The sequence below is a fragment of the Callorhinus ursinus genome, unplaced genomic scaffold (genome assembly GCF_003265705.2).
Source record: "Callorhinus ursinus isolate GAN/ISIS: 27379988/994484 unplaced genomic scaffold, GSC_fseal_2.0 scaffold29, whole genome shotgun sequence".
NCBI lineage: Eukaryota > Metazoa > Chordata > Mammalia > Carnivora > Otariidae > Callorhinus > Callorhinus ursinus.
The window spans coordinates 15,832,288-15,904,376 of record NW_027397091.1 but is presented as its reverse complement, the minus strand read 5'-3'; the positions used below and the strand labels follow the sequence as shown (position 1 = coordinate 15,904,376).

At 41.4% G+C, this 72,089-nt stretch overlaps 1 long non-coding RNA gene across 2 annotated transcripts; it reads left to right on the top strand.

The window, feature by feature from the left end:
* The first annotated feature begins 28,979 nt into the window (after positions 1-28,979).
* LOC112828094 (uncharacterized) lies at positions 28,980-61,490 on the top strand. Of its 2 annotated transcripts, none has more exons than XR_012374122.1 (3): positions 28,980-29,306; positions 29,502-29,772; positions 60,993-61,490. It is a non-coding gene; the product is annotated as an uncharacterized lncRNA (long non-coding RNA). The 2 variants fall into 2 exon arrangements; XR_003209401.2 differs by lacking the exon at positions 60,993-61,490 and adding an exon at positions 37,277-37,689.
* The last annotated feature ends 10,599 nt before the right edge of the window (positions 61,491-72,089 follow it).

Here is a 72,089-nt window from a genome sequence, read left to right as displayed (position 1 = left end):
AAGGGTCTATCCAACAAGAAGATCTAACAATTGTAAATATCTATGCCCCTAACATGGGAGCAGCCAATTAGATAAGGCAATCAATATCAAAAGCAAAGAAACACATTGACAATAATACAATAATAGTGGGGGATGTTAACACCCCCTCATTGAAATGGACAGATCATCTAAGCAAAAGATCAACAAGGAAATAAAAACTTGAAATGACACACTGGACCAAATGGACTTCACAGATATATTCAGAACATTCCATCCCAAAGCAACAGAATACACATTCTTCTCGGGTGCCCATGAAACATTCTCAAGAATAGATCACATCCTAGGTCACAAATCAGGTCTCAACCGGTACCAAAAGATTGGGATCATTCCCTTCATTTTTTCAGACCACAGTGCTTTGAAACTAGAACTCAATCACAAGAGGAAAGTCAGAAAGAACTCAAATACATGGAGGCTAAAGAGCATCCTACTAAAGAATGACTGGGTCAACCAGGAAATTAAAGAAGATTTAAAAAAATTCATGGAAACCAGTGAAAATGAAAACACAACTGTTCAAAATCTTTGGGATACAGCAAAGGCAGTCCTAAGAGGAAAGTATATAGTAGTACAAGCCTTTCTCAAGAAACAAGAAAGGTCTCAAATACACAATCCAAACCTACACCTAAAGGAGCTGGAGAAAGAACAGCAAATAAAGCCTAAACCCAGCAGGAGAAGAGAAATAATAATCAGAGCAGAAGTCAATGAAATAGAAACCAAAAGAACAGTAGAACAGATCAACGAAACTAGGAGCTGGCTCTTTGAAAGAATTAACAAGATTGATAAACCCCTGGCCAGACTTATCAAAAACAAAAGGGAAATGACCTAAATCAACAAAATCATGAATGAAAGAGGAGAGATCACAACCAACACCAAAGAAATGCATCAATTATAAGAACATATTATGAGTAACTCTATGCCAGCAAATTAGATAATCTGGAAAAATGGATGCATTCCTAGAGATGTATCAACTACCAAAACTGAACCAGGAAGAAATAGAAAACCTGAACAGACCTATAACCACAAAGGAAATTGAAGCAGTCATCAAAAATCTCCCAACAAACAAAAGCCCAGGGCCAGATGGCTTCCCAAGGGAATTCTACCAAACATTTAAAGAAGAATTAATACCCATTCTTCTGAAACTGTTCCAAAAAATAGAAATGGAAGGAAAACTTCCAAACTCGTTTCATGAGTCCACCATTACCTTGATCCCCAAACCAGACAAAGACCCCATCAAAAAGGAAAATTACAGACCAATATCCTTGATGAACATGGATGCAAAAATTCTCACCAAAATACTAGCCAATAGGATCCAACAGTACATTAAAAGGATTATTCACCATGACCAAGTGGGATGTATCCCTGGGCTGCAATTTGGTTCAACATCCACAAATCAATCAATGTGATATAATACATTAATAAAAGAAAGAACAAGAATCGTATGATCCTCTCAATAGATGCAGAAAAAGCATTTGACAAAGTACAGCATCCTTTCTTGATCAAAACTCTTCAGAGTATAGTGATAGAAGGTACATACCTCAATACTATAAAAGCCATCTATGAAAAACCTACAGCGAATATCATTCTCAATGGGGAAAAACAGAGCTTTCCCCCTAAGATCAGGTACACGGCAGGGATGTCCACTATCACCACTGCTATTCAACATAGTATTAGAAATCCTAGCCACTGCAATCAGACAACAAAAGGAAATAAAAGGCATTCAAATCAGCAAAGAAGTCAAACTCTCACTTTTTGCAGATGATATGATACTTTGTGTGGAAAACCGAAAAGACTCCACCCCAAAACCGCTAGAACTCATACAGGAATTCAGTAAAGTGGCAGAATAGAAAATCAATGCACAGAAATCAGTGGCATTCCTATACACCAACAGCAAGACAGAAGAAAGAGAAATTAAGGAGTCGATCCCATTTACAATTGCACTGAAAACCATAAGATACCTAGGAATCAATCTAACCAAAGAGGCAAAGGATCTGTACTCAGAAAACTATAAAATTCTCATGAAAGAAATTGAGGAAGACACAAAAAAATGGAAAAATGTTCTGTGCTCATGGATTGGAAGAACAAATATTGTTAAGATGTCAGTGCTACCTAGAGCAACCTACACATTTAATGCAATCCCTATCAAAATACCATCCACTTTTTTCAAAGAAATGGAACAAAGAATCCTAAAATTTGTATGGAACCAGAAAAGACCCCAAATAGCCAGAGGAATGTTGAAAAAGAAAAACAGAGCTGGCAGCATCACAATTCTGGACTTCCAGCTCTATTACAAAGCTGTCATCATCAAGACACTATGGTACTGGCACAAAAACAGACACATAGATCAATGGAACAGAATCGAGAGCCCAGAAATGGACCTTCTGCTCTATGGTCAACTCATCTTCGACAAAGCAGGAAAGAATGTCCAGTGGAAAAAAGACAGTCTCTTCAACAAATGGTGTTGGGAAAATTGGACAGCCACATGCAGAAGAATGAAACTGGACCATTTCCTTACACCACACATAAAAATAGACTCCAAATGGTTGAAAGACCTAAATGTGAGACAGGAGTCCATCCAAATCCTACAGGGAAACACAGGCAGCAGCCCCTTGGGCCTCAGCTGCAGCAACTTCTCCTAGAAACATCGCCAAAGGCAAGGGAAGCAAGGGCAAAAATGAACTATTGGGATTGCATCAAGATAAAAAACTTTTGCACAGCAAAAGAAACAGTCCACAAAACCAAAAGACTACTGACAGAATGGGAGAAAATATTTGCAAAGGACATATCAGATAAAGGGCTAGTATCCAAACTCTATAAAGAACTTATCAAACTCAACACCCAACGAACAAATAATCCAATCAAGAAATGGGCAGAAGACATGAACAGACATTTTTCCAAAGAAGACATCCAAATGGCCAACAGACACATGAAAAAGTGCTCAACATCGCTCGGCATCAGGGAAATCCAAATCAAAACCTCAATGAGATACCCCCTCACACCAGTCAGAATGGCTAAAATTAACAAGTCAGGAAATGACAGATGTTGGCGGGGATGCGGAGAAAGGGGAACCCTCCTACACTGTTGGTGGGAATGCAAGCTGGTGCAACCCCTCTGGAAAAGAGTATGGAGGTTCCTCAAAAAGTTGAAAATAGAGCTAGCATATGATCCAGCCATTACACTACTGGGTATTTACCACAAAGATACAAATGTAGGGATCTGAAGGGGTACATGCACCCCCATGTTTAGAGCAGCAATGTCCACAATAGCCAAACTTTGGAAAGAGCCAAGATGTCCATCGACAGATGAATGGATAACGAAGATGTGGTATAGATACACAATGGAATATTATGCAGCCATCAAAAGGAATGAGATCTTGCCATTTGCAATGACGTGGATGGAACTGGAGGGTGTTATGCTGAGCGAAATAAGTCAATCAGAGAAAGACATGTATCATATGATCTCACTGATATGAGGAATATTATGGTGAATATTTGGTGAAAGCATGTGAGAGCAGAGAAAGACATGTATCATATGATTTCACTGATATGAGGAATATTATGGTGAATATTCAGTGAAAGCATGTGGGCATATACTGAATGGAGCACTGGGTGTTATGCACAAACAATGAATCATGGAACACTACATCAAAAACTAATGATGTAATGTATGGTGATTAACATAACATAATAAAAAACTTAAAAATAAAAATACCTCCAAACACATAATGGAGTAGATACTTAAATGGGATAGAAGAGGGAGGAGGAAAAATGATCTGGAAGAAATTAATTGGCCTATAGAATAACTAGTACATGAAATGTTCACAATAGCCTTATTCATGATGGCCCAAATTCTAAACAACCCAAAGTCCATTAACAGAAGAATGGGTAAACCAACTGTAGGTTCATACAATGGAACGCTATGCAGCCATGATAATGATAGGATTATTGCTTCACACAATGAGATGGATGAATCTTACAAACATAATGTTGAAAGAAAACAGACACAAGGGAGAATATTATGGTGAATAGAACAGGCTTAATTAAATGATATTAATACAAATCACAAAGTGATTGTCCGTGGTCTTAGAGAGGTAAAAATTGATTGGGAAGTATGCAAAAAAGGTTTATGTTGAGAAACATGTTCATTATCTTGATGGGGGTGTGAGTTTTGCAGGTTTCTTTATTTGTCAAAAACCGAAGATCTGCTGGTTGTGGTGAATATAGATTATGTTGCATTGTCTTAAAAGGCAAAGGGAAAAGTGGCAGAGACCTGATCTGAATTTGGCATCTCACTGCATTGGCTTCTTGTCAGATATGCCCACTTATTGTCAGATTACAAAATAAAATACACTTCCCAAGAACTTCGAAGTCTCCAGGTGCAGGCAGAGTGTGTCCCAGCAGCCAGAAGGAAGTCCTCCCACAGAGACCCAGGGACTGGCTGCTGGAGGTGAATGTACACTGGGTATGCATGACAATGGCTGACAAGGTGAACAAACCCTCCGGGTGGTGGATAAAGCACCAATAGCAACATCTGCTCTGGTCAATCCCTCAAATATCACCTGCCACCAATGCTCACTCAGAAGGCTTGTGAGGATGCCAACCACTGATTAAGTCTCTGGCAGGTGGCAGATACTCTTTAAGTGATGATCACAAGCTCTATGAGCATAGTTGTTTTCAAGAGTCTTGTTGCCTCTTCACATGCTTTCACCAAAACATGCCATTTGGAGACAAGTGCCATTTGCATATACACATGCATGCACATACATGCACACGTGCACACACACACTTTTATTTATCTGGAAGCCTGGTTTAAAACTATCTCAGCCTAGGATGTGGAGAAAGGAGAACCCTCTTACACTGTTGGTGGGAATGCAAACTGGTGCAGCCACTCTGGAAAACAGTATGGAGGTTCCTCAAAAGGTTAAAAATAGAACTACCCTACGACCCAGCAATTGCACGACTGGGTATCTACCCAAAGATATAAAAATACTGATTCAAAGGGGCACATGCACCCTGATGTTTATAGCAACATTATCAACAATAACCAAGTTATGGAAAGAGCCCAAATGTCCATTGACTGATGAAGGACAAAGAAGATGTGGTGTGTGTATATATATATATAATATATATATGTACATATATATACATATATATGTATATATATAATATATATATATAATGTAATATCACTCAGCCATTAAAAAGAATGAAATCTTGCCATTTGCAATGACATGGATGGAGCTACATTGTATTATGCTAAGTGAAGTAAGTCAGTCAGAGACAGACAAATACCATGTGATTTCACTCATATGTGGAACTTAAGAAACAAAACAGATGAAAATAGGGGAAGGGGAAAAAAAGAAAGAGAGAAAGGGAAGCAAACCAAAGAGACTGTTAACTATGGAGAACAAACTGAGGGTTGATGGAGGGAATTGGGTGGGGGATGGGCTAACTGGGTGATGGGTATTTTTTTTAATTTTTTTATTTTTTATTGTTATGTTAATCAACATACATTACATCATTAGTTTTTTTTGAAGTGCAATTTTATTTATTTTTCACTGATGCATTTTATGTTTTCTTTTTTCGTTTTTCTTTAGTTCAATTAGCCACCATATAGTACATTACTAGTTTTTTTTATTATGTTAATCACCATACATTACATCATTAGTTTTTGATGTAGTGTTCCATGATTCATTGTTTGTGCATAACACCCAGTGCTCCACGGGATGGGTATTTTTTTTTAAAGTTTAGTTTAAATTTTATTTTTTTAAATTTTTTTATTATTATGTTAATCACCATACATTACATCATTAGTTTTTGATGTAGTGTTCCATGATTCATTGTTTGCGTATAACACCCAGTGCTCCATGCAGAACGTGCCCTCTTTAATACCCATCACCAGGCTAACACATCTTCTCACCCCCCTCCCCTCTAGAATCTTCAGTTTGTTTTTCAGAGTCCATCGTCTCTCATGGTTCATCTCCCCCTCTGATTTCCCCCCCCTTCATTCTTCCCCTCCTGCTATCTTCTTCTTTTTTTTTGTTAACATATAATGTATTATTTGTTTCAGAGGTAGATCTATGATTCAACAGTCTTGCACAATTCACAGCACTCTCCATAGCACATACCCTCCCCAATGTCTATCACTCAGCCACCCCATCTCTCCCACCCCCCACCACTCCAGCAACCCTCAGTTTGTTTCCTGAGATTAAGAATTCCTCATATCAGTGAGGTCATATGATACATGTCTTTCTCTGATTGACTTATTTCACTCAGCATAACACCCTCCAGTTCCATCCACGTCATTGCAAATGGCAAGATTTCATTCCTTTTGATGGCTGCATAATATTCCATTGTGTGTGTGTGTGTGTGTGTGTGTGTGTGTGTGTGTGTATATATATATATATGGTATTAAGGAGGGCACTTGTTATGATGAGACAGGGTGCTGTATGTAAGTGATGAATCACTAAATTTTATACCTGAAACTAATTTTAACATATACATTAACTAGAATTTAAATAAAAACTTGGAAAAGAAAAAAAAATAAAGTTCAACTTTCTCTCAGTTAATAAATAAATAAATTAATTAAATAAATAAAACTAGCTCAGCTTCGCTAAGCTTTCCCTAGTGACTTTCTTGCAAGCTCCAGGTTAGATCTTGCTGGGGCTTCCACGCACATGCAACACTGTGGGAATCCAAGTGGGAGGACTCTCTGGGGTTATTTATTGTGAAAATGAGTAAGAGGAAACTACACTAAAGTGGACCTGGGATGCTAAAGGGGGAGCTTGGTAGGGGGAGCCTATTACTCTGTGTCAATTATAGGAAGAATCATCAATGACAGACCCAAATATAACTTGGCCAATGAGAAATCATCATCACCCTGAACTCCTGCTTCTTTCCAGTGGACTTTTGCTCAAAACAAACCTTCCCAATTTCTTCCTTCTTCTCCATAAAATAATGTTCCTCCCTTGTGTTCGTCAGACTTGCCTGTGGTTTCACTGTAGGTTGCTTGTCCTGGATTGAAATTCTTTGCTATTCCCAAATAAACTCATCTGCTGGTAAAATACCTGGAAGTTTCATTTTTAAGGTTAACGTTACCATTACTATTTAAGTGGGCAAGCTCTATTTTCAGAAGGAAGTGGAAAGAGCTGGTGGAAGTCTGTAATATATTTCAAATCATTAAGGTTTCCCTGTGCACCCTATGAGGGTGAGTTCTGGTGTTTGCCCAATGAAAACTTTTAGCCATTCTTGATTTGGCCAACTGTTAGTGATCTATTAGTACCACAAAATGGGATCAGGAGAGAGCATGGAATCCTCTTGTTGATAGAACTGTTAAGAAAATAGGACTTTTTGTGGCACATGGATGACTCAGTCAGTTAGGCGTCTGACTCTTGACTTCAGCTCAAGTCATGATCTCAGGGTTGTAAGACTGAGCCCCGCATTGGGCTGCACATTGGGCTTGGAGCCTGCTTAAGATTCTCTCCCTCTCCCTCTGCTCCTCCCCTACACCCTCTTGCGTTCTCTCTCTCTCTAAATATATATGTTTAGAGAATATATAAAGAGTTTATAAATACATATATAAATATATACATATATATGTATATATAGAGAGAGAGAAAGAGAGTCTCAGTGTGATTAGGAAGGGGAAAATACATTGGATAATCTCCCAACTTTTCTTACTCTTTTTAAGTGAATGCCTATGAAGGTACAATCCACAAAGTCCTACAGAGAAGCCTAAGGTTTGCTTTTTTTCTGAAGGTGTTTTTGTGCCTCAAAGCACCCACATTTGTAAGAATCTCATACTTTTGCATGCCCTTCCACAACCCCTTCTGTGGGGATCCCTGCTCCCAGGTTCTGGTGTGAAGGCAGTAGACCCTACCTCCTTACCCCAAGTGAGTCAGTATATACACACAAGGGTGTGGGACACAACCCAGAGAATGGGAAAAAGCCTGAATGCCAGGCTAAGGCATGAGGATATGGATGGCATTTCTGGCTAAAGGTTGGATTTGATTGGTCCCCAAACCAGACCCACTGCCTCTGTTAGGATCCCAAGTGTGATTGTGTGAAATTGCAACCTGACAAAAAAAAAAAAAAAAAAGTAGTGCTGTCCTTGGGGAGGTAGCTGATACACAGAAAGGAGTTGGGCTGGGAGAAAATGGCACCATGTAATAATATGCTGGCCTCTCCCCACTGGAGCTATAGGAGTTGTACCAGCCACCGGGATGAAGTAGCAGGTCTAGTTTTCTACCGTCTTCCAGAGTCTGTTAAACAAGGGGCAGAGCAGGCTCCACAGGGTTATTGGTATACTTACATTATCAGGAGATCCAAGGTCCCTATGCCTTTAGAGAGCTTTGCCATCTTAAATAAACCGTGCAAGAACAAAGTGGTGTTACTTTAGCATTCATGAACATGCTTTTGTCTTCGGCTGAAAAGCTGGTACAAACAGTCTAAAGCAAACAGAATTGTTCCAGAAAAGCAGCTTCTGTTGGCATTCTCACTGGAAAACTCTGCTCAGGTCCTCCTAATGGTGGATACTTCTGCCCACGCTTCAGGTGCCGGTAGAGCCACAGGAGGTGAGCATCTGGCTGGCTCGGGCACCTCATTGCCCTTCTCCGTCCCCAGGCCAGGCCGAATACACCTCTTTAAAGGTAAAATTTCCATGTTTCAATTTCTGTCTCTCCTTTAAAAGAAGGGACAGGGCAGGCTATAGTGAGAGAAAAAAACAGAAGCTGGGAAAGGGAGAATTTATTTTTTTCATAGTCCAAAAGTTGAAATCTAGAATTCAAAGAGGGGAAAGAAATGATAAAAAAGAAATGGCAATGTGAGATGTTAACAATGAGAGGGAGGCCGGATAGTGAGAAGCCTAGCTTAGCTCTGATAGCTTTTCTGCACACTTAAAAGTATTCCAACATAAAAATGTTGTCAAAAAATAAAACTAAAAGACAAACAGTTCATCCCACCACGGCGATTAAAAGTCTTTGGGAGTCTGGCATGTCTGGATTTGAGCCCCTCTACCAATGACCTGGACAAGTCAACTTGCCCCAAGAGAAGCAGATATATCATCTACAATGAATTTGGTAACCTGCAAATCTTTGTTTTAAAAGAATTCTGTATACTGATAACTGTAATTCCTAATTATATGCACAATGAAGCTACATACAGCAATGTCTAAAGTACTATAGATCCCTGAATATATGTCTCTGTTTTCAAACACAGCTATTATCAGGCTTTGCATAAGGATATAGAGGCTTTCTTTTTCCTTGTAAAAAAACCTTTTCGATTTTCACATTTTCTTGGTTGTTTATGAGAGCCAAGAATTAATATCCTTCCTTAGTCCTTTTCTTTGAATGTGAATCCTCTCTGTCCCTATACACACTAACTGTCCCATCAGGGAGCAAGTTCACTTAAAAATTAAAAATATGAGCGTAATAAATTATCTTACTAGTTTATCTAAAATATATAATATAGAATAATACTGGCTTCAATTTACTCTCTCTTCCAAAGTAAGGGTCCTAATGCATGTCAGTATGACCCTTTTTCCTTGAAAGTCTTCTAGAATTTCTTTGCTTAAGGAAGCAAAGGAACTGGGAAATAAGGTGTAAAAAGTGTTGAATCTCTCTGGATAACAAAGCATGAGGAAATTTTGGAGTCGCTAGCCAGAGTGGAGCTGGGAATAGAGGATAAAGAAAGTATCTGGAAACTGGACCCCACACTGAGAGAAACAACCAGAGACCACTGTAACAAAAGAGAAAAATTTAGCCTTTGATTTAGGAGGGCATTTATCTTTATGTTAGGATAGCCTTTGACTCAGGCTTAAACAGATAGAAATATTTTTTTTCTCTCCCTCTCTCTCATGACAGTAAGTGCAAAGTTGACCATTCGGGGATGGTCTGGCTGCTCTGTAGTGTCGTCAAAAACAAATAGTCTCTCTGTCTTCCTTAGGATGTGCTCTTTTTTTTCAATGGTCACAAAGTGGCTGCTGTACCTCCAGGCATTACATTCACCTTCCAGGCAGGAAGAAGATGGAAGAGCAAAGGAGGAAGTCTATATTATGAAAGCCAAAACTTGCCCTGCTAGACAGAACTGTGTCACACTCCTAGCTACAAGGGAGTCTGAGTAAGTGACTACTTTTAATTGAGCATGTGAGCACCACAAATAAAATTGGGGTTCTGTAATTAATAAAAAAGAGGTGTGGCTACTAAGAACTAAGCAGGTCTGCTACCATGTTGCCACTGCATGGGTGCCCTAAGCTCCCCTGAACATTCAGTAAAGTCTGCATCAAAAGACCTTGCATGAGTGGTTGGGTGGCAGCAAGCAGATGGAGGGATTGAGCCCCATGATTATATGAGCGCAGAGCAAATGAAGGAGCAGCCATGCAGATGAGCTAAAACTCAGCTCAAAATTCTCTGGGAAGCAAGAGCACAGAGCAGGATGTGAAGAGGAAAATTTAGAGCCTCAGGGAGGAAATGAAACAGGAAGTTTTGTCTGTTGGTCATTACTTTGTCATTTTCATTGATGGTGATGAATGACAATAGATTATATAGAGAGATGATAGATGATAGACAGATGGATAGATAATAAATACAGATAGAGAGATTACATCTGTTGAACACATACTACAATCTTGATACTGTTCTATGTGCTTTTTCTATTTTGTCCTAATTCATCCATCCAGAAATAAAAGGCAAGGCAAATTATTTCAATTTCACCAATGAATGCGTCGAGGCTGAGAAAGTTTATTTTCTTGGTTAATAACCTACAAGTTCTAAGCCCCATTTGCACATGCACTGCCAAAGCACAGGCTCTAGAATATCCACCCATCTTGTCCTTATCTGGTGTTAGGCCCCTGCCTCCCTCCCCCAGCTGGCAGATTAGCCCTGACACATTGTACCTAGACTTCTAACATTCTGCTTGAATCCTCAAAGAGACCAACTCCCTTTTCTTTCTTTGAACATTTCATCTCTGATTAATTCAACCTCACTGTAGTGTGGTTTCCTCACACACATTATTCAATTTATCCTCAAAAGTGCCCCCACTGGGATGGAAAGAAGCCTGGGCCCGAACATAAGTGTGCAGGCTTCCAGCCATCTCTTTTCTCTCTCCCTCTCTGTCCCCCACACTCCAAAATATTATATAAGGAACCCAGAACAACTTGTTCTGGCTGATTGGCAATATTCTCTTTTTTTAAGATTTATTTATTTATTTATTTGAGAGAGAGAGTGTGTGAGTAGGGGAAGGGGCAGAGGGAGTGGGAGAGAAACAGACTCCCCACTGAGCATGGAGCCCAATGTGGGGGCTCAATCTCAAGACCATGAGACCATGACCTGAACCAAAATCAAGAGTTGGACACTTAACCAACTGAGTCAACTGGCACCCCCTGATTGGCAATATTCTTAAAAAATTGGTCAGTTTTCTCTGAAGGAGACAAAGAAGAGAACCTGAAAAAGTAACACACCCAGGAAAGCCACCAAGGGTGACATCACTGCCAAAGCACCCAGTGGCCAGGGAGAGGGAGACTCCATCAGAGTCCACCCCTGGGGTCTTATGGGAAAATTAACATGAGCCACGGAAAGATACAATCAGTATCAAGTATCAGCCAACCAGTATGTGCCACCTGCCACCCCTCATGCCCAGGCTACATCACAGGAGGAGGTGGTAGTTTCACTCCAGATCCACCTTGCACTAGCTGGGTGCTCTTGAGCCTCAGTTTCCCCAACCATAAAATGAAAAGTTTATGTTCTAGTTCTAAGAGTCTATGTTCTTCCTAGAGCTTCTGATGTCCAGAACTCTATTGCTACCTCCTTGGCCCCAATAAATAATCATTTATTTGTCCTGGTATATACTGATGTTGCTAGCAAACAGTGGTCACATGTCTCCAAGAAGTTAGCAACTCTATTTTTAGGAGAACGATCCCCAGCTGAGGTGTCAAAAAGAAAGGACAAATCATCAACAAATAATTCAGTCTGTGCTATTCCAAACACATCATAAAATGAATTGTGAAGGATTTTATAGACTGGGGCTGATGGACTCTGTCTTATACACAGAAGAGTTCAAACACATCATAAAAAGTAAGAAAGCCTTGCCCAACTCATAAGTAAACATAACTAAGTTCTGATACCATGTTTTCATGGTGCATTCTTCAACTTCACTTGCCATAGTGGCTTCATGTTGAAATCCGGATTTCACAATGTTTGTTTTGAATATTCCCAGCACCATCAGAGGGGTCAGCTTTCTAGTGAACACTTAAGCAGGTGGTGGGTGATAGGGTAGCAACAAGCACAGTCATGGGATCTCCCTTGCAAACTTGATACATTGCAACCATTTGTTTTCCCTTCCTGTTGTAATCTCAGGCGGACCAGGAGAGAAATGCAAGTAAGACCCGGTAGGGTGGCATCAACATGGATGGAACTGGAAGAGATTATGCTAAGTGAAATAGGTCAAGCAGAGAAAGTCAATTATCACATGGTTTCACTCATCTGTGGAACATAAGGAATAGCATGGAGGACATTAGGGGAAGGAAGGGAAAAATGAAGGGAGGGGAATTAGAGGGGGAGACAAACCATGAAAGACCATGGACCCTGAGAAACAAACTGAGGATTTTAGAGGGGAGGGGGGTGGGGGGATGGGTGAGGCCAGTGATGGGTATTAAGGAGGGCACGTGTTGCATGGAGCACTGGGTGTTATACGCAAACAGTGAATCATGGAACACTACATCAAAAACTAATGATGTACTGTATGGTGACTAACATAACATAATAATTTAAAAAAAAGAAAAGAAAAGAAACCTACCTGAAAGAGCTCTGGACTATACCACAGGGACTAGAGTTCAGCTTCAGTATTGTGACATGGAAATGATATTAACTTATTCACAAGAAAGGTCAATGCATGAATAAAACAGATGGATCCTTTAAAATTCCTGGAAGTAGCTTGCCTGTCAGTCTATTGCCTATTTGTTTTCATTATGTCCAAATATAATTCCATATGAATAATTATATATCTCATTCTCTTTGGTTTCTACTAAAACCTATTGGCTCTTTCTAAAAAAAAAAAAAGACCTAGTGCGGTGGTGCTTATCGAGAAAGGCAGAATGCCTTTGCAGTGGATGCTGCTGGCTCCCACCCTACATGCCCTTGACCCCACTCTTGTGCACATCCACCCAGTGCTTTCCAACTGCAGGCACTTGTGTGTCTGCCACACCAAAGGGTTTCCTGGTCCTGGAGCCTGCTCTGCTTGGGCATGTGGAGACTGGAGGTGTCAGAAGGCGCACTCTCTGGGAGGGGCTTTAAACCAATTGCACATGGGAGTGGTGGGCAAATGCATGAGCTTGCTCACTACTCAGGAAGGGCAACTTCCGAGGCACATCTGTCCCTCTCTCAGAGGTCCTCTGGGAGATGGGAAGCCAGTGTTCCCTGAATACAAATCCTGCTTGCTCTCTTCCATTCTCTGCTTTCCTCCTCTCCCAGTGCTTCCTGGGGTCGCCTCTCAAATAAATGACTACCTTCCAGGGAGCTCAGCCTAAGAAAGCCATTCAATGTAATGTGACAGGTAATCACATTTTTACATGCACACACATTCGAGTGTAGATGTGTATATATTTATATACAACCTTTCCACATAGGGTTTAAAGGGACCCAAAATTAATACCCACCATTCACATCGACATGGATGGAACTGGAGGGGGTTATGCTTACGTGAAATAAGTCAAGCAGAGAAAGACAATTATCATATGGTTTCACTCACATGTGGAATATAAGGAATAGTGTAGAGGACCATGGGGGAAGGGAGAGAAAAGTGAAGGGGGGAAATCAGAGAGGGAGACAAACCATGAGAGACTATGGACTCCAGGAAAGAAACTGAGGGTTACAGAAGGGAAGAGGGTGGGGAGATGGGGTAGCTGGGTGATGGGTATTAAGGACAGGTGTTGTGATGAGCACTTGGTGTTATATGCAACTATTGAATCATTGAACTCTACATCAAAAACTAATGATGTACTATATGGTGGCTAACTGAACATAATAAAAAAATTACTTATTGCAACAGGATCTAAAAAGTCAGTTTATCCTTAAGGAAACAACAGCTTTGCATTATATTTTAGCTTCCCTTTAGTAACTATTATTTCTTTCTCTTATTGCAAAAGTGATAAATGCTTATTGCAGAAAATTTAGAAATATAACTCAGCAAATAAGATAAAAATTACACCATCAATAATCTTACCGCCCAGGTTATACTGTTGATATTTTGGTGAGCCTCTTTCTAATTATGAGGATGAATGTGTGTGTGTGTGTGTGTGTGTGTGTGTGTGTGTGTGTGTGTGTATGCTCACAAATAGAATCATGAGTGTATACTTCTGGAATTCATTTTTTCCATTTAACAATGTCTTAAACACCTTGCCACATAAATATTCTGATACTACTACATTTAAATGGTGGAAGAGCTTTCCATTGTACAGTACTGATGTAATTTATTTAATCAGTTGCTCTTCACTGGACACTCAGGCTGATATTTTCTATTTAAAACAGACACCAGTTGTGGCTGGTCCTCCTAACAATACTGTGAAGAATGTGGGTCAAATAGGGACTGTTTGATAGATGGGCCAACTGGAACCCATCTCATAAAGGAGATAAGATTAAGACATATGAAGCATTACAAGGACCATTAAGTATTATAGTCTGTGAAACAGAACATAAGTTGTATTAAAGATGCCAATTTATCCCCCACTCTGCAGACACTTCTTTAATGAAGCCTCCTTCCACTCACCCAGATCAATGGACATCACACCATGCACCCTAATTTTGGGGGTCACAATTGACTGAGCCAGGGTAGACACCTGACCCAAGGGGAGTGAGCCATTGGCTGTCCAGACTCATGGTCTGTGGGCCCTGGTTCAAAAGGATGATCTGGGTCAACAAAAGTCTTCTTGTCCCAAAAATTAGAATAAGAGATTGAAAGGTAGATTCTTGGTCAGTTATAGGTGCCAATGGACAGAGAGAGTTGAGGACAAGGGAGCCATCTGGGGCCATTTGCACACCAAAGATATGAGAAAGTAGAGTTCAGAAGAAGAATATTGGCAAGGAAGGACTGGATAAAGATAACAGAGGGAAATAGAGAAGGAGGGGGTTAAGGAAGGAGAAAGAGTTGGAGAGGCAGTAGAGGCCCGCCCCAATCTCAGGACTGACCAGTTCACACCCATCCTGAAATCTACTTATTCAGCCATTTCTATTCTTTTCTGTATTCTTATATAAATTTCCCATGTTCCACCTGTATTTTGTTTATCTTGAACTCATCTGAATGTCAGTCTGTTCTTTATAAATAAAAAATTCCTAACTTGAACATAAAGGCTACAGAAATGCATAGATGGGGAGTCAGTATGTGCTGGAATAGTTGGGGGAATTTTCACGGAAAAAGCAAGAAATATTCAGGCCTTAAACGATGTATGGAATTTGGATGATGGATGAGCAGGAAGACAAGCAGTCATGATGGAATAAACTTGGCAGATTGGAGCTAAGATCCTTGTGAGTTCCCCCGCTAGGTCCCTTTCTGAAGAAGGAGGGGTATTGACAGTTAAGAAGGGAGAGCCTCAGTGAAGACCAAGAGAGACTTCTGTTTCATCATGGAATCCCTGAACAGTAGCCATAGAATGTAAAGAAACTAAATGCCCAAGGAAGAGCTCACCAGCACCTTTATTGCTTTGACTGAGAGTTAACCCCTGGAGGATGCTGGTCCCTCTTAATCTGGGTAAGGAGTAGCTTAGGAAGTGAGGTGGTGGGAGAAAGGAATAGAGGTAATGCATTGTTTCCCCGTCTCCCATTGCCTCAACTTCCCTGCCTATAGTAAAAAGCTACTCTTATTTCTCTTCAACCATTTGCCTCCCAACTGGAGTCCCTCCACCAATTACATATCAACCCTGTTAAAACTTCATGCTGGTGGTGAGAAAAAAAAAACTTCTCAGGATTGCTATGGACTGTCAGTCAAAGGGAGATCAAAGAGAGAGCACCACTTTGTCCTCCAGACCACTAGAAAGTCAAGGACTCAAATCTTTCTGAGTGGAAATAAGGCCAAAATGGAAAATTTCCAGTATGCAGTGAAAGAAATTTGTAATTCTTATGAACAAGATATTGGTAGCAAGAAACACGATTTCTTTAAATCCCTTCAATGTGGGTATTATTAATTATTTAGGGTTTTTTTAAGATTTTTTATTTATTCATTTGTAAGAGAGAGAGAGAGCGCATGACCGGGGGGTGGGGCAGGCAGAGGGAGAAGTTGAGTCCTCCCTGAGCAGGGAGCCCCATGCAGGGCTCCATCCCAGGACTTGGGGATCATGACCTGAGCCGAAGGCAGACCCTCAACTGACTGAGCCACCCTTATTAAATATTTAGTAATGTAAGGCATTGCTCCCCCCCTTTCCCGCCCCAGGAAATTGAAAATATATGCCTTCAGCCAAACTGCCAATCAATCAATTAAAAATTAGACTTGGTTTCCAGTTCCAGCTTTGCCACCCTGAACATGGGTAAACCATTCCCCTCTCAAAGTGGAGGTGGGATCGGGTAATGGTGAAGATGCCATCCACGACAACTGCCACGTTTCTCCTAGTCAGTCGCTGAGCACGGGGCTAGGCCCTGGTATAACGTGGAAGAAGAGAATTGAATTTGGAGGAAACCAACCCACTTCCCATCCTGGCGCTTCCCTAAGAGGATTTGCACTCGCCCGCCCACAGGGGGCAGCATTGGCGAGAACACAGCTGGCCCCGTCTCTCCTTCCCCTCTGTTGCTCCTCTCCAATGCAGCTCAACTCTTCTGGGGCTGATGGTGTATGTAATCCCTCCATCCCAACTCCTTCCTATGCACTATAAGGCCACAGATGATCTCGCCCTCACGGCTGTCTCACCCTTATTTCTTTTGTTCCCCCTCTGCCGTGTCCATGTGGTCGCCCTGGTTCCTTAGATGCATGAAGCTCCTTTCTGCCTCTGGGACATTTGATGCCCCAGAGTCTTCACAGGATCTCATATAGTCCTTCTTGTACAGTCGACTCTGCTACAAGACCTGTGTGTTCCTATAATCCCCGTGTGTGCAAAATTATGTGTCAGAACCACCGGAATTTATGGGGCACGTGGGGGTAGGGACACAGTGTTCAAAAATGTCAGTGACACATTCAAAAACATTGGAACTGAATAAAATTTTAAGAGATTGGAACCTAATAAAAATATTTTTTGCACATATAAATGGTTAAGAAATACATAAATATGGCAATAAATGTGTCACTTACCCTTGAAAAGGGCCTGAAGTTTGCTAGGGGAAATGGACAGCAGGAGGGCTACAACTTATGGATTATGGCGAATGGGATGAAGGAGGTTATCTGAAATCAGACAGAAGTTGTCCGGCTAGACATGGACCGCATGGCTCACAGCACATGTGTTGAATTGAGGAAGCTGGTGGATGTTTGGGGGCCCCGTGGTTGCATTTTGTGATTCCTACACAGCCCAGTTCAGCTGGGTGCAAATCTGAAGGTAGAAAAAACTGCTGTCTGTATGCACCTAGTATTTTTACAGATGAAATCCCATGAGCAAATTCAAAACTTGTTTCCTGATATAGCAATCTCATGGGGACAAATTCACATTTTCAAAACAAGGATGAGAGCAGAAGTGACTGTCATTCAGAATTCAGCTGCTACCCCTTCAGACAGACCTTCCTTCACGGCCCAACCAGAGGTGGTCTCCCCTCCACCGCCTTGGGGCTCACCTAACCCTGTAGGAGTTATCATTACCTGAAAGTCCCATTTGCCCTGTAAGAGTTGTCATTATCTAAAACTATCTTGAATGCATAAATTTTGGATTTTCACTGTCAGTTTCTCCTCATTAACCTTCAAGCCCAGGGAGGGGAGTGATGTTGTCCCCCGCTGTCCAAGACCCATGTTTCCAGCACCTCGCCTCATGTCCAGCACAGGGTAACTATAAATAACAAATGTTTTTAAAATGAGTTTAGCTCCTTGAATTTGTCACCACATATTAGAACTCCCGAGGAAGGGGTTCTGGTCAGCAGTGCCCCTCACCCCACCCAGCCCTTCAGTAAAGGTCAGTGAGAATTTTTTAATGTTTTTTCTACCTTCAGATTTGCCCTAGTTACTATTCCTGTGTAACAGATTACTCCCAATGTAGAAAGTAAGACCATGATTTTATTATGTTCTCCATTTTATGGGTCAGGAGTTTGAATAAAGTGCAGAGGTGGTATCTTGTTTTGGCTCCTCTATGTCTGGAACCTCAACCAGGGGGAACTTGAAGATTGGGAGAGACTCAACAGCTGGGAGCTAGAGTCACCTAAGGCCAGTTTCCTCCCCGGTCTGGGGCCTGGCCTGGGTTGCCACAGAATTTAAGACTGCCATCCAAAGTGCCTACCTGGGCTTCCTCACAACATGGTGGCCCCAGGTTAGTTGGCTTCTTACGTGATGCTGCAGAGCTTCAAGCAATAGTATTCCAGTGCACAAGAAGGAAGGCTGAGCCATCTCTCCTGACTTAGGCTTAGATGCCATACAGAGCATTTCTGACCTACTCTATCAGTCGAATTGTCACAAGCTGTGGTACAACTTCTGAAATGACACCCCAAAGATGTTCTGCCCTAATCCATGGAAACTGTGAGAACGATGAGGTATCACTCCCGTGATTGTGCCATGTTTTATGGCACAGCTGACCTTAAGATAGGGAGATTATCCGGGTATTTGATCCAATCACATGGCCCCTTTAAAAGCAGAAAGACTTCTCTGGTTGATGGAAAAAGAGGAAGTCACAGAGAACAAGTGTGGAATACAGAACTTCCAAATCAACTGAAGGAGTTTAAAAAAAAAAAAAAGGAGTGGGGGTAGGGGTTCAAGGAAGGAAAACAATCCAGGAAAAAAAAATGCAAGAGTAGACAAAAAAAAGAAAAGTGGACAAATAAAAACGTTAAAATTAGATGGTAAATGGACAACTACAGAGTAATGCAAATGAGTGACCTACAGCAACTCAAAACAAAATGGGAAAATCTCAAAAACAAAGTTGAGGGGCAAAGCAAGTCCCAGTAGAATACATACAGTATGAATCGAATCATAAAGTAAAAAACATGCAGAATGAAACATATTGCACAGGGATTCTTACATATGTAATAAAACTATAAATAAAAGCCAAGTAGCCATAAAAAGAAAATTCAAGATAGTGATTACCTCTGGGTAGGGGGTTGAAGACGGATAAGATAAGGGAGGGTCCACAGGAGCTTCAAAGAAATTGTTAAGATTTCAATTCTTAAGCTGTGTAGTGAATATAAGATCTCATGTATTTGTCATTCCTTTTATTACAAAAAATATTTTGCATTTAGTTAATTTTTTAAAAGTTAAGAGAGATTGAAAAAAAGATTCTCCCAAATCCCTCCTCCTAACTAGGTTCAGGGGTCTAAACTATTTTTCCCAAAGGCACTAGAGAGTGAATCATTGCCACAACCAAAACTCGGGTACCCAGACTCCCAGAATATTATGTAATGATGCCATGTTCTAAATGTCTATGATATGGGCATGCCTGGGTGGCTCAGTTGGTTAAGCATCTGCCTTTGGCTCAGATCATGATCCTAGGATCCTGGGATCAAGTTCAGCATCTGGCTCCTTGATCAGCAGGGAGCCTCCTTCTCCCTCTGCCTGCTCTGCCTGCCATTCCCCCTGCTTGTGCTCTCTCTCTCTCTGACAAATAAGTAAATAAATCTTTAAAAAAATAAATAAAAAATAAATGTCTGTGATGTGTTTGTGTAGGAGCGTGAAGCCAATTAAAATGGAAATGTTTAAACTATAGAGTATTTTTAATACCTAAAGCTTTATTACTTTTGAGTTAAAATAATTGGGATTCCCTTTGCAAGTCTTCCAACACCTCCGAGTTGTAATATTCTTCAAACAAATTTCAGCTGAATAATTTCTCTCCTTAAAATAACAAAGGACTGCATGTGATGTTGAGAAAGCAGAGGGTAGAATGGAAACCTAGATATTTAATGGGGTGGGGAATGTTCGCTGAGTTATACTCACTGAGAAAGAGGAGAGTTCTAAGCACAGCCCACTGTCACTGAGGTGGAGTCATGGTGTCACACAGTCAGCCCTCCAGGAGGATGGAGAGGACACGTTGGCACTAGTACCCCATGTGCCAGTGCCTCCACACTGATGTGTGCCAGCTTTGTAGGGCATCTCACCTTATCCCAGGATACAGACCTCTGAGAACAGGCCCCCATCATCCATTACCTGATGGGATTGCAGCCAGATACTGCCAACTGCCGGCATCCCTTCCATGTCCCCTCAGCACTCACCATTCCCACGGACGCCATGTACAAGATAGCAGGTGACTGCTCTCTCTGGCCCCCAGAGTCTGCTCAGCCCAAACACGCTTTGGAAACAACTCTCCCAAGAACAGTGACCACAGTAGATGATTGATCTCACGGATCATCTGTTTCAACCTCCAACAACCCTGTGAGGCATGGTTTTCCCCAAATGGCATTTGGAAAAACTTAGGCTCAGAGAGGTTAAGTACGTTGCTTCCAGATACCCAGCCCAGAAGGGGCAATGCTAGAATTGTAACCCAGATCATCTGAATCTGGAGGCCCAGCTCTCTTAAGCAGGAGGCCAAAGAAAATATTCCAGATCTGAGTAGGTAGTCCTTGTGTTTCCTTCTTTTTTTCTTTAAGATTTTATTTACTTAGAGAGAGAGAGAGAGAAAGGAAGAGAGAGAGAGCAAGAGCACAAGAGCAGGGAGCCTGACGCAGGGCTTGATCCCAGGACACCGGGATCATGCCCTGAGCCGAAGACAGATGCTTAACCAACTGAGCCACCCAGGCGCCCCTCCTTCTTTTTTTTTCTTTACTTTTTTCTCCCTATTTTGGCATTGCTCTAAGTGGTCAAGTGGTTTTGTTTGTTTGTTCATTTAAAAAAATTTATTGTGTTAAGAACACCTAACATAAGATCTATCCTTTTAAATTTTAAGCATGCAATACAATACTGTTGACTACAGGTACAATGTTGTTAGCAGATCTCTAGAGTGTGCTTATGTTACATAACTGAAACTTTATGCCTATCAATTAGCAACTTCCGATCTCCCTCTCCCCCCAGGTCCCAGTAACCACTATTCCAGTCTTTGATCTTGCGAATTTGACCATTTTAGATAACTCCTGTAAATGGAATTATGCAGTATTTGTGTTTCTGTGGCTGGCTTATTTCACTTAGCAAAATGTCCTTAGGGTCCATCTATGTTGTTGCAAATGGTAGATTTTCTTCCTTTTTAAGGCTGAAAGGTGTCCCATTGTGTGTCCACACCATCTTTTCTTGATTTGCATATCTGTCTATGGATATTAATGTTTCTTTCCTTTTCCCAGCTACTGTGAATGGTGCTTCAGTGAACATGGGGGTGCTGATAACTGATTCAAGATCCTGAGTTCAATTCTTTTGGATAAATACTCAGAAGTGAGATGGCCAAATCATATGGTAGCACCATTTTTAAGCTTTTCAGGAGCCTCCATACTGTTTTCCATACTTGATGCATCATTTTGCATTTCCACCAATGGTATGCAAGGGTTCCAGTTTCCCACATCTTTGCCAACATTTGTCGTCTTTTTTTTTTTTTAATAATAGCCATCATTACAGGTGGGAGATGGTATCTCATTGTGGTTTCGATTGGCATTTCCCTGATGATGAGTGATGTTGAGCATCTTTTCATATACCTGGCCATTTGTCAGGGGGAGCATTGGCGGTTCTGTGGTAGAATTCTCACCTGCCATATCTGTGGCCATTTGTCTTCTTTGAAGAAATGTCTATTCAAGTTCTTTGCTCATATTTTAATAAGGTTGTAAGTTTTTTGTTGTTTGAGTTCTTTATGTATTTTGGATATTAACTCCTTATCAGATGGATGGTTTGCAAATATTATTTCCCATTCCATAGCTTCCCTTTCCACTCCTGATTACTTTCTTTGCTGTGCAAAAGCTTTTCAGTCTGACATTTATTTCTGTTTTTGTTGCCTGTTTCTTTAGTATCATATCCATGAAGTCATTGTCAAGACTAGTGTCATGAAGAGTTTTATTTATTTATTTATACTTACATTTAAGTATTTAATCCATTTTGAGTTGATTTTTGTATATGGTGTAAAATAAGGGTCTTTTCCAAGTGGCTCACTGAAGTGACAACAGCACTGTAGACATCACAGAGTCTGAACTACCTCTCCCTTTTCTCCAACTACTGCTGAGAACAATTATTCTGTATACTAATATTCTTCTGAATGATCCATACCAAACTCAGTCCAGTCTTTTATATAAGAACACTCTCTCTTCCTTGCAGTAATATTGGATTCCAGCTCTGCCACATCCCACGCAACTCCAAATGGACAAGACACACAACCTGCCTAAAGCTCAGTTTCCTCACCTACGCAATGGGGTGAAAGGTACCTACGCAACAGGATGGTTTTGAGTGTGGGAATGATTGTCAGATGATGTAAATGGTTAATAGTAAAGCACTATGCAAATAATAATGGTTTATAGTATTGTTCCTTAAGAACCATTAGGTAATGTGAAAGTTAAAAATGCAAGCTTTAGAGCAGACGTCACTGGGAGATTGTGGGAGATCTTGTGAAATAACCTTCCCTCTGAGCCTACATTTAGCTTAAGTAACCTTTCACCCCTATTGAGATGATGTATGGAAAAGCATGTGGCACAGTTGACAAATAGCCTGGGGGGGAAAAAGGTAGTTTTAGTAGCAGTAAGATTTACAGTCTCTGTGTGACTCTGTGACTTTATACACAAATTTGATGACTAGAATTTAGAGGCATTATATAAACATAATTTCTAGCAGCCAAGAACTAAGAATGACACTCCAGCGAAATGACAAAAGCCAACTTACTCCCTCCCATGCTCAGAGACTGCAGTACTGGGACTCGGTGCTCCCAACCTCAGTGGCCATGTCTACCCCTGTGCATTCCGCCCTGCCGTTCAGCCTGATGGTCAGCACACTAACATCATCATCACAAGTCTCAGTAAATGCTTTTAACTAAGTGCCATGGAGAAATAAGAATTCTGTCCAACTTGTCCATGACTCTGAATCCAGAGGCACAGCAACCCCATGTCCAGCTACAGGACCCAGGCTGACCCCCACATGTGTATGTATATAGACACCTGCATCTTGCATATATATGTTTCCATTAGCTGTTGATACATTGCAAAGTACTGCCTGTCATTCAACCTCTCTCCTTTAATGATGCTGCATCTCAGATGTGTTGTGAATAAATCTGGCTTTTTCATGGTCCAGGTGAATTACTTTAAAGGGTGTCTACTGATACATAAACCTAACCTACCATATTTTATCATGTGCTAGGAGACATCCAATCTCAAACTACTCATATGTAAATTTTAGTCCATCATACTGAGGTAGAGAGAGTCTGTAGCACTTATTTATGGATAACCCTGCAGGCTTTAACCCGAGTCAAGTAAAGACCAGGTAGTGCACAGCTATCATGCTGATCAGCAGGCAGCTGAATACTGGAAGGACACTCTCTGAAGATGTCCACAGACTATCTGCTGAGTAGCTCTCTCTTCCCTGGTACTCTGAGAGGACCACCACCTTGGCCTTTCCAGACTTCCACCTCAATCTCCTCAACTCAGAGAGCCCACCAGGTTCTGTCCCCAACCCCACCAACAGGCCCCCTCCTCTGTTTCACTGCCTTGAAATCTCTTCAGACAGCAAGCTGGGTAATCATATGTTTCCTCTCTCTTTCTCACTATCCTTTCTGATATACAATGAACCATTTTTCACATATTCTACCCATTTTTGGTTGTTGTTTTAGGTGGGAGGGTGAATACGGTCCCTGTTTCCCCATCTTGGCTGAAAATGAAAGCTGCTTTCATTGATTTTTGTCTAACTCTTGTACCTGTGGTTACAATTGACATATGAGTGCAGTTCTATCATGAATGCTGGTTGATATTTTTGTTCACACTAATGAGTAAGACAGAAGTGGTACAAAGCTGTATGTTGGAATGCCATGTTGTTCATCAATGATATGAGCAACTTCCTTCCTGAAATGAATAATAGGTTTCAAATGTTGCGAAAAAATGTCTTTAAGCTTTGTGCTATTTCACAATGTAGCAATTACAGATGTGACACACTTTTAAGTTTAATCTGTCTGATAAATATTTTCTCCATTACTTTTTAAAGCCTAGCCAATCAACAAAACAGCAAACCAAACCCTGTTTTGCAGCATTTGTTCATTTCCATTGTATAAATATTCCCACCGTAAAAGATTTCAATATACCAATGTGATGTCACTCAACATGGAGTCAGGAAGAGAGGCACAGTAGTCACCATGAGATGGACTTTTCTACTATGTGGAGAGTAGAGACATAAGTAACCCTAAGAGCACAGGTTATAGTAAAACAATTAGCAAATGATGAGAGACCAGTATTTGTTCCCTTTATTTTTAACATAGTACATTTCATTGTAAGTTTATATAATTTGAGTTTTAATAATGGTCTGCGGAATGCCTGATAATTTACCAAATGGCTCTTGTGAGCTAGCTAATGTAAGGCCGGTTTGCACATCACTGGATGCAGCCTGGTATTGGGCTTCAAGTATGAGTCATAGAACAGGCAGGCAGACACACAGTTTTGCAGGGGAAGTATTCATTTGCTAAATGGAGAAAAAGGACAAGGGCACCTGGATGAAGGGAGCAGTCCATGTGAAGGTAAGCAGGAGCTCACAGTCCCATCCTGAAGCTCCCTGGGTCCCGAGAGAGTGTCAGGAGAGATTCAGGACCAAACAAGGACTCTGGGTTCAAATCTGTTTCTACTTAATTAGTGTGGCCTGGGGCATGCCACTGAACTATCTGTGCTTCAGATTCTCCACAGAGTTGTGGTGTAATCACGCTGATTGAGAAAAGTGCTAGGTGTGTAGGCACCAGGAAAAAAATGTAGCCAGTGTTACTATTACTTTCTATAGCCCCATTCCAGCAAAGCCCTTTTGTCAGCACTCTGGATTCATCCTGATCGATTTAGTGCTGACTTTAACTTCTACAAAAGTTAGACACACAGGACACAAATCCCACGTCCTCTCCCTCAAGGAACACCTGGGAAATGAACCCATTTTTACATCTCCACAGCACAGCCATGCAGGTATTGGGGTAGCAGAGCAGACCCATTCAGGCGCATCTCTTCTCAAGGCTGTATCCAGGGACATCACCGTGCTGGCAGCTTGAAAGCAGCTTGAAAGCAGCTTGAAAGCAGCCATCGGGGGAGTGTTTATGCCACAGAAATTGACAAATACTACAAATCAGGGCTTTTTCATCCAGAAAGCTGGTTTATCAGCACACCACTGCTCCTTCTTATAGCCTTTCTGACCTAAGCAGTTTAATTTGCTTAATAGAAAGGATGCCTTGTACTTCACTTCAAGAAAATCAATCTCTCTCTAGCAAGACATTAAAGGCAATAATGTAGCCTGTCTAATCCTATTACCAGATGACAGTCCTACCAAAGAAATGAGCAAAACTAGCCTGATGCAGTTTTTCAGGGTGGTTTTGGAAAGAAGTCCACAAATTCAAGATAACTTCATACGTAATGCATTGCCATTAATATTGGCTTCTCTGGAACTTAGCCATTTATGGAATGCGGCTTGGAGTGATGCAGAGCCCCACCTCCAGGGAGCTCATGATAACAGTACATTATGAAGGCACTAGTGACATCTTTCTGGGCCCTTTCAAAGACAGATGGCTCCTGCCATGCTCCCCGTTCTAGGACAGTGAGGCCCAGAAAGGAGAGAGCCCTAGCAAGATCTCTAAGCTCATCTGAGGAGCAACCCCATAGCAGACCAGGAAGCCACTTTAAGTGAGCAATTCTCCCTTTTGTTAAACTCAAGTGGATTTCTAGGAGGCAGATCTAAGATCAATAAATGAGTATAGTAGAACCGGGTATTTACCCCAAAGATACAAATGCAGGGATCCGAAGGGGTACATGCACCCCGATGTTTATAGCAGCAATGTCCACGATAGCCAAACTGTGGAAAGAGCCAAGATGTCCATCGACAGATGAATGGATAAAGAAGATGTGGTATATACAATGGAATATTATGCAGCCATCAAAAGGAATGAGATCTTGCCATTTGCAACAACGTGGATGGAACTGGAGGGTGTTATGATGAGTGAAATAAGTCAATCAGAGAAAGACATGTATCATATGACCTTACTGATATGAGGAATTCTTAATCTCAGGAAACAAACAGGGTTGCTGGAGTGGGGGTGGGGTGGGAAGGATGGGGTGGCTGGGGGATAGACATTGGGGAGGGTATGTGCTACGGTGAGTGCTGTGAATTGTGCAAGACTGATGAATCACAGATCTGTACCTCTGAAACAAATAATGCAATATATGTTAAGAAAAAAAAAAAGAAGAAAATAGAAGAAAAGGAAGGATGAAGGGGGGTAAATCAGAGGGGGAGACGAACCATGACAGACGATGGACTCTGAAAAACAAACTGAGGATTCTAGAGGGGAGAGGGGTGGGGGGATGGATTAGCCTGGTGATGGGTATTAAAGAGGGCACATACTGCGTGGAGCACTGGGTGTTATGCACAAACAATGAATCATGGAACACTACATCAAAAACTAATGATGTAATGTATGGTGATTAACGTAACAATAAAAAAATGAGTATAGTAGATGGCATTATTGGCTCCAATTCTTCACCCCTCTATATCCATGTCCTTTGTTATAGATCTTTTCAATCTCTCCCACTGAAAGAGCAGATTATTTCCCTGCCCCCCCTTGACTTTAGGCTTGTCCATGTGACTTGCTTCAGCCAACAGAACAAGGTGAAAGTGAGTCTATGACTTAGAAGGCCTCAGCTATCACCATGAGAAGAACATGCCTGGCTAGACCACTGGTCGAAGGAGCATGAGAAATGGGTGGAATATTTCCCACATACTCCCGGCCCCAGCCCTTGTAGCTTGATGCTGAAACATCCCAGTCTACCTTCAGGAAATAGAGCTTCCCAGTGACACCCAGTCTAGATCAGTCAAACCCCAGTCAACCTCAGACCTAAGAGTGAGCCCAGCTGGGGTTCTCCAAGCCACCCCAGCTCATGCGCTGGTTGCTACTCTATGTCAAGACTCTATGGTTGTTTTTTCTATGTGGCACTATTATAGCAATAGCTAAGTGAAATAAGCAATAAGAATAAAATTATCTTTCCCTCATTAATTAAAAGAAAAAATTTTAGGTGTTTAAGAGTTTAAACCACGAAGTTTTTGAAGGTTTAGGCTTTTTGTATTCATTTTGTAATCTCCAAAGCATACTCCAGTGCCTTGTACACAGTTGGAGCACAATAAATGTTTCTGTATGCCTGTGTGTCAGGGAGGTTGACTGCATAAGGGCTATTTATAAAATGCTTCATTAGGTAGAGAGCTTTCTATCATTGGCAATAAAGCAACATCGGTTGTATCTCATTTCTAGAATATAATAAAAAGGCATTTTTTTATTAAGTGGGTAAATTAATCAGGACTCTTTCACATGGAAATGACAAAAAAGGTGACTCATACTGACTTATTTGCTGGCTTACGAAGTTAAAATGTCAAGGGGTAGATCAGGTTTGGACCACATTGTTAGAACTCAGACTATCTGCCTCTGACTCTGGATTGTCTGTGTTGTGACTGAAGGTTGGCAAGCATCTAACTCTGTATTTCCTCCAAGAGCAATGGTTTAGTAGTGGCCAATTCAGTGCTCATGGCGACTTTATAGAACATAACCAACACCACAAATAACAAGAATTGACTGTGTGTGTGTGTGTGTGTGTGCGTGCGCGTGTGTCTGTGCGCACGCACACATACCTAATTTGGTTTTTGATTTCTTACCTTTGGCAGTTTTGAAGCCACAAATTAGAAGGTATCAACAAGAACAAAAAGTAACCAAAAAAACTTACAGCAACACAATGAGGGAAGCCACAAAAAGCTCTATACACTTACAGCATCAGAGGGAACACACATTGTTGACCTCTTACTGTAGGCAAGATGCTCAGCTTGACTACCTAAGTGATATGGAGGAGTGTATAGAAAACATCTGCCCTTGAGGAGCTTATTGCCTGACAGGAAAGGTAAGGGGCGTGCACAGATACTTAGAATGTTGGGAAGAGAGAGATCAGCACCACGAGAATCGTATCAACTTTAAACTAAGTACTTCCAAGGGACAGCGAGAGGGAGAAGGAAACAACTTTGCTATTTCATCGTGTGAACTTACACAAGTCACTTTTTATCTCTGGACTTCATTCATTCACTCAGTGATTCAGCAAGTATTCTTTGAGTACCTGCTGTGTGTCACCCCAACCATGTGCTTGGCACTGTGACTTAAAAATCTGGATGAATGATTAAAATTTGAATTAGAATTACATGGCAATATCTCCAAGGCTCAGGTTTAGGGACCAAGTTTGCAGGTGGTGACCTGAGGTTTGAGCTCTTCAGGACTCAAGATGGCTCGCTGGAGCTGTCCAATGGAGTGGTCTCAACCAGATGCCCACTCAAGGTCAACAGTGACCTCTCTGACAGGAAGCACCACACTCAATGGGATTCTTACTCTGAGAAGTTTGAAATATAACCAGGTCTGGTCTCTGGCTCTATTGAAGAGACTGGACGTACACAGAAGGTTTAAGTGACTCTTATTGGGAATGGATAGAGATAGTGGGCAGTGGTGATAAAATTATAAATTATTTTTGTGCTCCTGAAAAAGAGTTTTGCACTCCCACTGAAGAACTCATCTCCCGTGTACCCTGTGGGATAATTCAGAAATCACAGTTTTGCCTCAACCGCCATTAATAAAGAGGTCATTGGATTCCACCACGGCAACTTCCCTTGGATACTGTTTTTTCAGAAGCTTTGTGAGCTCATAGGGTAGTCTGGTGGAAGGCCCCTGGTATTTCTGTGCTCTTGGGTATGTCAAGTCTCAGAAACTTCGGCCTTCACACATAAGACATCAGGGAGCCAGTGGGTTAGGTTTGGGGAGGACATGGTACTGCAAAAGAAGCACTGGATTTCAGAGCCAAAGGAGGTTCTTCCCTTGACTTTTGGGTGAGGTCACTCTTGCTTTCTGCTTAAAACTCACTCCTACTACCAGTTTCTGGCTGAAATGTGTGTGTAAGAGAATTTGCTGGAAAAACATTAGTCCAGTGAACAGGAAGAAAGACAAAAGGAGAATGATAAGAATATCACCTGTAGGGAGCGCGGCCTTCTCCTGACACCTCTAATAACCCCACTCAATCCTGTGAGGTTGCTGTGGTAAGTCACCTCCAAAGAGGGCTCCCCAGTGAACACCATTTCATGGTATTCATAAACTCATGTAGTTCCCACCCCTTAAATCTGGGCTGGCCCTGTGACTCACATTTTGACCAATAGACTGTGGTGGAAGTGACACTCTGCAGATTCTAAGCCTAGGTTACAAAAAGTCTCACATCTTCCACTTGGGTTTCTTAGGACACACGTTGTGGAGGAAGCCAGCCAAGATGGTAAAATTCTGACTACCCTGAGAACATGGTGCTGTGTGGAAGCCCAGCCTAGCTGCATGGAGAGAGAAAGACATCCAGTCAGTCACCAGCTCCTCCAGGCATCCACATGCAGCACCAGGCATGAGGGTGAAGAAGCAGATCTGATTGTGGGCTGTGAAGGCATGTCTCCAGAATTGCCTCAGCATTAGAGCTGGCTGCAAGTTTTAAAGCCATGGGAAAGTTCGGGACCTAGAGAGAGGGTAAGTGGGATATCCAGCCCATAGGAAGTCATTCCCTTTCCTTATGGGAAGCTGTGGGGACTGAGTATCGACAAAGGGGACCACAGCCGGTGCAAGAGGCAAGCCTTACAATGACCTACAACAACCTACTGCTGGCTCCTCTAGGGTCTTTGGAAGGCAAGATCAACTTCCACGGAGCTGCCATTGGCTCTTCAGCAGGATAAGCAGGGAGGTGGGGAGAATGGGTGGACAGCACTCAGGTGGGTGGGGGGAGGGTACCATGTAGAGCAGGAAGTCAGTGTCTGGGTGTTCCCTGGCATTTGGCACCATCAAGCGAGCCATCAGTCTTGGCCGAGAAGTCTGAGTATAAAACAAAGGAAATGTTCCCAACTTCGGTGACTCTCCTTCCTTACTCACAACAGGCCTCCTTTACTATTTATTTATGTTTTTTATTTAAATTCAATTAGCCAACTTATAGTACATTAGTTTCAGATGTAGTGTTCAATAATTTATCAGTTGCATATCACATCAGTGCTCATCACATCACATGCCTTCCTTAATGCCCATCACCCTATTACCCCACCCCCCACCCACCACCCTCCAGCAACCCAAAGTTTGTTTCCTATAGTTAAGAGTCTCTTATGGTTTTTCTCCCTCTCTGATGACTTCCCATTCAGCTTTCTCTCCCTTCCCCAATGGTCCTCTGCACTGTTTCTTATATTCCACATATGAGTGAAAACATATGATTGTCTTTCTCTGATTGACTTATTTTGCTCAGCATAATACCCTCCAGTTCCATCCAAGTCAATGTAAATTGTAAGTATTCAACCTCTCTGATGGCTGAGTAATATTCCATTGTATATATGTACACTACATCTTCTTTATCCATTCATCTGTCAATGGACATCTCAGCTCTTTCTACAGTTTGGCCATTGTGGACATGGCTTCTATGAACATTGGGGTGCTGGTGCCCCTTTAGGTCACTACATTTGTATCTTTGGGGTAACTACCCGGTAGTGCAATTGCTGGGTTGAAGGGTAGCTCTATTTTTAACTTCTTGAGGAATCTCCATATCATTTTCCAGAGTGGTTGTACCATCCTGCATTCCCACAGTGTAAGAGGGTTCCCCTTTCTCCATATCCTTGCCAACATTTGTTGTTTCCTGTCTTGCTAATTTTAGCCATTCTGACTGGTGTGAGGGGGTATCTCACTGTGGTTTTGATTTGTATTTCCCTGATGCCAAGTGATATGGAGTATTTTTTCATGTGTCTGTTGGCCATTTGTGTGTCTTCTTTGAAGAAATGTCTGTTCATGTTTTCTACCCATTTCTTGACTGGATTCTCTGATTTTGGGTGTTGAGTTTGTTAAGTTCTTTATAGATCTTGGATACCAGCCCTTTATCTGATATGTCATTTCCAAATACCTTCTCCCATTCCCTAGGTTGTCTTTTAGTTTTGTTGACTGTTTCCTTTGCTGTGCAGAAGCTTTTTATCATGAGGTTCCAACTGTTCATTTTTGCTTTTGTTTCCCTTGCCTTTGGAGACGTGTCTAGCAAAAAGTTGTGGCTGAGGTTGAAGAGGTTGCTGCCTGTGTTCTCCTCTAGGATTTTGATGGATTCCTATCTCACATTGAGGTCTTTCATCCATTTTGAGTTTATCTTTGTGTATGGTGTAAAAAAAGGTCTAGTTTCATTCTTCTGCATGTGGCTATCCAATTTTCCCAGCACCATTTTTGAAGACACTTTCCTTTTTTCCATTGGATATTCTTTCCTACTTTGTGGAAGATTAGTTGACCATAGAGTTGAGGGTCTAGTTCTGGGTTCTCTATTCTGTTCCATTGATCTATGGGTCTGTTTTTGTGCCAGTATCATACTATCTTGATGATTAGGGCTTTGTAATAAAGCTTGAAGTCCGGGATTGTGTTGCCACCAGCTTTGGTTTTCTTTTTCAACATTCCTCTGGCTATTTGGGGAGAGATCACAACCAACATCAAGGATATACAAACAATTTTAGGAACATATTATGAGCAAGTATATGCCAACAAATTAGGTAATCTGGAAGAAATGGACGCATTCCTGGAAATTTACAAATTACCAAAACTGAAACAGGAAGAAATAGAAAACCTGAACAGACCCATAACCAAAAAGGAAATTGAGGCAGTAATCAAAAATCTCCCAGCAAATAAGAGTCCAGGGCCAGATGGCTTCCCAGAGGAATTCTACAAAACATTTAAAGAAGAATTAATACCTATTCTTCTGAAACTATTCCAAAAAAGTAGAAATGGAAGGAAAATTTCCAAACTCATTTATGAGGCCAGCATTATCTTGATCCCAAAACCAAAGAACCCATCAAAAAGGAGATTTACAGACCAATATCCAATATCCCTGATGAACATGGATGCCAAAATCCTCACCAAGATTCTAGCCAATAGGCTCTAACAGTACATTAAAAGGATTATTCACCACGACCAAGTGAGATTTATTCCTGGGCTGCAAGGGCGGTTCAACATTTGCAAATCAATCAATGTGATACATCACATTAATAAAAGAAAGGACAAGAACCAAATGATCCTCTCAATTGATGCAGAAAAAGCATTTGACAAAATACATTCTTTCTTGATAAAAACTCTCCACAGTGTAGGGATAGTGGGAACATACCTCAATATCATAAAAGCCATATACAAAAAGCCTACAGTGAATATCATTGTCAATGGGGAAGAACTGAGAGCTTTCCCCTAAGGTCAAGAAGACGATAGGGATGCCCACTGTCACCACTGTTGTTCTACTATTTAAAACCTCTCCTCTCCTAAAGCTAAAAGCAGCCCTCAAAACAATGTAGCACAGTGAGTCCCACTTCTTAGCATTACCTGAGAATCTCCTTAAAAATCTTAAAATTTCTAGCCTTGATCACCCCCCAGAATACTCAAATCATGAACTATGAGGGTGGGGTCCAGCTTCTGCACTTTCTGAAGGCCTCCAGGGGACCCCAATTTGCAGCCTGTTGTGGGAATCATGGACTAGGCCATATGAAGGCTTATAAAAATTCATAATTACTGAGCCTGTAAGTCTGTCACTCAGAGATGAGCATTAAGGTTCATGTGTAAGTATGACATCACAGCAATATTTATACTAGTAAATATCAGGAAGCAACATAAGTGTCCAAAAGAAGATTGGTTTAGTAAGTTATGATTTATCCTGCTTTGCAATATTATGTAATATGGCAGACATGTACTTAAAGAATATTTCAGGGCATCAGAAAATTCTCTGGAATATAATAACCCTAATTTTGTAAGATATATACACATAATTATAAAAGTTTAAAATATATACACATAATTATAAAAAGTTTAAAATGTACTATTTCTATGTCCTAGAATTGTGGGGATTTTCTTTCATATCCTTGTTTGTACTTAACTAAGCTTTTTCAGGAACATGGTCATGTTGGTCGGGGGGGGTAGGGTAGGAGATGAAAGGGTATGAAAAAATGTACAAGCAAGTAAAGAAGACAGAAAATAGTTTCAATCTCCCCATAGCTGGGCCTCAGAAGACTAGAAGGACATGCAGGATTGAGGCCATTCAGGGTAAAACAAGTTCAAACAATATAATGCTGTCCCATGACTCCTTGGGTCACTAATCTAACGCTTCACCATTTTGGTGAGACAACTCCTTGCCATTGCTTCTTGGGCTTTTCCTAGAGTTACCAACTAATTGTACATCTCCCATTTGAATTGAATAAGCATGGATATGATTGGGGTAACCATTTGACATGAAGGACTAGTACCATTAGGCAGACCTCTTCACTCATTCTATGGACTGGCTGCTTTGGATCAGACTCTCTTCCTTGCTCCAACCATATATGGCCCAAACAGTTGAGTCTCATGTTCTTGCACATGGGAATGCTTCTCATGCAATGGTCCATTGGTTCTTGTGAAAGTGATTTGCTAAAAACAATTTTGGGAAACTGATAAGGGAATGGGAAGATGGGACCAGTGTGCAACATCCAGCAAAGTGCCATGGGGGGATTTTGGCTCACTCCTGCAGGGGAGCTCAAGAAATGCAACAGAGTTGTCCAAATTGTGGGTGAGGGAGGGCAAGACAAGAGCACCAGAGAATCTACACCTGCACACCAATCAGTTGTTGGTCAAGGACCACCACTGCTGGAGTTAAATTCCCAGGCACTTGTGTGTTCCCATGTGCCTTTGACATGGGGCAGGACAGTCTACCATGGGAGAGGCGCAGGTGCTGGCTGCTGGCAGTGAACTTTACCAGGATGAGACGGGGTGTGAGTGCAGCAGTACATCATGTGTTACCATGGGCCCTGGCCGCCCAACCCAACCAGAGCTGGTCACAAAGGCCACAGTGGAGCCTTCCACAGAATTAGCCTCAATTCTTTTTTTTATTTATAGAACAGGCTTTTTAAATTTTTATTATGTTATGTTAATCACCATACATTACATCATTAGTTTTTTTTGTTTTTTTGTTTTTTAGTTTTTGTTGTAGTGTTCCATGATTCATTGTGTGCATGTAACACCCAGTGCTCTATTCAATACGTGCCCTCTTTAATACCCATCACCAGGCTAACCCATCCCCCCCCCGGAACCCTCAGTTTGTTTCTCAGATTCCATAGTCTCTCATGGTTCATCTCTCCCTCAGATAGCACCCCCCTTCATTTCTTCCTTCCTACTATCTTCTTCTTTTTTTTTTTTTTTAACATATAATGTATTATTTGTTTCAAAGGTACAGGTCTGTGACTCATCAGTCTTACACAATTCACAGCACTCACCATAGCACATACCCTCCCCAGTGTCTATCATCCAGTCACCCCATCGCTCCCACCCCCCACCACTCCAGCAACCCTCAGTTTGTTTCCTGAGATTAAGAATTCCTCATATCAGTGAGATCATATGACACATGTCTTTCTCTGATTGACTTATTTCCCTTAGCATAATACCCTCTAGTTCTATCCACATCGTTACAAATGGCAAGATTTCATTTTTTGATGGCTGCATAATATTCCATTGTATATATATACACCACATCTTCTTTATCCATTCATCTGTCATGGACATCTTGGCTCTTTCCATAGTTTGGCTGTTGTGGACATTGCTGCTATAGACATCGGGGTGCACATACCTCTTCGGATCCGTAGATTTGTATCTTTGGGGTAAATACCCAGTAGTGAAATTGCTGGGTTGTTAGGGTAGCTTTATTTTCAACTTTTTGAGGAACCTCCATACTATTTTCCAGAGTGGCTGCACCAGCTTGCATTCCCACCAACAGTGTAGGAGGGTTCCCCTTTCTCCGCATCCTCTCCAACATCTGTTATTTCCTGACTTGTTAATTTTAGCCATTCTGATGGGTGTGAGGTGGTATTTCACTGAGGTTTTGATTTGGATTTCCCTGATGCCAAGCAATGTTGAGCACTTTTTCATGTGTCTGTTGAATTAGCCTTAATTCTTCGCCAAAAGATTCTGGATACTCTCTGAGCTTGCCTCATTGCATCAGAGCTATTTTCTTCTGATCTTTGATAGAGGAGCATTCAGGACACCATTGCCGGTTTGGAGGGGGGAAATAATGACACAAGTCATCTCCGATGGGATAGACAGGAGAGATCCTTATGCTCCAAACAATTCTCCTGAAGTCTCAGCTAAGAATGTTCAAGCACCATGCTTCCTCCCTCCTCTCTAAATCCTCCTACTAACTTTTGTTTGTGTTGGAACAACATCATTCACAACACCCAGGTGGGTGTTCACTGAACCTTTTCTTCCATTTTCTGTTCTAAGCACAGATAATTATGAACGTCAAGTTAACATGTGGAGGTAAATATTGTAATTTAGCTTCAGGGATATTACGCATAATGTGGTTTTTGTTTTCTCCGCCTCAGCAGCTAAACAAAGAGCATTGTCCTCCTGGAAGGGCTTGGAATATTCTGGGGGACATATAAATAAGATTTTTAATTTTAAAAATCACTTCTGAGCCCTGCCGATAGCATCCCTCCTCTTTTGAATAGCAGTATTATTTGTGACATCCGGTGGCAGGCAACTCAGCCCGTGAGTCATGTGCCAGCAAGACATATGCTCCAATGCCATTATGAAATGATGAGCAGCCTCACAATCAAAGGTGGAACCTTTACTTGCAGATTAAACAGGAAACTTTCTCCAGAAGCTCCTAAATCAACACAGCAAATGGTTATTGCCAATTCACATTTATGTCTGAAAAGTGCTAGGGATCATTTACATGTGAATTCTCACCTTGCTCCAAGAGGGGAGAAAGCAGGTCACAACAGATTGACTTCTCCTTAGGCTGGAGGACAGCATTCAGACTGAGCAAATGAATGGGGTTGCCTGATATAACCCGACAACTAACTCAGACAGACAGAATTTGAATTGGGGGCTGACTCTGTGCTTCATGAACACCTCCTGAATGATGATCTATATGAAGTAGGGTCAAGCATGGGTACAAGAGAGCTCCTGATTCCAGCTCTAGAATGCAGCATGTAAGTCTCCCCCTACTATTACTCTGAAAGTAACCTCGAATAGAACCCTAGAGCTATGAATAATTTTAAAAATTGGCTTCCATTCCCTACAAACCTGCCAGGAAACTGGGGTGAGGGTAACTGAGCAGCCTGGGGCTATGAAAGAATTTTGTGATTAATAAATATTCATTCACAAGAGCATGTGTTGAGTGCATGCATACATGGTTAATCTACCCTCAGGTGGCTGGAAATAGGAAATAAGAATTGTACCCCTTCCTCTCTACATTGAAGATAAGCTTCCGGGGTGGGGGGAGCAGTGAGAGCATCCCAGCTGGAGGTCTGGGTCCAGCATGTGCCTAGCATGGCCCAACGGGTGCCTTGGACCACTGACCTCCAATGCTGTTCCCAAAGTCCTGCCCCTTAGTCAGGAAGATAAGTGTGCCTTTCTCTGGGAATTGGCTCAATAAAGAGCAGAGTATGTTTACACTGGGGTTTAAGGGACGTTATGATTTAAAAAGAAAAATTAGGGCACCTGGAAGGAGAAGGAAACACATTATTTTAAAGTTAATTAAATATGTTTTATTTATTATCTGCCAGGTGCAATGTAGGGAAGGGAATATAAAGTTAAAGAAATCCCCGCCTACAGGGGGTTTGTGATCCCAGAGGGTAAAGAAGTTTGCAAATGAGCTGACATATGAGAGGGGGACCAGGCACAGCCTCAGGTACACAGGTATGAAGGCAGTTCCCACCATGGAACTGACAGGCGTTTGGGAGGAGCCCACATTTGAGCAGGAACATATAACAGGAAGAACAAATGCTTGTATAGCTCTTCCTAGGTGCCCAGCACCCTTGACAAGGACCTCACCTCCACTCACTCATGAAATCTTCATATCAACGCCATAAAGAGGGCACTGCTGTTATTCCCACTTCACAGATGATTAAAGTGAGGCACAGAGAGAAAGCAAAATACTGTCACACCTGCCTGGAGATCATTTTCTGTAGGATCACTTCTCAGCTTCTTTCTTGTCTCTTTATTTCTCTTCCTGCTACAGACTTAACACTAGACTTGGGCTGCACAATTCAACTCGGCAACTATGGCTCAGATTTCAAGTGTGTACTAAACAGGTCAGCATGGGGTCAGGAAAGAGGTCAAGGAGTCTACAGCCCAGCAATGAAGACGAATCTGGGAATAGATTCTACTCTGACTCACAGTGGAAAGTCCCATGTGCTGTGACTAGGGAAGGACAGCTGAACTGTTGGGATAAATTTGAAATAATGACCAGAGGTTGTGCTTTTTTCCCCTTATCTTTAAACAAACAATAATGATCATGAAAGTAGGAACTCACTGGAAAATACAGGGAAGATAAAGAAGAAAATTAAAATTATTCATAGTCTCCTCATCCAGAGAAAACATTATTATATATGGATGTATTTCATTCTGATCTCTTATATCTGCAAATTAAGGCTTTTTAGAAAAAAATAACATTAGAATTATACTGTTTATATAATTTTGTATCAACATTATATCATGAGCATTTTCCATTATCACTAAAAATTGTTTGGCACATAATTTTTAAAGGCTACCTAACATGCCTATGCACAGACACGCTATAATTCATCCATCCACTTTACATGTGAATTGGATATTCACATTTTGAATGCTGCTGTTGGATATTCACATTTTGCCAAGTTTTACTGTTAAAAACAATGCCACAATATATACTGTTGTGTATTATTTTTCCCAAATCTTGAATGGAGTCGGCCTTCTGTAGAAATGGTCAAACATTTGTAAGAGATTATAAAATTCCTAATGAAATCATACTCATTCTTGTTATTTTAACACCACTGCTTTAGGAAAGCTTTTAGACCATGGAGACTCACAGCCCAGTCTCACTGTGATTACTTGTATCTGGTAGAAGCTGCCTTCTTGTTCCATGCACCATCTTGTCTGGTCCATTGGCCACATGGTGGATGCAGGGCCATCTCTACAGCACCATTTTAACACCATCTTGCCATAGATTAGCCAAGTAGCCATCTGCAGCTCCAACTATCAATGGTGCAAGTGGAAAATAAGTTTCTTTTTACCAACAGTCCCCACCAAAGTCCTAGCAATGAGTTTCACTGGTCCACTTTGGGTCATGTGTCATGTGTGACCTTGACCAATTATGAAGGCCAAGGACATGAAACAAGCTGGTCAGCCTGAACTGTGTCTTGACTTCTTTCTTCATTTCCTGGCTGTGTCCTGTGTGCTGTTTATAAATAGGGAGCCACAACTCAACGGTTTCTTTTTTTTTTAAGATTTTTTATTTATTTATTTGACACAGAGAAAGAGAGCACAGCAGGCAGAGCGGCAGGCAGAGGGAGAAGAAGCAGGCTCCCTGCTAAGCAGGGAGCCTGATGCGGGACTCGATCCCAGGACCCTGGGATCATGACCTAAGCCTAAGGCAGACGCTTAACTGACTGAGCCACCCAGGTGCCCCAACTCAAGGGTTTCCAGCTATACCACTTTTTTATTATGAAGGAATTGTAAAAGGGGTCAAGCTGGAGCAGACCCGACCACCCGTCTTTTGGGATAACCTTGCCAGCAGCTCAAATTCAGTATGCCCCAAACCAAATCTTCCTTCCTCAATAGAACACATGCTTCCTCATGTGTCCCTAGAAGCCATTACAATATGTGGCAGACCCTGTGGCTTAGCTCATCCAGATTCTATTTATAACCTCCTCTCCTTTTCTTGCCTCTATGATGGAAGCTATGAAAGCTAAAAACTGAATCTCCTAGGCTCTCTCACTGCTAGGAGGGTCATGCAAACATTTCTGGCCAATGATGAATAAGCAGGTGATTGCTGGAGCTGCTGCAGCCATTTTGTGATTGTGGCTCTAGTAGGCCACACAGTAAGGAGGGAATAGCATATAAAGGACACTCAGTCAATGACGATGTCTCAATATGCTGAACTGGTCTGGGCTGTCCACCTCTAGACTTCCTGTTATATGAGACAGACAGGCCTCTACTTTTTAAATCTTCCATTACTTGTAGCCAAATTCCTAACAGATGTACCAGCTTTCCAGTCAACCAGAGAACCTCAGCATTTCTTCATCACTTCCCACGGACTTGCTCTCCATCACTGATCGATCGCCACATATTGTTGATTGTAACTCATCTGGGAAAGAAACTAGAAGCAACAGGAAGCCAGATTTTCAGTGGAATATAAACAGTGAACACTGTCTAGGTGTGTCAGCTATGCATGGATGGGTTCTCTGATAGGTGAAAAATGTACTTGGTAGGAAGTTATAAGGTAACAAACATAGAACTTAGAAAGGTAATTAATTATATTACAGCTGCTAGAAAATGTTAAGGTCTCTTTCATCTATTAAATGCTAAAATCATTCAGTTAGAATCACTGAGCATCACTTCTAGTCATGCAAAACAGAACAAAATACTGTCATTTGTAACACAAACTGCCTGATAAAGAGAAGAGACCCTATTGGGGGAAGCTTTTTGTCTGCCCTGGATGTGGAAGCACTTGTTACACTTGTTTAGGAGCAGGAGCTGAAGGTGAAGATGGCTGAGTGACCCTTATACAGAGGGGGAAAATTTGGAGAGAAAGGGGACTGAGAAGTCAGTGAAGCTGCAGGAAGGGTGGGTAACCAAGTAGCCCTAGATGGCTGAGTGTCTGGAATGGGCTGTCAAGAAAAGAGATTAGGGTGTGAAAGTTTGCTTTGTTTGCTGTATCATCCATCCGGCAATCTCCCCCAACTCTTTAGTGACGTCTTACAATTTCGTGTGAAGGTAACTTTTAAACTGAAGCAAGGACTGAGTTTCTCAGCTGGACATGCACATGGAAGAACAATATTTCAGGCAACAAACAGTGACCCTAGACCAAGGAGGTCATCAGAGCATGAGCACACCCTGGAACTCATAGACATCTTGGGACTCAGGAGGCCATGGATTGGGGTTTCAAGGGCTTATGGAAGATTCAAGGTCTTCTTATGGAAGTTTCAAGGGCTAAGAGGCCCCAGCAGACATAAAGTCTTCCTGGGAGAGAAAGATGACTATTTTCTTAAATAACACTCACCCCACAGAAGACATTATATGTGAGCAGATAAACCACACTGAAAACCAGGAAATGTTTTTACTTAAAAGTCTTCCTTTCTTTACCAGAGTCTCTGTAGCCAAAACAAAGAGCTAAAAGACGCAACCAGATGGAAAATACAAGAGAAATGTTGCAGGATACTTGCAGTAGATGTAACATTGGTCTGATATTCCAGAAGGAAGCATCAGAGAAAATGGAAAGGAAGAAATAATCAAAGAATGTGAATGGAGTGTTTATCTGTAACTGAAGAAAGGCATGCATCTTGAGATTGAGAAAACCTACTAAGCATGATAATTTTAAAATTATAGTTAGGCCTCTATTGGTAAATTTCTAAACTTCAGGGATAAAGAGGAAAATTCTAAAAGCTCTGAAGGGAAAAAAATCTTAAAAAATAAGAATATGAGGCTATAAAGATCTTACATAGACACAAAACCCCCAATGCCATGAAGGAAACGACTGATATATTTGACTGCATAAAGACTACACATACCTGCAGTTTGCCATTTTCTTTAAGCCTGAAATGAAATAAAACTATATATTTATGTGCAACACATATATACAATTAGACAAAAAGTCTCAGTAATGATACAAAGCAAACTTCACTGGAGGTACCTCTGGGGAAAGGAGGAGGATGATGTGAAAAGGATTTTCATTATTTTTATTGTTTATTCTGCTGAATTGTTTTGAATTTCAATTAGGATGTCCTACTCTATTACACCTGGAGTTTTTTAAAATACAAAAAACACATCATAGAAAAACACATCATAAAAATAGACTTTTATTTGCAAGGTAACAGATAATGAACTGCCTGCTTTATATATTTTATCATTCATTCATTTATTCTACACATATTAATTGGGCACCTACTATATGCCAGGCATTATTTTGGACATGAAGAATACAGCAGTGAACAAAAGAGGCAAAACTTCCTGCCCTCATGGCATTTTACACTCTCTTGAGTAGAGATGGACAACACAAATAATTAATAATTATAATAAGAAGAATAGCCAACACTTGTATAACACTATACGCATATTAATTCACTTTGACGTCGGTACTATGAGTATCTCCATTTTACAGATGAGGAAATCGAGGCACAGGATAACCAATTTTCCCAAGGCTACCCAGCTACTCTATAATGAAATCAAGCTGTGCCGCACTTGGTCTATCTCCAGAGTTCATGCTGTTAACCATTTTGCTTTGTGCTGCAGCATGTCAGGTGAATATGTCTTATAGAGAAAAATAAAGCCTTGAGGTTGGAAGGAGTGTAGGTGATGAGGAGATTGGGGCCAGGGGCTGAATTGGACATCAGATGTAAGGCAAGTTCCTACTGAGAAGGTGCCAGTGAGAGAGGGAGTGAACCATGTGAATACTGGGGAAGCGTGCTCCAGAAACAAAGAACAGCAGGAACAAATGTCCTGAGGTCAGCTGTGCCTGGCATGCTTCAGGAACAGCAAGGAGGCCAGGGTTGCCAGGATAAAGTTGGTGAGGGGGGGAAGGAGCCCAGAAGAAGAAGCTGGGGATTAATAGAGCCAGATCACACAGGGCCTTGAGGCCAGAGTGAGGACTTTGGAGGTTATCTGAGTGAGATGAGAGCAATCAGAGAGTTTTACACAGGAAATGAGTATGATCAGTCATATTTAAAATGGATCATTTTGGCTGCTGGGCAGAGAATAGATAATGGTGGGGGAGCGGGGCATGAGTGGACAGAAGCAAGTGTTGAGGCTGTGAGATTAGTTACGAAGATACTGAACCTCCCAGGTGAGCGAGAAAGGTAGCTCAGGTGTCTTGAGAACATGACTCGATTCTGGATTTCTTCTGTGGTCTGTGAGAACAGAGAAAAAGGAGTCCATACTGATTCCAAGGTTTGAGCATGAGCCAAGGGAGGGATGCAGTTATTATTTACTGAGACAAGGAAGGCCACGTGAAGAGAACTTTGGGAGTAGCAGAGACCAGGTTGATTTTAGACATGTTCACTTTGAGATGATTAATCAACTTGCAAGTGGGGATACGAAGGAGGCATTTGGATGTAGAGGCACGATCAGTAAGCGGTCCAGGGGTCTCCACAGTCCATTTCAGGTGCAGGAGCACACGTGAGCAGATAAATGACCCAAAGCTTCTCATTATTACAACATGGGCTCCAACTAGGCAGTGTTTCCATCCCTGGATCTCAAATAACAAAGTGTTATTGCAGCCAATTTATACTTAGCCATGAAGTCAATTGTTTGTTTCCAAAGGCTGTCTTCAAGAGTCCAGGTTGTCCCAGGGCTCGAGGGGATATGGATTCATCTGTCTTCTTTGTCCTAAAGATGCAACAGTGGAGACACTGTTGAGCATGGCAGCGGCCAGAAGGCTAGTTGGGGGAGCAGAAAGAGCCAAACAGTGTAACATGTAGCGTTCACAAGAAGAAGAAAGAGCAACAAAGTGTGACTATACCCTCACACCAAGATGCCACCTGCCGCCCCCAGCTAATGGAGGTAAGTGACCAGCCTGCTGTCCACTGTTCTCTGTGCCTGGAGGATGCAGGTCCAGGTGTGAGGTATCAGGAGCAGCTCTTCATCACCCCAAACAAGGGGCCTAGACCATCCAAGGACATTGCCCCTGGAGTATTTGTGTGATATGCACCATTGACACCTGGGTATTTTTTTTCTTTGGGGCTACATGTGTGTCCTCAAACAAATGAACATACTCATCTGGCAGGAGAAATCAGTGCTGAGAAGAGGCAGCCAAGGGAAAGAGGAGAAACAGGTGCACTTTGCAGTTTGTTAAGGTAGATGCATCATCACCACATTCAATACAAAACCATAAAGAGCATAGAAATGTGCTCATATGATGTGCTTACATAGAGGACACAGAAGAGCTAAACAACATACCAGCAACACAGAATCCCAGCTGCTGTACTTGGACAGAGTGGGGCCCTGACAGTGCATGAAAGCCACTAGAAATAATCATGATAAAGAATTATCCAAATTCTTCTCTCCTGTTCAAATGGTAGAAAGGCTTTAATCATCCCCCTAAGATACAGCATCCTTCTGACATCCCAAGATTTGTAAACAATAAGAGAAACATTATTATACTAACAGTTCTTAAAATGTTAAGAACCATAAAGTCATCAGGCTATACTGGGGATGGTGATGATCACTGAGTGCTCTCGTGGGCTGGGCCCTGTCCCAGGTGCACCACCTTGTTTAGTCCTCAGGGACCCTGTGGTCAGTTCTCAGCTCCTTCCTTCTGCCCCATTAGCACCCGACACAGGACCTTTCCTTCCTCCTCCACAAAGCTTCTGGGATGGCTTCCTCTCTTGGCTGCTTCTTGATTGGATCCTCCTCCCTTCCCTAATTCTCTAAACATTGGGGCCCCTCCTTCTCATTACTTATGAGATGTCCTCTGCTTGTCCCAGGGCTTTACACACAGCATATAAACTGACTACAGCTAGGATCTTACCTCCAGCCCAGAGATGCCCTGCTGGGATAGCTAATAGGTACTTCAAACCAAGCATGTCCAGCAGACCCTGTGATTTTTTTCTATGCTTGCTCCTCCGTGTTATTCTGGTATTCCTCAGATCAGTCAATGGTGCCTTCATCCTTCCAGAAGCAAGGTCAAAACTCTCATAGATGATCATACACACACATACACATACACACACACACACACACACACTCCCCAGCAAATCTACTTCTCCCATCCACATCCTTGGTTCCTGGTCCAAGCTACCTTCATCTCCCTTCGTCATTCTTGGGCTGTTGCCAAGAGACATCTGTTTCTGCCCTTGACCTCACCCCTCATCTAGCCATGCATCTATCTTCAACACAGCAGCCAGAATGATTCTGCTAACACGTTTCAGAGCATGTCCTTCCTCTGCTCCTATCTCAGCCCCCGAGTTCCCATCTCCCTCAGAGCAGCATTCAACATCCCCCTGTGCCGGCAAGGACTTGCCCCATGGCCCAGTCCTGCTTCCATGATTTTATCTCCCACTTCTCTCTCCTCTGACCCAAGTCCAGCCATATGGGCCTCTTTGCTGTCCCCAAGACACTTCCCCCTAGGGCTTGGCACTTCCTGGGCCCTCAGCCTGGGCCTCTGTCTACCTGGAAGTCCATGTGGTCCACATGTCACTTCTTCAGAGAGGCCTTCCCTGATCATCCATCAAAAACTAGACAATCACCCATTTCTCTCTGTCCTCCTTAACCTGTTTTATTAGTGTTTACCACATTATCAGTCCTGATATATGATGTAATTATTCATGTACTTTTTACTATCTTCTCTTTACTCCCCAGAACCTAAGTTCCTTGAGGTCAGGAGCACTTACTCATCCACTTCTCTGGCCTCAGTGTCAGGAGTGGTACCTTACACATTGTTGTGCTCAGTAAATATTTGTTGAATGACTCTCAGTGGCCCTGGGAGAAAGTAGAGTCCCAGGAACACAACGATGGAGCACTCTGCCCCAGGTGCACAAAATTAAGCAGATGCGTTATCAGAAAAGACTGTTATAGTAGAAAGAACACCAACCAAAAGTTTATCTTCTTCTTCTTTTTTGACAGAAGGAGAGTGGGGGGGAGGGTAGAGGGAGAGAGAGAATCTCCAGCAGATTCCCCACTGAGCATAGAGCCCAACTAGGGACTTGATCTCATGACCCTGAGATCATGACCTGAGCTGAAATCAAGAGTCAGTTGCTTAACCGACTGAGCTACCCAGGGGCCCCCTTCATCTCCTTTTTAATTATTACCCTTCTGAATAGTTTCTGCGATAAAATACTCCTCCCCAAATATTGTTCTATGTCCAAAATAATTGCCACTGAGTTTTAATATTGTACATATAAGCTTCAAATTAGCCCATTTTCATTACTTGCCTTTTAATAAACATTGTTTTCCATAAAGAAAGTAATTTGGAGAATTCCCAGTGTTAGAGTTGGCCTCTGACACTTGTAGACTCAGCCACGTGCATTCACTTTGAGAGTTAAGTTCGTAACCATTGGGAATTCTTGGGGCTTGGGGCTTGGGGCTCAGTTTGTTCTTTGACTCCTAAGGTCCTGCATGTCTGAATGTAGCCAGAAGATCCTAAAGAAAGGATAGCACAGTGATTGTGAAGAGACAGACTATGAGTCACTTCAATTCTATGTGACCAGATGGGGTTTTTATTTGTGACTAAAACTTAAAACAGTGAAACTGAGTGCAGCATTTAAGATACACTAGCTCTGTTTGATGAGTGAAAATGTTAGTTCACCCATGAAATATTTCATCAGATTTGAATAACATCTTTAAAACTGAATTTTAATTCTTTTTAAATTGTTACTTATTTTAAAAACTGAAAAACAAATTAAGGAATGAATGATTATTATTGATTACAACATGGCTGATACTGGGACCTATTTTGTCATCTAAAAGAGGGAGTGTTAAAACAATCTCTGGGCGTCGAATAGACAAACTGCTATCGGTAAGTAGATACTGTTATCATTATCAACCTTTTACATGAGGAAACTGAGGCACAGAGGTCTTAAGTAGCCTGACTTAAATGAGAGAGCAAAGGTTCAAGGCCAGGCAGTCTATAAGGATCACGTCTCCTCGATGTTAATGAACTTCCATTTATACTTGCAATTGAGTGAAACTGGGACACTCGTGTTTTATTTATAGCTAAAAGTCACTCGTGCCAACTCACACGTTTAAGTGAACTAAATTAAATCAATTCTTAACTCTATGGCCCAGTGATTCCACTCTTAGTATGTACCCAAAAGAAAGTGTGTCTGTGCTCAATAGAAGACATACGTAAGAGAATTCAAATCAGGTTTATCAAGAGGAGAATGCATACCTTGGGGCATAATCATATAACAAAATACTAGACATCAGTAAAAACTGTGAACACACCCAATGATATGGATGCATCTCACACACACAATGTTGAAGGAAAGAAGCCAGGCACAAAAGTTCATATATGGTGTGATTCCATTCTGATAGAGGTCAGCATAGTGGTTACTTGTGGGGGTGACTGGCCAGAGGGGGAACTAAGCAAACTTCTGTGTAGCTAGAAGGGTTATGAATCTTGATTTGGGTTTTGTTTACACAGGCATATGCACATGTGCTATGGACTGAATTGTGTTTCCCCAAAAATTCGTATCTTGAAGACCTCCCCATGATGTGACTATATCAGAGATAGGGCCTTTGTGAAGCAGTTAAGGTTAAATGGGGTCAGAAGGATGGGGCACTGATCCAATAAGATCAGCATCCCTATAAGAAAAGATGCCATCGGCTCACTCTTTCTCTCTGTCCCTGCAAGGACTCAGTGAGAAGGTGGCCATCTCCAGCCCAAGGAGAGAGCCGCACTAGACACTGACCTTGTAAGCATCTTGATTTTGGACTTTCAGTCTCCAGAACTGTGGGGAAATAAATGCTTGCTGTTTAAGCCACCGAGTCTGTGGTACTTTATTATGGCAGCCCCAGCTGACTTCACAGAATACAACATGTAAAGTTTACAGAGCCGTACACTCTTAAATGCACTTTAGGCACATCATGTATGTTATATACTAATGGAATAAAATAAAAGAATCCCTCCATTCGTCATTGGGGAGAAATACCTGAACCAAATAAAGAGTCTTTAGTCCCTCTAGTTTCTAGTGCGTCTCCTGAATCTAGACTTTGTATCTAGATAAGCAACTCTCATGTAACATGGCACCCACCAGCAGCAACCTCCTTCCAACCACCTAGCACGTTGCTGGTGCCTGTGCAAGCAGGGAATCCCTTCCATTTCCCTCAGATGATGGAGGCTGGAGGAAGTGGCCATGTTGGATGATCAGGGCAGAGCAGGGCAAGAGAGAGCCTCTGCATGCCTGCCCAGGCCAGATGTCATGGACAAGCAGTTAATGATGCCTCCCCTGGTTCCCAGCCTGCATGAAGACAGTAATTGCCTGGAGGGGCAGTATTTGTCAACAGTGGATAGGAAGGGCCACCTTGGGGCAAGCCAGTGCTGCAGGGTGCCACACAACATTGAAGGCTGTTGATGGACACTAGGACCTGCCCAAATGCTTCTGAGCTGCGCAAATACACCAGAGGACAGGATGCATTGTGCAATGTAGAGTTAACAAAGAATAAAATGATTAAAATAGGACATTTGCAGCACGTTTTATTGCTTCAGAGAAATGCAGCTTATCTTTCCTGTTCTGCTCTCTACAGAATCTTGGTAAAATTCATTTTTCTTGCCCCAACGTGACCACATAACGCCATTTCTACTTAAAATTGCTTTCCAGAACTTCTTTAGCAATCATAGTAAAATTTTATATCTCTGCTCTTTCTGCATATATTCTCACTTCTCCTTAAAATGTGAAGTGATTTCCAACCAGGATATACATTTCTGACTGCAGACATAAATTTAGGTTTTGCTCAAATATTACTATATTTAGGTATACTTGGCACTAAATTTAAAGGACAAATTTACTTATTCATTTAGATAATATTTATTAAATGTTTATAATATAGAAAGTTCTGTATCCAAAGCTACAAAGGGCATCTGTAGAGAATGATAATTTATTTAATGATTATGTGCTAGGTTTTTTGTGCATTTAGCAGTTTATTGATTATTAGCTAATGGATTAAAACATTAGGCAGACAAAACACAGAAAAAATTAGTTAATGCAGATTGGTATCAACTAAGATGAAAGCAATACTGATAATGTAAACCAATAAGAAAGTGAGATGCTATTTTTAAAAGTTCGATTTATACGTATTCTCAGAACCGATTTTTGTGAAAAGTGAGGTACAACTAGGTGCATAAAAGTAAGTAATCCCCTCCCATCAAGTGAAAAGTCCTTGATACTCTTACATTAATAGAAAAATAGCTTCATTTTATTAGTAATTACTGAATTTAGTTACATGATTTAATATTAATCATCATTGAGAGACAATAGTGTAAAACTATAAAAAATCACTCAAATTAAAATAGGAAACTTAAAGAATTATACTTTCTCTGCTGTCCCAACAATCAATATAGAATTCCTGTAATACAGCTCCAGTTGATGTTGTGAAGGTCAGGGGCTGTGAGAATAAGTATTAATGCTCCTTTTCATCATTTCTATAAATTTGTTCCTAATAATGCTAATGAGCAAAAGGAGAGGAAGTGTGGAACAAGTTGGGTTAAACTGTGTTAAAGAGATTTTATCACAGGACTCACCAAAACCCTAGTGTGCTGGTGTGCATGGGAAATTTCAAGATGGGAATGCTTTGTGTGATATTCTCCAAGCTAACTCTGCCCCCACATTCTTCACAGAACACATAGGGGGACTAGCAGTCTATTAAAACACACTTTGAGGAACACTCTTCTATCTCAAAAGGTCTGGAGAGACAAGTTGCTGTAAAAGGTGCCATTCCACCTTGAGCTAGCTCTGCCATGCAAGACTGCCACGTTTCATGACATTGTAGGATAGAGTATACAAGTCTGCCTCTTCTGGGAAAGCCTGGTTTTCGATTCAGAGGCTGTGAGACAGAAGGTGGGGTAGATCCTTGAGTTTCCTTGACCCTACCCAACTCTGACCTTGTCCTCTGAGTATTACTTCTGTGACTAAGTGTCTGCCTGGCTTAGAGAGACCCAAGATATGGTAGGACAAGAGACCCAGGGTGCTCACGGCAGTGAGAAATGGAGAGAAGTGTAGAGAGAGGAGAAAAGCAGCAGAGGAGGTGGACTGAAGCTAATAGTTGGGCCAGGATCAGGGCAGTGGGGAGGCCTGGAGAAGGAGTGCTCAGCAGATACACAAAGGTCAGGAGAACCAGAATGGCCATTACAACTAGTGTCAGCTAGGGGTCTGCTGTGATAGCAAACAAAGCTTAACATTCCAATGGTTTAGCATAACAACCCATTTTCCTTCTAACTCACACCACAGTGTGATACAAGTCAATGGCTCTCTGAGCATTTCCTCTCTGTGGGGTGACTCAGGATCTAGAAGCCTTCACCCTGCAGTGAGGGTCATTAGGAGAGGGGACAGAGATTAATTAAATTGTCCAAGATCACAAGCTAGAAGTAGTGGGGCAGATTCATAATCATGTGGTCTAACTCCATGGCTCTGTACTCCTTTTTTTTTTTTCCTTTAAAAAAAAATTATTCCCTAAGGTGAGGAACGTGGCAGGGATGTCAACTATCACCGCTGCTATTCAACATAGAATTAGAAATCCTAGCCACAGCAATCAGAAAACAAAAAGAAATAAATGGCAACTGAATCAGCAAAAAAGTAAACTCTCACTCTTTGCAGATGATATGATACTTTAGGTGGAAAACCCAAAAGATTCCACTCCAAAACTGCTAGAACTCATACAGGAATTCAGTAAAGTGGCAGGATAGAAAATCAATGCACAGAAATCAGTGGCATTCCTATACACCAACAGCAAGAGAGAAAGAAGAGAAATTAAAGAGTCGATCCCATTTACAATTGCACCCAAAACCATAAGATACCTAGGAATCAATCTAACCAAAGAGGCAAAGGATCTGTACTCAGAAAACTATAAAATACTCGTGAAAGAAATAGAGGAAGACACAAAGAAATGGAAAAACGTTCCATGCTCATGGATTGGAAGAACAAATATTGTGAAGATGTCAAAACTACCTAGAGCAATTCAATACAATCCCCATCAAAATACCATCAACTTTTTTCAAAGAAATGGAGCAAATAATCCTAAAATTTGTATGGAACCAGAAAAGACCCCAAATAGCCAGAGGAATGTTGAAAAAGAAAAGCAAAGCTGGCGGCATCACAATTCCAGACTTCCAGCTCTATTACAAAGCTGTCATCATCAAGACAGTATGGTACTGGCACAAAAACAGACACATAGATCAATGGAACAGAATCGAGAGCCCAGAAATAGACCCTCAACTCTATGGTCAACTCATCTTTGACAAAGCAGGAAAGAATGTCCAATGGAATAGCCAGTCTCTTCAACAAATGGTGTTGGGAAAATTGGACAGCCACATGCAGAAGAATCAAATTGGACCATTTCCTTACACCACACACAAAAATAGACTCCAAATGGTTGAATGTGAGACAGGAGTCCATCAAAATCCTAAAGGAGCTCACAGGCAGCCACCTCTTCGACCTCAGCCGCAGCAACTTCTTCCCAGAAACATCGCCAAAGGCAAGAAGCAAGGGAAAAAATGAACTATTGGGACTTCATCAAGATAAAAAGCTTTTGCACAGCAAAAGAAACAGTCCACAAAACCAAAAGACAACCGACAGAATGGGAGAAGATATTTGCAAATGACATATCAGATAAAGGGCTAATATCCAAAATCTATAAAGAACTTATCAAACTCAACACTTAAAGAACAAATGATCCAATCAAGAAATGGGCAGAAGACATCAACAGACATTTCTGCAAAGAAGACATCCAAATGGCCAACAGACACATGAAAAAGTGCTCAACATCGCTCGGCATCAGGGAAATCCAAATCAAAACCTCAATGAGATACCACCTCACACCAGTCAGAATGGCTAAAATTAACAAGTCAGGAAACGACAGATGTTGGCGGGAATGCGGAGAAAGGGGAACCCTCCTACACTGTTGGTGGGAATGCAAGCTGGGGCAGCCACTCTGGAAAACAGTATGGAGGTCCCTCAAAAAGTTGAAAATAGAGCTACCATATGACCCAGGAATTGCACTACTGGGTATTTACCCCAAAGATACAAATGTAGGGATCCAAAGAGGTATGTGCACCCCGATGTTTATAGCAGCAATGTCCACAACAGCCGAACTATGGAAAGAGCCAAGATGTCCATCGACAGATGAATGGATAAAGAAGATGTGCTATATATATAAATGGAATATTATGCAGCCATCAAAAGGAATGAGATCTTGCCATTTGCAATGATGTGGTTGGAACTGGAGGGTGTTATGCTGAGCGAAATAAGTCAATCAGAGAAAGACATGTATCATATGACCTCACTGATATGAGGAATTCTTAATCTCAGGAAACAAACTGAGGGTTGCTGGAGTGGTGGGGGGTGGGAGGGATGGGGTAGCTGGGTGATAGACACTGGGGAAGGTATGAGCTATGGTGAGTGCTGTGAATTGTGCAAGACTGTTGAATCACAGATCTGTACCTCTGCAACAAATAATACAATATATGTTAAAAAAAAAAAAAAAGAAGAAGAAGAAGAAGATAGCCGGAGGGGAAGAATAAAAGGGGGGAATTGGAGGGGAAGACGAACCATGAGAGACGATGGACTCTGAAAAATAAACTGAAGGTTCTAGAGGGGAAGGGGGTGGGAGGATGGGTTAGCCTGGTGATGGGTATTAAAGAGGACACGTATTGCATGGAGTACTGGGTGTTATACACAAACAATGAATCATGAAACACTACATCAAAAACTAATGATGTATGGTGATTAACATAACAAAAAATTTAAAAAATTATTAATTTTTCTAAATTCCAGTATAGTTAATGTACAATGTTACATTCATTTCAGGTATACAAATACAGTGATTCAACAGTTCTTTACATTACTCAGCATTCATCATGACAAGTGCCCTTTTTAATCCCCTTCACCTATTTCACCCATCCCCCCACCTACCTCCTCTCTGGTAACCTGTTCTCTATAGTTAAGAGTCTGTTTTTTGGCTTATCTCTTTTTATCTTTGTTTGTTTATTTTGTTTCTAAAATTCCACATGTGAGTGAAATTATGTAGCATCTATCTTCCTCTGACTGACTTATTCCACTTAACATTGTGCTCTCTAGCTCCATCCATATTGTTGCAAATGGCAAGATTTCATTCTTTTTTATGGCTGAGTAATATTCCATTGTATATATATTCCACATCTTCTTTATCCATTCATCTATCAGTGGACACTTGGGCTGCTTCCATATTTTGTCTATTGTAAATAATGCTGCAATAAACATAAGGTGTACATATATTTTCAAATTAGCATTTTCATATTCTCTGGTTAATATCCAGTAGTGGAATTACTGGACCATATGGTAACTCTATTTTTAATTTTTTGAGGAATCTTCATTCTGTTTTCCACAGTGGGTGCACCAGTTTGCATTCCCACCAACAGTGCATGAGGGTTCCTTTTTCTCCACATCTTCACCATTTCTTGTGTTTTTGATTTTAGCATGGCCCCATACTCTTGGCCAATCTGCCTTCTACTTTTTCCAGGATACAGACATTGACCAGCACCTAAAAAATGCTTAATAAAGTCTTCTTGACTGAACAGTTAATGATTGGAGAGAAGTGGTTTTCCATTAAATATATTCCTTTTGATGATTTCCTCAAACATTAGGATGTAATTCCAAAATAATGTAGCCAGTCACTCATAGGAGGCAATTCCATGAGAAGCTTAAAAAACAAATTATGTGGTCTCGGATAAATAAGACTACAGGATTGTTAATTCTGTCTCTGACTCTTTGGAGGTCATACCCACAAGCCTCAGAGCTTCACTTGCTCCTGGTCCAAACACTAACAAGTCCTCTACATCATGCCAGAGCTCCAGAACCTCTGCCAGTTCATCCCTGGTAGCAAATTTGGGCTCGTCCCATTGCACGTGGGAAAACCCACAAGCAATGAAAGAGGGAAAACAAAGACTCCTGATTTTCCTATTTATTATAAAGCAACCAAACTCAGAAGTTAATAAATGTAAAAGGCTGAGAAAATGGAGGATGAGATAAAGGAATGTGGGTATTTCTCAATGCCCAGCACTGTTTAATCAGCTCTTCAGACACAATTGCTTAAGGACTGAGAAACTGGTACAATTTAAGGCTCTGGTTCATATATTCAGGAAATTCCACCCCCCATCTCCATCAGCTAGGGAAAATCCAATCATTCCATAATTACTCTAGCCCAAGGTGGGTGGGGAGCAAGGAGGAGGCAGAAAACTGCCTGTGGGAAAGAGCCTATTTTCTTGGGAACCCTCTGATGCATTCTTATGTTGGTAAAGTTGTTCATTATTGTGAAAGAAGACATTTTGCAACTTAAAAGGCAGTGTTCCCCAGAGCACAGGCACTGCAGTAATTTGACAGAGGTCTCATGATGTCACAATTAGCATGACTGAGTGATTTTCTAATTTGCATAATGCCTTGGGAAGAAAGAAAAAACAAAACCCAGCCCCAAGCACAGCACTCAGAAATAATCAGGAAGAGTACTGTTTCCATCTCTGCCTCCCTCTTAGGTCTTAGGTGGTGTCCTGAACCTGGCCCCTCAGACTCTTGGCAGTGCCCAGGTACAGTCTCTTACAAAAGGGTCCCCTCTTCTGGCCTTTACTGGTCAAGACAGATCAGTGCAGAAGCCCCACTGGTACACCCCCAAGGGTTAACTGTTGGCCTGCATTGACACACAAGCCTCCTTGCAACAAATGTTCATTGCTGAATCCCCAGTGCACAGCCTAGTGCCTGGGGTAGAGTATGGGCTCAATAAATATCTGTTGAATTAAATTAAAAAATCAAGTACTTGATGCCCACACACAGGGCAATCAGAAACATCACTAAAATTCCTGCCTCCAAGGTGTTTACAAACTAGTGGGGGAGATGAAGATAAACACAGGGGCATCCATCATTTTCCCAAACCATACCAATCTGGAGGCACAGTCCAGGGCTGTGGATTTGGGTGATAAAATGGTCACTGACTTAGCCTTCATCGGCAAATCACTGAAACTCACCTCTACTTTCCCCTACTCCTTCAGAGATGGCTGTGTCCAGCCTCTTGGAGACAACAGCTGCCTAACCTCTCCCACCATTCATGATGCAGTCTCCAGGTCACTAGGTGTCCAGCCCCACCCCAGTCTTCCTGTCCTCAGCCATTCCAGTGGTCATTTGGGATGTCCCCTACGTTGTGTCACATTCCGTGGCCAGACCACAGTCCTAGGCAGCCTTGAGTTTCAGAGCCCTTAACCAAGGGGGCCGTTCTGTCACTTGACTAGGTATTTTAGTTCATTCTAGTTCCCCTTTCCTCTCTAAGAACATGGTGTGCATCCCTTTTGTTTGGACTTGAGAACTAATCTGCATCAGTCTTAAAATCTACCCTTCCCTCCTCACCAGCCCTCTAGGGCCCTGGGCTAAGCTTGAGCAATTCAATACCTCTTTACCAGGGAAATGCCCAACCATGGTTACAAATTAAATAATACTAAATGGTTTTTATTGAAAACCCTAAATGCACATGGCTGGGGGTCAGCTCAGTAGCTCATTGGCGCCTCCTCTATGGTTCTCTCTGATCTGCTGGTCCTAAGAGAATGGCCATAGTCTCAGGGAATGTGACCTCATACAACTGTTTTCAAAGGGGAAGAGGGTGGCAGACCTTTCTGCTCACATATTTCTCTATTAGAAAAGAAGAATATTTCTCAGAACCTTCTGGTAGGCTTCCCTCTACATCCTGCTGTTCAGGATAATATATATGCCCCCCTCACTCCCCAGCAAAGAAGCTAAGAAAATCTCCTCCCAAATAAATAAAATGGTGATTCTTTTAGCAAGGAATGTGGGTGAATACTTTTATATAAATAACAGTGTCTGCCACAATCAACTGAAAGTGTGTGGATTGACCCAGGTAGCAGGAAATTCAGGGGTAGGCAGCTCCCAAGGCTGGTTCATTCATGTCAAGACTCCAATGTGCTCTCTGATTCTCTCGGCTTTACCTTCTCTGACACTGGATAGCTGACTTTGCATCCTCACGTATATAGTCCCATTGCAGGCAGAGGGGTGTTTCCTCCCCTGTGCTACTTTTCAAATACTGAGGAAAATCCTTCTCCCAAACCCTTAGCTGACTGCTCCTCTGGTTCCATTGGTCAAGATTGGGTCAATACCCAAGTCTAAGTGAAAGGATATCTGGGAAAGTGAGTATCTGGCCTTCTGCAGAGGAGGAGGCATACCTCTGCCAGCAAGGAAAAAAGGAAGGGGATGGTGGTTGGTTAGGCATAGTAGCAGTTTTTAACCTACTATGAGAATTATAAATATTTAGAGTAGAGAGCTCTCCATGAGGCTGTGCTAATCAAACAGGTTCACGGCAGAGCAAGTTTGTGGTCATTTAACCCTATAGAAGGGGCACAGAACCAATCCCCTTAGCATGTTACTAAATTCTGTGAGTGATACACAAATAAATTGTTCGGTTCAAGCTATTTCAAGTCACTGGTTCATATTCCTTGAGGAACACCAGTTCTTTGCCTTTGCTCTCCACCTTGGTCTGTTTTTCTTGCTGGAGGAGGTAGGCCCATGTCTTAGCTACAAGCCAAGATGCCCATGAAACAATCCTCCCTTCAGATGGATTTAGGAACCACAAGTACAGTTTGGATATGCATGACTGAGCTCAGGAAGGAAAGGAATAAACCCAAGCAGTGGGTGGTGTTGACCCTAGCCCTGGAAGCTTTATTAAGAATCATTGCTCAGAGTCCCTGCCATGTCATTAAGACTACTTGCATCATCCTTGTTGATAGGGATGCGGAGAAAGGGGAACCCTCCTACACTGTTGGTGGGAATGCAAGCTGGTGCAACCCCTCTGGAAAACAGTATGGAGGTTCCTCAAACAGTTGAAAATAGAGCTACCATACGATCCAGCAATTGTATTACTGGGTATTTACCACAAAGATACAAATGTAGGGATCCGAAGGGGTATATGCACCCCAATGTTTATAGCAGCAATGTCCACAATAGCCAAACTGGAAAGAGCCAAGATGTCCATCGACAGATGAATGGATAAAGAAGAAGTGGTATATATACACAGTGGAATATTATGCAGCCATCAAAAGGAATGAGATCTTGCCATTTGCAATGACGTGGATGGAACTGGAGGGTGTTATGCTGAGTGAAATAAGTCAATCAGAGAAAGACATGTATCATATGACCTCACTGATATGAGGAATTCTTAATCTCAGGAAACAAACAGTGTTGCTGGAGTGGTGGGGGGTGGGAGGGATGGGGTGGCTGGGTGATAGACATTGGGTATGGCATGTGCTATGGTGAGCGCTGTGAATTGTGCAAGACTGTTGAATCACAGATCTGTACCTCTGAAACAAATAATGCAACATGTTAAGGCAAAAGAAAAAGAAGATAGCAGGAGGGGAAGAATGAAGGGGAGTAAGTTGGAGGGGGAGACGAACCATCAGAGACGATGGACTCTGAGAAACAAACTGAGGGTTCTAGAGGGGAGGGGGTTGGGGGGATGGGTTAGCCTGGTGATGGGTATTAAAGAGGGCACGTTCTGCATGGACCACTGGGTGTTATGCACAAACAATGAATCATGGAACACTACATCAAGAACTAATGATGTAATGTATGGTGATTAACATAACAATAAAAAACTATTTTAAAAAAAGACTACTTGCATCATCCTGACAACAATGAACGACATCTTTGCAGATTGGTGTGGTGGGCTTCACTGGCAAAAAACCACAGCTTTACTAACATTTCTATTTTTTTATGTCTGGCTTCCTCTTGGGAGGCTCAAACCCTGAGACCCTTAACCAGACATAGAAGATATTGACTCTGCAGTTTGATAAGGGGCAAAGATGATGCAGAGATGACTGGTGGGGTCTCGTACATCATGGGGCAGTATGTGGGACCGAAGGAGCATAGCTGACATCCACTAGAACCTTATTGTGTTAGACCTGAACGATCGAATTTAAATTCCTAACAACCTGGGGTTGGGGGATGGTCATTCTAAATTGTTCCTAATTTACAGAGGAAGAAAGCTGACTCTCCCTGGGGGTTTGTAATTTGCCCAAAATCATACCCTCTAGGACTTGGTAGAGCCTGGCTTTGAATCCAGGATTTCCAGACTTCAATGATATGCTCTTCTTCCTTAGCTTATCTTATCGAAATTTTCTGAGAATTGTTGCAAATCAGGCATTCCCCAAATTCCTCTGTGAAACTCCATGGGGTTTCTGCATCCACCTGGGAGGCAAGCCAGCTACTCTAGGTGTGGTTCTCAAAAGTCAAGAAGTCAAATCAAATAATGATCTCTGCTCCCACAGGTCCAACTTTGTGGTCACAAAGGAATGAGCCATGCTTGACACAGCAGCACTTTAAACAGTAATGTTAAAATGCAAATATTCCTGGAAAGGACAGGGGACATCTTACTTCCCCACCAAGATGGAAAAGAACATTAAGAGGGCTCCACTGTGCCAGGAGAGGAGCATGGAAGTGTGAAAAGATCACAGACTAGTTAGAAAATCTCAAAGCAGGGGCCTTGGACTTGGGGACTTTAAACCAATGTGTGACTCTCTACCCTCTCCAAATGGCTCTCCTTAGAAAGTGGCATGTGTGGACAGCATTGATGACTTCCTTAACTCTCTGGCTTCCATTTGGCTCCAGCCAATGCTAAATATGGCAGCAGTCAGCTACCCTGTGGCAAGCTGACTACACTGGACCTTCCTATCATGGTGGGAGCAGTGATTTGCCCTCATCTGGATACACACACATCTCAGACAGGGGTCTGTCTTCCCTGCCAAGTACCAGGAAGCAACTGTAAGATCAAGGCTCTGGTGTCAGGCTGCCCTGCCAAAATTCTGGCCCAGTCATCCAGGTCCCCACCTTACAGATGGCCGTAGGGATCAAAGGGGTATGCTCATTACTATTCCCAGACATTTTCTATCATTTTGCAGGCACATGCCTGTTAACTTCTTATAGATCTATGTCACAGGTATTATTATTCCCATTTTATGGATGAGAAAGTTGAGACTTTGGTGAAGAACTTTCATTAAGAGAGTAGAACCCTAGGTCTGTCTGTGATTAGCCTCTATGCAAGACAGTCTCTCAGACACACCATTCCAGGTACTTGGAAATATACTATATCATTTAATGACATGCCCACATTATATAAATATGAATATGGATCTGGACATAACTATATGTGTATGTTGTGTGTGTTTAAAGAACAGCCATTCCAGTTGACATTAAGCAGCAAACAGGGTCTAGTGCTACCAACTGAGTGTAAACAACTTTTGCAGAATATAAATAATATTCAGACAAAGACACTGAATGAAACAAGACAGAAACAAGACCTCTCCATAATCATATGTAAACCTTATTAGAGATAAAGACACACTGCAACCACAAAAATAACTAATAATTAACCTTTGTTCCTTTACCAGTGACAACTTTAGCCCCATTTTAATCTTTTTGCCTCCTGCATAACAATTACCAAGACACTCAACAATAGGGTTGTTCCTTCATCCCACCTAGAACTAGCTTCCACTTCCCTAAACCATCTTTAGAATCACCCAACAAGCCTCACATTCCATGGGAAGCCTCTCTCAATTTCCTCTTTCTGAAATTCCCCAATTCCCCCAAATCCCCCAGTGTGGGTCTTCCCCTTCTCCTGCTGTAGAAAGTTAAACAAACCTGACCTTGTTCCTCGAAAAATGTTCCTGGATCTTTGGCTAGTGGGGCTTTGACCACACACACACACACACACACACACACACACACACACACTTTAAAGGATTAAATAGTGTATTCAAAGATGAAACTCACTGTACATCAATTTTACCCAACTAATGCAACTAATTCAGAAGATGGAAGGCTGGATCACTCTCTCAGATTCCAAGCTCCCTTCGTCTTTCTGTCCCCTATCTGTGCAGAACCTACTCCAGGATCCCTGAACTTTGAAGCCAATGCTCAAGTTTCTCAAGGAAAGCCCTAATTTCCCAGCACCTGGCTCTAGTGTATTTTAAGCTCTCTAGGCTTAAAACAGAGATTACAAACATCTGAGGAGGGACCAGCCTTCAAGAACTTAAAACTCAAACACAGAAGGAGATGCCAATTGCAGCCACTGAGGCAAGACAGGAAACCAGAACCCCTCCCATGACAAAGAGGTGTAAGAGCCCTGGTTTGGGAGGGGGATTCTTGACCTGGCTCTGCCATTTTGGCCAGAGGGACCTCAAGCAGGTCATTTCACTCAAGATACCTGATGTTTTAATGTGAGCTCCGCAGGGCCCCGATACTTACCTGAACACAGAGACCCCCAGGGATCAAAAACTCTGCCCTAATCTGTCTTAAGTGCTCATGCTTCTAATTTAGATAGCATTTGAAGAACTCACCAGATAAAAAAGCAGTTTGAAAAATCACCACACTAGATAAATCTCTGGTACCCACAATTTATGTCAAGAAAGGACAGAATACAATTATTAAACACAAAAAGGAAACAAAATGTTCAGTCCATTCTTCAAAACTTTAGGGTCAAATGTCTGATGACCTTGCCTAAAGAAGTGTTGGCTGAAGATCCTCTAGCTCACAGGGAACCTTAAGAAAAGTTTGATTGATGGGTGGATTATAACATAGTATAAATATGCCACTTCCATTTTAACATTTAAGTAAGAATGTTCAATGCCATCATCCAAAAGAGTTAAGTAATATGGGGATTTCCGATAGCACAGGGATATGGAGAGATAGAGAGAGCTATGTTTCTGCTTCTAGGCCCTCAATATGCACCCACAGCTACTGATGCATCAGTCTGGCGGGGTTAAGGCCCCGAACCACAGGGGGCAGCAGTTAGGGAATGGATCCAGAGCCCCTGGGATCCTGATAGAGGGGGAAATGTGGAGGAGAGGCGGATGTACATCTGTGATGTGGATTAGACAGAAAGGGAAATGTGAGTTTGGGGTGGAGGACAGGGGAAAGGAGCTGGGACCCGCTGGCTAGAGGATCCTGCCAAGTCTGGAGAGTGAGTGGGGTGCTTGCCAATCACTCCTCTCTCGGAGGACAGCTAATTTGTCTGGGGGAAAGAAACAACACATACATAGACTCTGTTTCCATGAGGTTTCTATTTTTGTTTTTCATATCTTTTAAAATCATGGAAGAAAGACACATATACACAGGAAAGTGCACAAATGACTACTGTATGGCTTAATGAACCCACACAGACTGAACACACCACTGGGCCAGCTTCCAGATGAGGAAACAGAGCATTGCCAGCCTCCACGCCCAAGCTCTCTTTCGCTCCTTCCAGACTCAGACCACTCCCTATCCTGCCTCTAACACTATACATTAATGTTTCTTGTTTCCAAACATTATGTAACTGGACTCACCACAAATATATGCACTCTTTTGTGCCTGGATTCTTGTGCTGAACAATACACTTGTGTGATTCATTCATGTTATTGTAAATAGTTGCATTTTGTTTATTCTCATTGCTGTTATATGGCTCTGTGTGCATATCACTCAAATCAGTCATCAATTCTACCACTGATAAACAGTTGTGTTATTTCTATTTGGGGGCTTTTATGAATAATACTGCTAGGAATGTTCTAGGACATGTCCCTTGATGCACAAAGGTAAACATTCCTATTGGGTTTATTCCTAGGAGTGGAATTCCTGGATCATATTATACATAAAAACTAAAAAGGCCATGGACTCTTAGGCATTGATGTTGCTGCTTTATTCGATGTAATTAAATAGTATACTGAAGTGGTCGTACCAAATGCACCTCCACCAGCGGAGCATGAGAGCCTGTGGGCTTTTTAGTTTTCAACCTAGAAGTCATGGAAAAAGAAAAAGGAAGTGGAAGGGAAAGAGAGAAGAAAAAAAGGGAGGACGATATGAGGGAAAAGCACATGCACACTTTCTTGTTATAGGGTCTGGCTTCCGGGTATGGGGAGGATATTGATAGTTATTGAATTATCTGACTCTACTAGGGACATGCCACTCTAGCAAGTGACAACACCCCTAGAGCCCAAGACAGCATGCACTTCTGTCCTTAAGGATGCCAATGATTCTTTCTGTCATGTTTAGGCAGAAGACCAGATGTGCCAATGATATGGTTCACAGCCTAAGAAAGGATGATTTTGCCAGTGATTGATCCATTGACCTCCAAGCCATTTCAAGGACCGATAGGAGATGGGATGACTCTGTCATGCTCCAGAGACCAAAGAGGGAGGATGGAAGGGACCAGCAGAAGACAAGAGACCAACAGAGAATAAGGTTGTACTTTTGATTTTATCCCCAGTAAACCGGTCATGAAAGAGTTACCCCAAGAGGAGTCAGCAAACAGAACTAAACCAGCAGCCTAGGCTAATGATGACTTGGTAACTTGGCTGGGCCCAGAGTCTACAAAGCAGGAAAACCTTAGCAATTATTCCCGTCAACAGGACTCTGACAATGATGGAGATTCATAGCTAAGTCTTGGTAGCTGCTACCACACATGAAGGTGGTATAAGCCAGAGCCAAGGTAAAACATTTCAGTTTGCTGGGTGTGTATACATTCTGTTTCCTTCTCAAGATTAAACACGCTCTCCCCCAAGCGCCTCTGCTGACAGGCTTCTGAGTGTAAATGGTATATGATGTCTGTATTCAATGTCCGTCTCAAGTTGAAAAGAGAGTAAAAATAAGATCATATTTTTAGAAGCTGGGAGAGACAGACTGGACGGGTTGAGAGTGAAAGCACATTCCAGAAACCAAACTAACAGATGCTTCTCTTAAATGCAAATATTCCATCAAATCACAGAGAAGTTATGTGCTGTTTGAGAATGGACCACAACTAAGAATGTTCAGTCTGAAACTCAGTTCTTTTCTCCATATTCCTAAGCAAATTCAGGAGAGACAGTAAGACTTTTAAAACAAATTAATTAATTAAATAAGAGATGGTCTTACATGTGGCTGGAATGGGGCCCTGACTGGAATCCAGGAGACAAACCAGATACATGCCTCTCAAGAAAATGGTTTTGGGGAGTAAGGCAAGAATTCCTATTTCAAAAAAACACATACCCTAAATGGCAGGAAGAAAGCATGGTGTTTATTGGTGAGTATGATTATCCACCTTCTCATCCACAATTTTTTTGGGCTTTTTGTTTCTAGATCTAAACAATCTAATTTAAAAATACTTATTGAGTTCCTACTATGTACAGATGCAATACTGAAATATACAAAAATGCCAATTAATTGAAGAACGAAAGATAAGAGAGATCCCCCTCTTCCAGGAGCCTAGAGTCCAGCAGAGGAGACACATAGGACTCATGACAACACCACATGGCAAGGAGGGAACCACATGGGTGGTTATGAAGTACATTGAGCCATGATGCCAAGATCATGGACTTTGGAGCTCACATCCTGTCTTAGTCATTTAGCATCTGAGTACCTGGAAGAACTGCTACTCCTCCATGTTCTTACAAGAATTAAACAGGGAGGGGGAGGAGTAAGACGGCAGAGGAGTAGAAGACCTGGATTTTGTCTGGTCCCAGGAATTCAGCTGGATAGGGATCAAACCATTCAGAACACCTACGAACTCAACTGAAGAAAAGAATAGCAACAACTCTCTGAACAGAAAAGCGACCACTTTCTGGAAGTCATATTCTATCCCTTCATCATATTAACCATAATTTTTGTACATATATAAGTTTTTCTTTCTTTAAAATTTTGGGAGGCACTTTTTTCTAACAGACCAAAATACGCCCAAAATCTAGTGTGTGGCACTGATCTATGCACCAGCCTGATCATATTTGATTATATTCTGGTTTTGTTTTGTTTTTGTTTCTTTTTATCTTTATCTTTTTTTTTCTTTTTTCTTTCTTTCCCCTTCTTTTCCCCTGGTTTCAGGTCTTTTCTGATTTGTTTAGTGTATACTTTCTGGGGACGTTCTAACCCTGTTAACATTTTGTTCTCTCATTCATCTATTCTCCTCTGGACAAAATGACAAGATAAAAAATAAATCACCTCAACAAAAAGAACAAGAGGCAGTACCAACTGCCAGGGACATAATTAATATGGACATTAGTAAGATGTCAGTGTCAGAACTAGAGTTCATAATGATGATTTTTAAAGATACTAGCTGGGCTTGAAAAAAGCATGGAAGTTATTAGAGAAATAAAAAAATGACAAAATAACGCACAGAATACAATATGGTAACAAACTATAATGCATCCGTTTGTCAGGAAATACCACTGGAATACTCACAGAAAACACCATGGAAGAAACAAGCATTTAAACAAGCATGCAGAGCAGGAGGTTGTAAATAGATCAAATACAGATGTTTCTAACAAGTTTTAGCTTATGAGATTTGCCAGATTGATTTCAATAATGAAATCCACAAAAAGTACTTTTGGTGAGTCATTATAGTAAAGATGAGCAAGGAAAGATGTAATCTCAACAATTGAGTTCTTTATTAAATACAAGGCTTATGAGATTAAAAAAGAATTCTGGGATAAGGCTGCCAAGAAAATACTACATGTGATACACACTCACTCACTGCCTCATTCACAGACCAACTCTTGCAGCAAATATGTTGCAGCCAGAAGTGTGCCAAGGACTATAGAATATCAAGGATGTGGGCAAATTTATAAGATTAAGACCTTTAAAATCAATAGAATTTTTATAATACTTTATAATAGAAGGGAATGTTAAGGACTGAATGTGCTCCCCAAAATTCATATGTTGAAGTGTAAACCCCCAGTGTGATATTTTGGAGGTAGGGCCTTCTTTGGGAGATTATTAGGTTTAGATGAAGTCATGAGGGTGGGGCCCCTATGATGGGATTAGTGTCCTTGTAAGAAAATCAAGAGCCCTAAGAGTTCTCTGTCTCTATCTATCTATCTATCTATCTATCTATCTATCTATCTATCTATCATCTATCTATCTATCATCTGTATCTCTCTCTATGAGCATACATCAAGGAGAAGCCATGTAAGTACACAGCAAGATGATGGCCATCTATAAACCAGCAAGTAGGCTCTCACCAGACATTAAATCTGCCAGCATCTTGATCTTGGACTTCCAGTCTCCTGTAACTGTAAGAAATAAATTTCTGCTGTTTAAGCTACCCAGTCCATGGTATCTTGTCATAGCAGCTGGAGCAGACAAAGGGACTGACTTTGAAAATTTTTTTGTGCCACATACAGATTGTATATTATGTCACAGCAAAGTACTTAAAAGATGTGACAGATTAAAGATGAGTTATATACTTTTCTTTTACAAAAAGACGGTGTTTCAGATTTGTTGCCCTTTCCTGAGATGACAAGTGACCATCACTGTTCTGCTATCTAACAAGTATTTCTTTTTAAAAGAAGTGCCATACCTGTCCATTCAAGGTAAAGATGACATTTAAACAAAGAGGCAAAAGGAACTGCTTTTTTAAAGAAATGTGTGTCATGAAGACAGCATTTTATAAAATATATCTGGAACATTCCCAACATTATATGATTAAAAAAAAATCATGTGTGTTATCTGTAAAAAGTCTACTCTGTCTACATTCTAAAGACTTGGAAACATTTTATAACCTGTTAGACAGTCTTCCAAATGAAGAGTGTCAGTGCCTGAGAAACAATTTGCTCAAAATATACAAGCATAACACCTTCTGATTAGTTCACAGAACAACTAAAGGTCATCAAGGAGAAATACAATTTGCTAGAAACATTTTAAGAAAAATCTTTGCGAAGTTGGTGGGCAATTGAAAGTTGTGGGTTGTGATTTCGTAGGTATTTATTCAGTTTAATTCAATTTAGCATGAAATTGCTACCATTAAACTAGTTTATTTCATATATATGATTTGGCCATGTATATATTTGTGTGGCATCTAGTGGCCTAGAGTCTCATTGCTGCCCCAAGACAGGAACTAGGACCCCACAACCCATCTATCATCCACCTCCACTTGGGTAAATTAGGACCTGGGGGTAGTAACTGGAACCCCAGGAAGCCAAGAACATTGTGCCTCACTTTCTGATGGGCCTGGGAACTGCACAGACTTGCTCCATGCCTCCAGGGCCTATGACAGAGGAGATGCTTGATAGCATTTGGAAGTGGGGTCTTTGGGAGCTTAATTGGTTTACATGAGGTAATGAGATTGGGATACTATGATGGGATTGGTGCTCTTAGAAGAAGAGGAAGAAACACAGAGCTCTCTTACAGAGTGTCTAAGTAGATGGGCCAAGACAATCTCAGAGACCCCTTGCACAATGATAGGAAGATTAAAATGTTTTTGTATGACAGGGAGAGACAGAGAGGGATCCAGTAGTTGGGTTGAAGGAGGACACCGAGATGGAACAGGACAAGAGAGGAATGGTAACGGGAAGGCAATGACCTGCATGACTCTATGATCAAGGGCCAGATGGGATGAAGTGTGTGGCAGAGAAATGAGAACAACAGAACATGAAATATGCCTCAAAAAAGGGAAAAGTCAGCTTTCCACCAATGTAGGCAAAAACCCAGTTCTTCCCTATTGAGTGTTTCTCTCTTGGGTCACTCTTTTACTACTCACACAAAACACTTCACTTCTGGTCACCAGATGTGTGGTTTCTCCCCACACCAAGCAATTCTCTGTGACACCAGCTGGATGAGCTACAATTTAACTCAATTCTAATACAATCTACCAGGAGAAAGTGTCATATCCCACAGATTAAGGGTTCAGTGCCACAAGACTGCTCCCACCTTATTTCAGATACCAATTGCAAGGAGTAGGTCCCCAGGTTACCCACGGCTTCTTTGTCTTATTTGGCTACAAATCAGAGGTTCCCATGACCCCTTCCTCAGAGTCAGTAAATTTTCTAGAGTAGCTTACAGAACCCAGGGAAATGCTTACATTTGCCAATTTATTAAAGGATATGATAAAAGATACAGATGAACAACCAGATGAAGAAATAAATGAGGCATGGTCTGGGAGGGGCCTGAGTGCAAGAGCTTCTGTCCTCCTGGAGATGGGGTATGTCACCCCCCTGGGTGTGGACATGTTTGCCAACCAGGAGGCTCTCCAAAACCTATACTATCAGGATTTCAGGGAGGCTTCCTCACATAGATGTGATGGATCATTAACTCCATTTCCAGCCCTTCTCCCTTCTCAAAAGAATGGTAGGTGAAGCTGAGAATTCCATGCTTCTAATCATGGCTTTTTCTTTCTAGTGACCAGCCCCCATTCAGAAGCCATCCGAGAACCCACCCAGAGTTACCTCAACAGAACAAAAGACACTCTTATCACCTAGGAAATTACAAACATATCAGGAACAGGAACCAAGGTCAAAAAGACCAAATATTAGAATAAAAGATATTCTTAGTGGTTTTATCACTTAGAAAATAACAAGGGTTTTAGGAGCTCTGTGTCAGGAACCAGGAGCAAAAAACAATGTATGTATTTCTTATTATAAATCACGATATCACAGCCTCCCTACCCCCCTCACTTCTGGACACTTTGGCCCTCTGCAGCCTCCCTAACTTAGATGCAATCCTGAAGTAAAAAGGAGGAGAAACCCTGAAATGACCAGTAGAAAGGTCCCACCATTGAGCCAAATGCAAAAGAGAAATTAATTCAGTTAAAGACAAGCAAGCAACGTTGCACTTCTTGTTCATTTGACTGTGTGGCTTGAGATTGCAAAAGCGTCTTCTTCTAATGGCGGTGTTCCATCTTTCATTTTTTTTTAAAGATTTTATTTATTTATTTGAGAGAGAGAGAATGAGAGGTAGAGAGCACGAGAGGGAAGAGGGTCAGAGGGAGAAGAGACTCCCTGCCGAGCAGGGAGCCCAATGCGGGACTCGATCCCGGGACTCCAGGATCATGACCTGAGCCGAAGGCAGTCGCTTAACCAACTGAGCCACCCAGGCGCCCTCCATCTTTCATCTTGAACAAGAATCCCTTGGGAGCACATATTGAGAGGACAACTACACTAAGAGCTTTTACAAGACACCTTTGGCTTGGAATCAAGGAAAAGGAATGTGATTCTGAAGCAGAGGTGGGTGGATGGGTCCTTATTTTTTTCAGGTAAAACAGCTTTATCACAAGTGCCTCAAAGTTATCAATTCTCTTCTCTTACCCCTACCTCAGACTTCAAAATTTCCAAAATAAATGCAGCTTTTGATTAGAACAGACAGCTTTTGAGAGCTAAAAAATCAGGATCATGGAGCTCCCATAGATCTTCCCATCTTTCCTGGCAATATTTCCATTGGCGAGAGACTAGCACAAAAGCAGCCGTAATCAGAAGTATTGATTCTAGTGCTGAAAACGTTGTTCATCAGTCTCTGAAATTATATTGTCAAGCAAGGAAGGCAAATAGAACAAGTTTTCTTGTTGATTGCAGCTATAAAAATGAATGAGGTGTTATGGACCATGGATTTTCGGGGAACTCACTTCCATCTTCTCAAAATATCTTCCTCTAGAAACCCACCTTTCATGTTTGAAAACTCAGTGGCATGGTTATCTGCTTTGTGAGCTCCACAGCTGAGCACACATGCTCTAGTGCAAGGATTTTGCAAATAATTTCTGGGACATTTCCTGATTTTTTAGACACTTGGAAGGTTCCTGAAAGCACAAGTGCCTAGTGAACAGGTACATGGGCTAGCTGGCAGCTACCTTGCTTGGCCAAGTTATAGGTGACTCAATAATTAGAACTGAGTCACATATGGGGACACAATGATAAATAAGATGAAATCCTTGCTTTTGTTGACTTACAGTCTATCAGGGAATACAAACACATATACAAGCTCCTGCAACACCACAGAAGGAGGGCTAGGATAGCAGGAATCATTGCATGTTACAGAAGCACAAGGAAGAGTCTTGCAAGGATAAGAAAGGTTTCCCAGAGGAGGTAGTATCTATTCCAAATCATAAAGGTTAATGTTCTTGGCAGAGCAAATAGAATGGACAAAGGCTGAGAGGTCTTTGAGGCTTTTGGGGATCTGAAAAATGTTCAGTACCACAGAGGAGGTACATTAGACTTTTTTCCAAGAGGGCTTACTGAGGTAAAATTCACACGCAATAAAATATACTATTCTTAGTACACAGTTCTGAGTTTTGACAGATGCATAGAATGATGTGACCACCACTACAATCAAGATATAGAAGAGTTCCATCACCCCTAATTTCCCTCCAGTGCTCCTTTGTAGATAATCACCTCCTCTGACTCTTAGACCCTGGAAACCACTGATTTGTTTTGTCCCTATGGTTTGTCCTTGTCTTTCCTAGGATCATGTAAATGGAATCATACTACATGTAACCTTGTGCATCTATTTTCTTTCACTAAGCACAATGCATTTGAGATTCATCCATGTTGTTGTGTATATATACATGAGCTTTTTTGAACTCAATTTAAGGCTCTGCACATTTGACATTTATACTAACCATCTGATCCTAAAAATCTAAATTGTAATAAAGTTTTAATCACCAAGAAGAATCTCAGTGGGGATTCTGGCAAGATGGCTGTTTACATGCATGACTGTTCACCTCCCTTCCATCTTTCCATCTGGAATGACACAACTAGCAAGATGCAACCAAAAATCACTCTTAAACAGAAGATCTTTGTCTGCCCCTGCTCATTTTGATGCTTATGGTCCTTAGAAAGCCTGCCTAATCCACAGATTATGGTGAACCTGGAGGAGTGATGCACACTGAAATGCATTGACAGCAGTCCCTGTGGATGGGGGAGTGTTGTCATTTGTCTCCAAAGAGACCTAGGGACAGAGTTTCCTCCCATATTCCAGTAGAGTGAACACTTTCTCAGGATTTTCACCATCTCCCCATAAGAGAAAAAACTGCCAGTTAAGACACCAAAGCTATAACCTCTACAAATTCTAAAGGAATATACACTCATAAATAGATAAATAAAATGAGAACAATTTGAGGGTGTAGTACTTACTCTTGGCTAATTCATTAAATCACCTGAGGACCTTTAAAAAGCTACCTACTGATACCTGAATCCCATCCCCAGAGATTCTTCATTAATTGGTTTCTCTGTGTCCTGGGCACTGGAATTTTAAAAACCTTCTTAGAGTGATTCTCATGTTGAAAATGGTCAAGAACCATTGAGTTAAGGAAATTCAGCAACCTGAGGGAGAAGACTAAGTTTAAAAAAGAAAACACTCTTCAACAGATGAATGGATAAAGAAGATGTGGTCTATATATACAATGGAATATTACTCAGCCATCAGAAAGGATGAATACCCAACTTTTACATCAACATGGATGGGACTGGAGGAGATTATGCTAAGTGAAACAAGTCAAGCAGAGAAAGTCAATTACCATATGGTTTCACTTATTTGTGGAACATAAGGAATAACATGGAGGACATTAGGAGAAGGAAGGGAAAAATGAAGGGGGGGAATCAGAGGGGGAGATGAACCATGAGAGACTATGGATTTTGAGAAACAAACTGAGGGTTTTAGAGGAGAGGGGGGTGGGGGGATGGGTTAGCCCAGTGATGGGTATTAAGGAGGGCACATACTGCATGGAGCACTGGGTATTATACGAAAACATATAATCATGGATCACTACATCAAAAACTAATGATGTATTCTGTTGGGGGGAATGCAAGCTGATGCAGCCACTCTGGAAAACAGTATGGAGGTTCCTCAAAAAGTTGAAAATAGAGCTACCATATGACCCAGCAATTGCACTACTGGGTATTTACCCCAAATATACGAATGTAGGGATCCAAAAGGGTATGTGCACCCTGATGTTTATAGCAGGAATGTCCACAATAGCCAAACTGTGGAAAGAGCCAAGATGTCCATCGACAGATGAATGGATAAAGAAGATGTGGTATATATATACAATGGAATATTATGCAGCCATCAAAAGGAATGAGATCTTGCCATTTGCAATGACGTGGATGGAACCGGAGGGTGTTATGCTGAGCAAAATAAATCAATCAGAGAAAGACATGTATCATATGACCTCACTGATATGAGGAATTCTTAATCTCAGGAAACAAACTGAGGGTCGCTGGAGTGGGGGTGGGGTGGGAGGGATGGGGTGGCTGGGTGATAGACATTGGGGAGGGTATGTGCTATGGTGAGCGTTGTGAATTGTGCAAGACTGTTGAATCACAGATCTGTACCTCTGAAACAAATAATGCAATATATGTTAAGAAAAAAAAGAAGAAGAAGATAGCAGGAGGGGAAGAATGAAGGGGGGGAAATCGGAGGGGGAGATGAGCCATGAGAGACAATGGACTCTGAAAAACAAACTGAGGGTTCTAGAGGGAGGGGGGGTGGGGTGATGGATTAGCCTGGTGATGGGTATTAAAGAGGGCACGTTCTGTGTGGAGCACTGGGTGTTATGCACAAACAATGAATCATGGAACACTACATCACAAACTAATGATGTATGTATGGTGATTAACATAACAATAAAAAAATTAAAAGAAAAAACTAATGATGTATTGTATGGTGACTAACATAACAATAAAATAAGATTAAATTTAAAAAAAAGAAAAACAAGGAGAACACATGACTGCTATTAAAATAGAGCTAATGGAAAAAAAACAGATGAACTTAAACAAAAAACAAATGAGAACTCCCGAGGGCATTCAATTTAACACAGAACAACAAAAAAAAAATCTAGAACTAAAATACTTATTTCTGAAATCACAAATTCAATAGACTAACAGAGACAAGAATAATCTTTGTTGGAATTAAATTACTATTTTGGAAAGTCAAGTGTTAGAAGTGTTTTATAAATGATGTGGAATTCTAAGGAATTAAGAAAAGGGACTTGGAAGACAGACTGGGATATGTGAATGTGAATAATACAAGTTTATTAGAAGGGGAAAAGGGAACAGATGAAGAAGTAATAAAGAAATCACAAAATAAAATTTGGGTAGAAAAAAGTTTGAGTCTTCAGGTTAAAGGAGTGGCAAAGCCCCAAGTAAAATTAATCACATTAAAAAAAAAAAAAGAAATCCAGACCTCCAATAACATTTCCTGATGAAATTCTTGAATTCCAATTAAAGAAAAGAAAATATTATATGCTTATAGGAAGAAATGACAGATTCCTTTCAAAGGAAAAAAAGGCTGGCATCAGACACTTTGTCTGCAATACTGGAGGTAAGACTGTGAGAAAATGTTTAAAGATGACTGAATAAGGACAATATTCCAAGAATCTCATACCCAACCACAAAATCAATCACTTGTCAAGGAAAGATATTTGTGGATAAGCAGAGCCTCAGAAAGTCTATAAAAAATATAGATAATTCCTATATCAAACTATTCCAAACCATAGAAAAAGACGAAAAAATTTCCAAATCCATTCAATGAAGCTACCTTAGCCACACTGGCAAAACCTTATACAGGATGTACAAAATAAAACAAAACAAAGAAATTCTAAGTCAACTTTATTTGTGAATGCAGAGGCAAAAAAATTATAAGTGAAACATTGACAAATTGAATTCATCAGTATATTAAAAGGATGATGAACCATGACTACAGAGGATTTATTCCAGGAATTATGATTCAATTCCCAGATGAATATATGTTTTGGGTGGATAACTTGACATTATATGGAATTTAAGCAATATAAATCAAAATCTCAATGGAATTTCTTACAGATATAGACAAGCTGATTCTAAATCTTAGAGAAAGGCGAAGGAACTAGAATGGCCAAGTTATTTTTTAAAAGAAGAATAAATTAGAGGATTCACACTACCTGACTTTAAGACTTACATTTAATAAAGCTATGGTAATTAAGGCAGTAGAACAAAATGAGAGTCCAAAAACAGACTCACCAAAATGGCTGCTGATTTACGGGAAACTGGGAGGAGCAAAACTGAATTGCAAAAGCAATCCAATGGAGGAAGGACAGTCTTCAAAAAGTGGCAATCTGACATCTACTGGCAAAAAAATGAATACTGACCTAAGCTGCACACCTTATACAAAAATTAACTCAAAATGGGTCATAATTCTAAGTATAAAATGTGGAACTATAAAACCTTTAGAAGAAACTATCGGTGAAAGTGTTCCTTTCTGATTTCTCCGCTTGACTTAGTTCACTCAGAGAGGGAGACAAACCATGAGAGACTCTTGACTCTGGAAAACAAACTGAGGGTTACAGAAGGGAGGGAAATGGGAGAAAGGAGTAACTTAGTGATGGGTATTAAGGAGAGCACGTGTTATAATGAGCACTGGGTGTTATATGCAACTAAT